This window comes from Hibiscus syriacus, unplaced genomic scaffold, assembly GCF_006381635.1.
Source record: "Hibiscus syriacus cultivar Baekdansim isolate YM2019G1 unplaced genomic scaffold, ASM638163v2 tig00111338_pilon, whole genome shotgun sequence".
NCBI lineage: Eukaryota > Viridiplantae > Streptophyta > Magnoliopsida > Malvales > Malvaceae > Hibiscus > Hibiscus syriacus.
Genome location: NW_024063064.1, coordinates 1,871,715 through 1,943,803, shown reverse-complemented (window position 1 = coordinate 1,943,803; position 72,089 = coordinate 1,871,715). Strand labels below are relative to the sequence as shown.

Here is a 72,089-nt window from a genome sequence, read left to right as displayed (position 1 = left end):
CATAATCTCCATATTCTTCATTTATCCTATTTTAGTCCTTAATTCAATTATCAAAGCAACTTATTCTTTAATCTAAACTATAAAAATAAAATTAATCAAAATCTCATAAATCTAAATATCAAAATAATTTATCAAAAAACATTTTCTATTTACCAAACATCAAAAAAATCTAAATCGATTATTAGGACGTTGTATGACATATATGATTCGACAAAATAAATATTTTTTTCTTTCTTCTTCGACCATTATGCGTTATAATAAATCCAAACGACAACATATTGGGTGTTTAAATAATAAGGTCATTTAATTGAAACATTAAATCGTCAGAGTTACTGTTAAAAATGGGCATTCGATTTCCCATTTCCCCGACAATTAATGTGTTTGGAACAACTAAAATGTAAAGCTCGTCACATGCTATGCTAACTCACTTCTTATTGATATAACTATGTTGTAGATTGAACTCGTTGAGTAATTTTAGTGATTAAAAGATTATTATTCTTTTTTGAAGTTATGAATTTGAACATCTATATTTATAGAATGTATGTGCATTATCAATTATTAAAAAATTAGAATAAACTACATGGTTGTTCACTTTTGTTTGTATTTTGTTCAATGTTCTCTAGTGATTTCAAAAAAAAATATGGCCACTTTTATTTTAATTTAATTAAGATATGATAACTACGAGTTAATTTTCGTTAAATATTTTTGTATAATCATATCGGTCCCTATTATTTATTTATTCTTTCAATTTAGTCATACTTTTATAGATTAAAATAAATGTAATCCTCCAATCGAATGATGTCATATGTCACTGTACCATCAGTCATTGGTGCCATATGTGTATCCAACCATTAAACTAAGATCAATGCTTGGTTTAAAATAGAGAACATGATGTATATGTTTTGTATCTTAGTGTACTTATATTAAATTCATAATGTTTTGATATATATTAACTTTAAAAAATATTTTTATATGAACTTATTAAATATATTTTATTAATATATTAATTTAAAAATATTTTATTTTTTAATTTAAAAATATTTATTTCATGTTAAAATATTTTGAAGTTATGATAAGAATAAAATATATTAGTTTAAAATAATAATATAATATATTTAATAAATTAATATTAAATATATACTTTAAATAGTTAAATAATAATAAAATATATTTTTAAAAGTTTAGATAAGAATAAAATATATATTTTAAAATTAAAATAAAAATAAAATATATTTAAATTAATTAAATAATAAAAAATATTTAATAAGTTAATGTAAAAATATTTCTTAAAGGTAATATATTAAAAGTATGACTAAATTCATTTTAATTTATAAAAAGTATGACTAAATTTAGAGAAGTTGTAAATAACGGGATCAAATGTGTGATTATACCAAAATACCACATCACGTAATCTATTAGTTGTTGTTAACGACAGTTAATCCGTGGTGACCACATCTTAGTTAATAAAAATCAAAAGTTGCCATATTTTAATTAAATAAAAACAAAAGTGACAATGTATTATGTTTTTTGAAATCAAAGAGAAAAAATGGACAAAACACAAACATAAGTAATCAATCATGTAGTTAACCAAAAAATTATGAAAAAAAATTTATAATCACTTCATATTATAAAAAAAACTATTTTGCAGATTACTTTGATCAGTGCTTAAAACTAAGCTTAAATCCCTACAATTAGCTGTTTTGAGTTTGGCCATGGAAATTGGAAATCTCTACGTCTATACCACGTTTAAGTTCATTTAATATTTGAATGAACCAAATTATCTCAATAGTTGAAGGAATAATTGTTATTCCTAGAGGTCCCTAAGTAAAAACATATGTATTTAAAACAGGGTGATTGAATGTTCATTTCCAAATAATTAAAAATGTTTAAAACATATATTAATTTGCAATTGCCCCCACTTGTCGTTTCGCCCTATAAATAAGAGCAGATTCTCGACACTTGAGATCACGTACTAAGAAAAAGCACCATTTCATGTTACATTAAAAGAGAGGTATGGAGAAGCGGAGATGTAACACTCATTTCCTGTATCTATTACTAAATGAGTTAGAGATGTCACGTAACATTTAAAAAATAGCTATATTTGAAAATTGATAAAAATTTATTCTTAAAATTTTATTCAATTTAACATTAATTATCAAAACTATCTAATTGCGTAAAATCGAAAAGTAATATTTAAAAATATTTTCCGCATTCGATTTCAGGAAGCAACATAACAATTTAATACTTTTTTCATACCAAGAATGAAACTGCCTAAAAACTGCCTAATTTAAAATTCATTAAGATAGCAAATAAATTATAATTTCAAAAAAATACTAAGCATGCAAACTATTATTTATACCTAGAATTATTCCTTATAAGTTAACATATTGAATTATACAAACCGGCCTAAAAGATATTTATACCAGAGCAAACATAACATATGAAATATACATACCAACTAGAAATGACAAAAACATCGAAAGATGTCATACTGATACTGGTGATCTAATCTAATACTCAAAAAGGTGATGCCAAGCATAACACCTTACTCCTACGCTTTCCTAACCTACGTGTGAAACTATCACATATGCTAAGTATATACTTAGTGAGGCATTTTATAAACAAATAGAGCATATCGATAAAAATATCATGATAAACCGAAGTACTTAAAAGATTATATAAAGTGTATGAACTTATAAAACTGACTTATTAAAGTCATTTTTTATCATATGACCTGTAAACACAATATTTTAAATATAAGGCATACAATGCCAAATCAATGTACTCAGTAAAATAGTTACTTTCATTCGAATCATATAACTTGTTCTTTTTACATTTATTCAAATCTTAACCTAATGTATTATCATTGAGAATGCATGGTATGCAAGTCATATACGAGTATACATTGTTGCACGTTTAATGCCATATAACCAGTTTGCATATAGAGTGCCATATATAATGTACAAGTACTGTAAGACCCAATTGGGCCTAAAATGTCACATTGGGCTACCGAGACAACCCATGATTTTCAAAACCTGCTCGTTGTCTTTCAAAAATATACTCAATTGTATCATAATTAAAAGCATACATAACTTATATAAATACATTTTATAGAACGGAGCTCCGTGACACAAAATTTAAAACAAAATAATATCTTGAAGTTTACAACTCAAATACATATGTAAGGTTTTATGAATAAACATGCCCGCTAAAACTACAGTACAGTACTCTGAAGGAGATGTTTGAAGTCCCACTGTGACAATGTTCCACGAACTGCTCCACTTGCTAACCTGGTAAAGGAGAACATCCAAAAGTTGAGCTTACAGAGCCCAACAGTATAATCGCTAATCTAGAGTAGCATTAAGAGTTCCATAAACATAAGTGTTTGAAAGATTAGGTATTAAGCAGTAGGAACATACATGATCTTGATCAAGTACTACATACTTAAGGCTTTATTGATGCCACTAAAATAAAGGTCTCACGCTTCCCCTAGTCCTCGAACAAGGGCCTCGCCATAAGTACACCTTTATCGAATCTCTACTCAGACCAACTACAACTACTTTAAATTATCTAAATGCAAACTCTAACTCGACTGTGTACTTTCTATATGCAATGTTGACTAGTATATGGTCTCACAAAGCCATCATACACTAGTGACTGCGGATATCACGTCTGGATAACCTACCCTCATGAATGTTAGGCCTTGTGCCCAAATTATCTTGGTAAGGACATCACATCTGCCAACCCACCCCTCTCAAATGCGAAGGCCTCGGCACATAGTTAGTCGCAAAAGTGCCTCCCGCACTTGCTTCAGGTGTTCTTGGATATCTTATACCACTAGTTGATCTTCATCGCCTGACTATATTGATGCGACTATACATGTATACCTAAGGCCCAGAAGCCATACGAAACTGACCTCGTTGCTGACTCCTCGTGAGTGTTCGGGCCTCATGCCTTCACTAGCTCCTGAAGTGCCTCGAGGACTAACAATGCTCCACTAGGGCAACTAAGGTAACTTGGTATACTGTAGCATAAGTCGACTCACTACGATGAGACCATCCTCCCACTAAATGTTATTTTGCTCGTTCTCTAACCAGAATGTTACGCGAAGGCTTATTGGTATGCTAGTATTGTTATTTATTATGTTGCTCCACTCTGGTAGCTCATTATTAAGGGTAATTTACTCATTTTCCATCTCTAGCGAAGTCTCTACGTGTTCTCGGGGTTTTACGACTATTCCTGAGTTATTGTTCATTGACTGCACTATCCATTAGCCCGATGCCTAACTCAGGTTTAACATTAGGTAGCGACACTCTGATCGCCCCCTTGAAACTTCCTTTCAATACCCCTCGGATTCAAAGGACAACTTACACCTTCTAGGTTCACTGGCGTTCACGAAGCCTACGCTCTCTCCTATTTTTGAATCTGAGCTGCTCGTTGTACCGTTGGTCAATACATCCCCTAGAATGATCCTCGATCTCCATTATCCGTAGATGTGCTTGACTGAAGATACATCAACGTATACAGCTTAGAATAGTTAACCCTATTGTAACCTACTCCCACGAGTGTTTTTAGGTATATTTTGGCATTCAGATCCCTTATGGACTCATTCTTACTATTTTGTATCGTTCTTAGCTCTTATGGGCCTTAACTGGGTCAAAATTGACCATCCAAAGTGAGTAGTATTGATATTCTACTTGTAGTATTGATACCCTAGAGTCAAGTATCGATACCCCTACGAGTATTGGTACCAAAAATGAATTATTTTTTTGAAATTGGGGCCTATTATCAATATTGTTACCCTAAGTATCGACATTGTAGGAGCATTATCGATACTCTCGTTGGCAGTATCAATACTCCCTGCTCAAATCCCTAATTTTTGGCCCCATTCAACCAGTATCGATGTTGTTCATCCCATTATCGATATTAGAACTTTAAACTAGGTATTTTAGGTTCAGGAAATACCCAAACATCATCCTAAAGGCCATGATTTGGTTTCTAATCTTTTTCTAAATCTTTAGTGTAAGATGATTAGGGTCTTCAAGTGTCATAAAAATGTATTTTCAATCTCTATAACGTCCTTTGATCATAACATCAAAAATAAACCCTAAAAAGGTTAAATACTCAAATACTTGAAATTTATGAAATCTTAATACTCCAAAGGATGAGAAATATACTACCTTGATGCGAGGATCCTGAAATTAAGCTCATTGCTTAGCCATAATCCTTTCCTTGATTATTTTGGTTGAAAACTCCCATTTTTCTCTAGCTTTGATATTGGTCTTTGAAGAGGAAGAAGAGGAAGCAAAGAGGAAGAAATGAGAATGAGAATGAGAGGAATGAAATAAAAAGGGCTCATTTTTGCAAAATGGGAAAATTGCACCATTGGTCCTTTTTATCTTTCCACTATATAAAAATCTCCTTTTATAACTAATTGGGCCGGATTCCGACCCAATTAAGCCCAACGACTTAAATTATGAAATTCATGGGATCCATTTACCTCTCGAGTAAACCCAAAACTACTAACCCAGAATTTGGGGTGTTACATCTTGCATGTTGTTGTTGAAGGTGATTCTCGCTATGTTATCCAAAAGTTATCTTCTTCGGCTCCATATCGGAGTGAGAAAAGTTCTTTGATTTTAGATGGGCTAGGATGATCGACCTCTTCAAACCTGTGAGTTATGATTTGTCTCTAGAGAAGGTAATCGGGCGGCACATCTGCTGGCAACTGACTGGATGCTTGGAAATGTAGACTTATTCTTGGTAGAAGAGGTTCCCCCTCGAGTGGCTCTTCAAACTACAGAGGATAGGTGGTGCTCGGACTCCATAGATGTTTGCTATATAGTTGTATAACAATTGGGGAAAGGCTCAATATTTCTCTCTTTGTGCTTTCTTTGATGTTCATTCATGGATGCTATACCTGACAAGGAAAGGAAAGGTGGGCAAGTCAAGGTTCTTGGAACCTTCAATTGTTTTAATTTTTTAGTCTTGTTTTTAATTTTTTAGTTCTTGTTTTTACGAGTTTTTTTTAGCTTTCACGTTATTGATCTTACCTAATCTAAAATATCAATAACAACTCCAAAAAGATAAATTTTTCATTTTAAGTCAAGATTCGATAAGGGATTCCAAAGAATGATTCTGACATATAATCAATCTCTTCGTCACTATTGGACATAAGTCCGACAAATCATCAACATATTTCCGTCATTAATAAGATCGAAAGTCATAGAATATTTGTACAAGTATTTTTGACTCTATAACATACCAATTGCATTTCGAACTCGATAAAATAATCATGAACAACCATAATCAAATTAACATGACTTACCAATACAACGTTGAGCTTATAATTAAAAAATTATCTAGTATCCTCATAGGCTCGATAAAGTTCGAATTAAACTTCAGATAACAATATATCGAAGTTGTTGGATGTTTACTCGGATTAAGAACTAGACGAAATCTGAATATTCCCTATTTGGTTGATGAGCTCCACCAAATCCACTTCTTCTAAGAATGGAGGAAAAATAATCAATTACAATTTTATCTTCAATGATCAATTTCAACATGATCTCTCAATTTTGCTATAAACCCTAATTTGGATTCAATTTAGGGTTTCAAATTAACTTACCTGAAGCTTGAAATTGAGATTACCAACGTAAAGTTTATGGAATAAGGATTTCAATTATGTATTTATTTTTCAATTTGGATGAGAGAGGGAACTTGAAATTTTAGAGAGAGAAAAAATATAATTATAAACTTCAAATATACTTTAATGGTGATTTTGGCGTGACGAAGAAGGGAAAAGGCTTACTTAGTGACCTTATAATAATATTACGGTTGAGGTGAGGAAAGCCTTTATTAGGGATTTACGATTTTAGCCTAAATTAAGAATTATAGAAATTAGACTAAATTTTATAAAATGACACCTAAGTAGCTTATTCATCGTTTTAGGAAAGAGTAAAAGTGCATGGGTTACTCCATTTTTTTCTTCGGTTTAATCTAATCATTGCATGGTTTAATTAAGCCTTAGCCGTTTATCTTTTCCCTTATTTTTTTTACTTAAGCACCTATGGTTTCCCTTTCTTGTTTTAGTCATCATATTCTTCATTCATCATATTTTAGTCCTTAATTCAATTATCAAATCAACTTCTTCTTTAATCTCAACTATAAAAATAAAATTACTCAAAATCTCAAAAATCTATATATCAGAATAATTTATTGAAAAAAAAATTCTCAACCAACAAACATCGAAAATATTCTAGATCAATTTTTATAGTCTTTATAACACATAAGTTGGCAAAATGAATATTTTTTTCTCTCGTCTTCGACCACTACGCGTTATAATAAATCCAAGCGACAATAAATTGGGTGTTTAAATAATGTCATTTAATTGAAACATTATATTGTCATAGTTATTGTTAAAAATGAGCATTCGATTTCCCATTTTCCAGACAATTAATGTGTTTGGAACAACTAAAATGTAAAGCTCGTCACATGCTATGCTAACTCACTGTACCAATACCGCCTTAAATTTACTCGCTTCTTACTGATGTAACTATGTTGCAGATTGAATTAATTAAGTGATCTTAACGATTAAAATATTTTATTACTATTATTTATAATTAAAAAAATTATAATTAAATTGGAAAATATTTTATTACTATTATTTTTATTAATCTAGGATGATTATAACTGATAGTATCTGTCGGAACGATCCTTAAGCTTTTTGGGGCTATGACGGGAAACGATCCAACTTATTAAAATAATTGCACAAATTAAGTGAAACATTGGAGTCGCCATCGACTTTTGAGTTAGGTAGGTCAAATACCTAGAAAATATAATTTAAAATAATTTTAAGAAAAATAATTTTAAAAGATAAAAATGAGATGCGTTTAACCAGAAATTCGTTTTGAAAAGAGTTCAGGAGTCGATTACGCGTGAGGAAGGATTAGCACCCCACAACGCCCGAAATCGGCACATAAGCGATTATACGTCATCTTTTTAGCCGAAAATGGTAAATTCGAAAGATATTTAAATTATGATCCTTTTTTTAGAAAAAAATATAAGGATTGTTATTTTGTGCGAACAATGCTCAAAATACCTTCCTTGTCAATTAAGGGGCATTTTCATGGATTCCTCATACAAAATAATATTGTCCAAATTTTTAGATAAAATACATATATTAAATATATTTAAAAACAAAATCATTCGAATATAAAAGGTATTATTTTATAATAGTTAGAATGATAAGATATACATGTATAAATATTGAATAATAAAATAACAAATAATTGATTAACATACAAAGTAATACTAGGTACAAAGTATATGGATAAATAATATAATATGAAATATATACACACTCCTAATAAAATATAAAGAATGAAATACATTTAGTACACATATGGATAGTAATATTATTTTATTTACATGCGTATATATTTATATATTCGGGTCAATAAAATATATATAAACATTTAGTAATTATAACATAAGTAATATATAATATGTAATGCATTTATCCTACAGAAAATATATAATAAAAATTGTAAAATACATATAATATTGTGCACATGTACAAAATATGCATGTATGTCAAGAACTAAAATGCAAACATGGAATCATGGAAGACTGGAATAAAAAAAAGGCAACTAAGCGTACTTGATCATGAAAGGACTAAATAATAATAATAGAAACTTGGGAAACTAAACATCAACAATAACAATAGTCAGGGTAAAAACAGCAAATATTAAACAATAAAACATTAGGGATGAAAATAAACCACAAATAATGTGCGTTACTGAAACAGAAGTTACTAAAACTAAGCGCCAAATTCAAAACATTATAAAACATGAATCATACGCATGTCAGGGCCAAAATTAAATGCCAATAAAATAAAGTGACCGAAATAAAACGAAATAATTTCATTCGATGATCAAAATGGAGGCTTATGAAAGCTACAATGACCATACAAGTAAATATATCATTTTAGACCAACAGGCGGTACTCTCACCCCTAAAACTGTGTCGTTTTGTTAAACACCCTAAAATAGGGTTTCATCTTACACTAACACTTTTACCCATCCATTCTACCCTTCTCAGCCGCATAACATGAAACAAATGGACCGTATAAGGCACAACATAGCCCCGACCAACGTGAATCGGTGGTCACGGGGTCCCAAAATAGCCGAAATAGCCTCCCAAGATACAACCCCACCGCTAAATTCCTAAAATCCAAACACTACAAGCACCAAAAAAATAAAGCTGAATCCCCAAAGGTGCAATTTTTACCTTTGGTGGTGGATTTTAATGGTTCCGGTGAAGCTACCAACGGCGGGATCTTCCTAAATGGTAAGTTTTTCTTTGGTTCGAAGACTTTTTGGTTGTTATTTTTCTTTTGTTCCGGTTTTTTTGTTGGTTCGAAAAATTCCCTCCCTGGTTCGAATGGTTTCTGTCCTTTCGAATGGCCTCCCCTTCTCTCGTTTCTTCTCTGGTTTTTATTTCCATGCTTGACGTCTTTGGTGTGGCTAAAAACCATAAGGAAAATGATTTCTCTGAAAACCCTTAAAAACCATATTTTATGGGATTTAATCCGAATTTTTAATGGGTTTAGGTATTTGGTAAAATTGTTGATTGATTTCCCTTCACTATTGCAGAGATGGTGACGTTGGAGTGGTTGAATGGCTGCTGGAATTGTCGGGCACCGGTGGCCGGTACAGTGGCGGCGGCGGTTAAACCGTTTGCATAAGCGGCGGCGGCTGGAAGAAGCTGGAAAGTTAGGGTTTCAACAAACCCTATTTGGTTAGGGTTTCAACAAACCGTATTTGGTTAGGGTTTCAACAAACCCTATTTGGTTAGGGTTTGGGCCAATTGGGCCCTCTTGTAATTGGGCCCGTGTTTGGGCTTTGATTGTGGGTTAGTTGGGCCGGTTGTAACCTAAAAAAATAAATAATATTAATAATAATAGTGTCGGGATGAAAACGAGTCTCGGCATATATTTTAAAAACTATTAATCATTTAATAATAAAAACTCAAATATTTTACTGTCCTTGTTTTAAACCCATGATCCAAAAATAATAATTATTCCGTCAATCATTAAAGTGCTTGATTCGTATAAAAATAATATTTTATTATGCAAGCAATAAATCTTTGAGTCTTAGCATATTATAATAAACTAGAAGCTATAAGTGGCTGTTGGAAAGTTTTAACATTTTATTCGAATCAATACTTCAAAATCCATGATTAACTAATTCATATGGAAATTTAAGAGGAATAAAAAGTACGTAAGGCGATTTTCCAATATAACGAAATAAAAATAAAATTTGTTTATGTTATTCTGTTAGTAGGGTCAAGAATGTTGGATTTAACAGTCAATAAACAAATTTATTGAACGGTTTTGGCGGTAGAAGGGAGCGTTACTTTTTTAGTGGGACTAACTTTTTTTTAGACGGACGAACGTAATATTTTATATTAAAGATATGTATTTTTAAAATTATAGAATGAGACGAATTTATAAAATTTTAAGTAGGAATTTAATAAATTTTTAATAAAAATACATAGAAAAATCTAAAATATATATTAATTTTAAATTTTTAAGGTTCGATCCGTCATTGTCTACAAGATGTATAGATTTTATCAATAGTTAAGAAAGATTATAAACAAATATTGTCTTATAATCTAAGACCTCCTGCCACTAAGCTTTAGATATTGATATCATTTGAGATATTATATGTTTTAAATAAATACTAAAATTCGAATCCACACAAAATATGACAATATATCATTGACATCCAAGATATTAGTACGATTAAATAGTTAAGTTGGTTTTAGAAAATGTTACTAAATACATGCTCAAGATAGAGTTTGTTGTATAACTTGTGTTTAAGATTGTGATTCGAGAAGTTATGTGATTTATTTAACGATTGTGTCCTTGCTTAGTGTTACATAATGTTTTAGATACTACCTATAATACAATATCTTCTATCATTGAGCTTTAGATAATAATAATATCATCTGAGATATTGGGTGTGTTTGGCAAACAACTGATAGTTGATTATAAGTAGTTGATTCTAGTAGTTGGTTTGACCAACTGATTTGATTAGTTAATTTGAAAAACTGATTTGATTAACTATTTGTATAAAAGTTTGGTAAATTTAGCTGATAGCTGATATGAGTAAAATGACAAATAAGAGTATGATACATTTAGTTGTTAAGTACATATATGTTTTATAATACTTTAGTCTATATTGGGGTAAAATTATTCAAATAAAATACTTTTGACAATGAATTAAAAATTCCTTAAGAAAATTAGTGAATATTTTTAAAAATTTTGAATATATTTTTTTAATTTTAATATTTACAAATATTAACCTTGTGAGATTGATGCATACTATTAACATTGTATAAAATATCAACACAATATTTTTTACTTTCATGTTTTGCTATATTTTCTTAACAAAAGTATATTTGAGAATCTACAACTAAAAAATAGAATAATAAAATAAAATTTCACTAAAATATATTAGGACGAAGGTTATTTCATTAGATTAGGTTTTATGATATTGATGTAATTATGAAAATAATAAGGTAAAAATGTCATTTAACATCTTATTTTGCAATCAGCTCTCCCAAATCGTTGGATTTTCCAGCGTTTTCATTTTCAGCTTATTTTGCACAATAAGCTATTTCAAAAAGGTGTTTACCAAACACTAAAAATGGAGGGTTTGACTACCAATTAGCTATTTATGCTCAAATAAGCTAAGAACTCTTCAAAAAGTTATTTACCAAACACCCCCATTATATTTTCAAGATAAGTACTAAGATTCTAATCCACACAAAATATGATAATATAAATATCTTTGACAACTCGACCAATTAATATATCTCATAAACATCACCCCTTTAGTCGTCTTCAACCAATAAACTAAGTGCAATTAAATTAAAAAAAAACCCCTCTACCATGAGGTTGTTAGAAGTGAGGTGCTAAACCAAATTGTGCATAGGTGATCTTCCATCCTTTAACAATCAAATATTTCAAGTAACCTTCGTTCTTGTCAGGAATGACAGAAGGGGAGGTATATATTTGTGGATAATTTGTAGTTGAAACTCCATTGGAAAGGACTATGACAGATGGCTGGAAGACATGGGAATATCATCAACGTATTCATTGCAAACAAAAGAAGCAAAGGAGGAGAAGATTTGGTTTTGTAAGGGTAGGGATTAGAACAGAAGCAACAAGAGTGATTGATAGACTTAACGGCTTGAACGTCTATGGAAATAAAATAATGGTGGTGTTTACAAAGTTCAACAAAAAACCTACAAAAGGATATGGACAAGCAAAGTTTACAAGGAGTATGAGGATTAAGAGCACGAGTCAAGTGAGGCACAAGAGTACGACATTTCAGAGAACGACTGGAAAGGAAAAAGTATGGATGATCAGGGATGATAAGGAACAAGTGATTAAATAAAGAAAGAGGATTATGAGACACGTTAGGGTCAAAGACTTATGGAAGATAAGGAGGTGATAGTTTGGAAAAAATGAATGTTTTGTGCATTGTTAAGGGCATCCAACTGAAAACTACAAAATTGGGGTCTTAGAGAGATTAAAGATCAAACATTGGGAGGAAAAACTTTTCTAATAACTATTGAATATGAAGATCTATTCATTATGTTGGAAAATCTTCAATGACAATATTTGAAAGAAATTTTTTGAGGAAATATCCCTTTGGACGGAATCCTTAAATCAAGTTGAAAGTGAGACGTGGTTGGAAGTATCAGGTATACCACTTCATTGCTGGAACTCAACTACATTGAAAACACTAGTGGAACTGTAAGTGTAATACCCCAAAATTTTGGCTAGTGACCAAATAATTTTTGAAAGTTTAGTGGCCAAAGTATAAGTTTGGAAAAAGTTTAGGGACCAAAATGATAATTTTAAAAAAAAATTTATCCTGTAAATGAATAGTTTACACGTAAGAATGATATTTATGTGTTTTTCAAATTTTGATCTAGAGCTTGTATTAAAAGCTATTAATCGATAAAGTTCAGTAAAATATTCGGCTAATCGGATCAAATAAAAAATTTAGGAAAATTTGAAGGATGACATTTAAAGGTTAATAATTTCATTTCCATATTTTTTATCAATAGAATTTAACATAGATCATTAGATATTAGTGTATTTTCCATGTTAAATCAAGACAATTGGATTAAAGTGATAAGATTGTGATTTTTGAAAAACTGCAAGATAAGGATGGAAACTAATAAAATATTAGTTTATGGATGATGTAAGGATGATGATGTAAAGATGATGATGTAAGGAATGATGTCATGGTAATGGCATGGTGGTAATTATCATTATTTAATAATGGTAAATTGGTAATTTTAAATTAAATGAATTTTTAAATCATTTAATTAGTCTTTTAGCAAGTGTAATAATATATTTTCAACGAAAATTCAAGTCTCAATCCTCTCTATTCTCTCCATTTTTCGTGAACCCCATTGTAGGTAAGAAGAAAATTTTCATTTTCATTTTCAAGCTTATTTAATTTATTTTTGGATTAAGACATGAAATAGAGAATTAATCTACATCAGATTCTCTATTATTTGGTATAAATATTTCATGTTTTTCTTGCTTGGAAGATTGGTTTCATGAAATTTGTGGATTAAGGGGAAGTTTAAATTCAATGATTTAAGGTTGGATTTTAGTGTTAGTGATGAAGTAGAATTGTTTTCAAGCTTGTGCGATGATAAAAAAAATGTAGAAATGATTATGTTGAATTCGACAATGCTTAGGGTTTGTAGAAAAATGATGAAATTGGATTGTTTTTTAATTGGAATTGATTGGAATTGCATGGGATTGATGTTAGGAAGTTGAATTCATGCTTGAATCAAAGTGTAAATCATACCTAATAATACAAATTAGGTTCGCCCAAAGGGAGAAAATATGGGGAAATTATACAAAAATTTCTTAAGGATTAGAATGGTTATAAGAATGATTCTACACGCTTTAAAATGTGATTTGGATCAATTTGGAAGTTTGTGAAAGTATAGGAACCTATTTGCATATTTTGTCAAAATTGGGGATTATTGAGCAATTATTTCATAATTGATGTACTATGCTAGAATTGAATGTTAGAATATTAATTTTGATGTTAGAAGATTGATCGGATCATTTTGTAAGTTGTTAAAGTTTGAGGACCAAAATGTAAAATGCATGAAAGTTGAGCTTGAAATGAAATTAGTATAATGTTGATGTACTAGTTTAAATACATTGTTAGAATGTTTGAAATGAGTGATTGGTATTGAATTTAAAGTGAAATGGTTAAGGGACCATTTTGAACAAAATAAAAAAGTTGAAATAAATTTTAAAAGAATTCATAAGTAGTAGTTGAAATGTAAAGTTTAAAATGTCATGTGAATTATTGATAAAGATGATTATTTGAGAGACTTGAAATGTTATTTTGAAAGAGTTAAAGTTAATGTTGATCATGTGAAAGGGAATTAGTATCGAACATGCATTAATTGCATTTTTAGCAATTTCTATGTTAACATGCACCTATTATGTTAGTGAAGATATTAACGTCTTCTTTAAATTGTATGTATTATGTTAATGGTGCTTATATATAGATCGTGATTGAAATGAGATTGAATCGAGCAAAAGGCTAAAGAAAAAGTACAAGAGTGAGGCATATACCGAAAATAGAGGTTTATTAGTGAGGCATTACCAAGTGAGTGTATTCTTATTTATTTTATATATATTATATGAGGAAGACTTGCGATGAGTCAACCTCGGATATTTGGATCGAATTTTGAAATATTTTCATAATGATTTTTCTGAAATGATTTATAAATGATTTTTAGGTATAAATTACCCAATGTGTTTTTATACGATACTTTACTAAATAGTTTGTGGATGGTTTCGGGTATGAACTATCCAATGCACTCGTATATGATATTTTTGATATGTTAGTATATGTTGATATTTTAAAGCCTGATGTATGTTATTGAGATTGTAACACCCTAGACCTGATTTGGCCTAAAGTGTCACATTGAGCTACCGAGGTAACCCTTGATTTCCAAAAACTTCTTTTTTTTTCTTTTTAAAACATACCCAATGGTATCATACAACATCTAAAATAGTAATCTAAAACATTTTACAAACCGGAGAGATCATCTTCCCACTAGATGTTATCTTGCTCGTTCTCTAACCAGAACGTTACGCAAAGGCTTATTGGTCTACTACTACTACTATTTACTATGTTGCTCCACTCTGATCGCTCGTTACTAAAGGGTAATTTACTCATTCTCTACCTCTAGCGAAGTCTCTATGCGTTCTCAGGGTTTTATGACTATTTCTAAGGTTGTTGTTCATTGACTGTACTATCCGTTAACCCGATGCCTGACTCAAGTTCAACACTGGGTAGCGATACTCTGATCACCCTCATTGAACTTCCTTTCAATACCCCTTGAATTGAAAGGACGGCTTACACCTCCTAACTTTATCGACATTCTCAAATCTTACGCTCTCCGTTATTTCTGAATCTGACTTGCTCGTTATTCCGCTGGTTTATACATCCCCTATAATGATCCTCGTTCTCCACTATCCACATATGTGCTTGACTGAAGATACTTCCACGTATATCGCTTATGTTGAGTTAATCGATCAACGAAATAGCCAAGAGGGGGTGAATTGGCAATTAAAATTTTGATGGAAGCTTTTTGCAGAAAATAGAAAATATTTGCACAACGATTTAGAGTGGTTCGACTTTCTCAACTAAAGTCTACGTCCACTACCTTAGCTATCCACACTAAGGATTTTCCAACAAATTCACTAATTTGTTCTTTCTTTTGAGGACAAAGAGTAACCTTACAACTCCCTCAAGAATTATACCCCAAATTCTTGAGAACACTCTCTCCCAAAGAGAAGATTACAAATTTCACAAACTTACAGAAAAACCTCACTAGGCAATATGTTTACACAATTCTAGAACAAAGAAAGAACACTCAAGAATAATACAATTGAGCACAAATAGTGTTCTTGAAAGCAAAATGAATATTGAATGAAAATAGGCTTAAAATGCTCAAACAATAAGGTTTGATGTTTTCTCTTTGATTCTCTCTCAATTCTTTCTTCTTGTTATTGATCAATAGCTCCTGAGCTTGTTTAAATATACCTTGGATCACTTCTAAACGTTGGGGATCATTGGTGAAGTCAATAGAGCCGTTATGGTGTGAAAACAATTTAATAAACCAGTTGGGAGCGTGTGTGTATCAGTACACTCTCAAGGTGTATCGGTACACTATGTGTAAAATTCAAATATTTCTACTGTTGGCTGACCTAGTGTATCGATACACTTGGGGTGTATCGGTACACTAATTGCATTCGATGTTTTAATAAAGCCAGAGTGCATCAATGCATATGATGTGTATCGGTACACAAAATGGATTCGATGTTTCAATAAAAATAGGAGTGTATCGATGCAAGGTTGTGCATCGGTACATAAAATAGCTTTGATGTTGGGTGTGTATCGATACATCCAAGAGTGTATCGGTACATCCCTTTGTAAAATTGATTTTAGGCTCGATTATGGTTCGAAATACTTTGTAAAAATTGTTTCAAAAATATTTTAAGTTTCAAACACAATTTTACACTTTAGTAAGGATTGAAATTGACCTTTGAAATACTTGGAGTAATATTTTTGATATTCGATAACACTTAATTTGTTATATCGAAACATCAAAATGTTTTTAACAATCTCCCCCTTTTTAATATAACAAAACTTTTAAGTAATTTTAAGGTTTTCTTTGAAAATTATTTTTGAAATTAGTTTTGAAAAATTACTTCCCCTTACTTTATTCTCCCCCTTTTTGTTAAATCAAAAAGGCTCTATAAAACGTTTTTAAACAAGATTTATTTTCCCATTTAGGAAATAGCCAATTGATTTAAAATTGAAAGCTTTAGCTGCTAAGATCAAGAGAAAAGTTAGCCATTAGTTTCATAAATCAATATTCATAAATTATATGCAATGGTAATTGATCATATTCTAAATGATGCAAAAATTAATATAAACCAATATAAACATTAAATTCAAACTATTCAAACAACCAAAATCAAATAAAAACATATAAGTTCAAACATCTAACATCCATATCAAACAAATCCAAAAACATCAAAGTGTTTTGACAATAAGTTATATCTCAACCTAAGAAAACAAAGCAAGAAACGGTCTAATCGTCCATCGGTGGAGCAGAAGGTGATAAATGTGCCCATATATTGGCCACATCACGTGTAAGTGCATCGACCTTCTCATCCATAGCATCGAAACGATGATTCATCGCTTTGTTGTTAGCAGTTAGATGCGACTCGATGGAGGCAAACCTCATGTCAAGATTCTCCATAAAAGATTGAAAGTATGGAGGCATCTGACTATCTTGCTGTGCCGGCTCGTCATTGGGTACGTGATCATCAATATCGCGCATAAGAGATTCTAGCTCTGGATCATCGTCTGCAGTAGGTGTTGGTGGAGCTTGTGAAGAACTAGCTTCCGCTGTTTTCTCGGCGGATCGAACCCAACGATCCTTGTCCCCGGTCCATCCCAATTTCTTTAACTATGTGAAATTTATTTGGTTCTTGAGAGGGATGGGAATATCAAACGAGACCCTAAGGTTGGATTTGATAAACAAGTTGCTAAGAAGACAACCGTAAACTAAAGTTTCTACAAATTTGGATAGGACAGTGTTTACGATATCTACTAATTCACCGAAAATGATATGTGGCAAATTTATTTTCTTTTCATGTTGGATACAATGTATCCACAAAAGGTCTAGTACTCTAAGAGTAGAAAATCTACTTGTAGATGGTCTAAACCACCAAGAGATGATCAAGTGAAAGAACCACTCGTGAAAAGTCCTTAAGGTACTAGCACTAGCTTTGGCTTTATAAGGTGTAGCCACCATCTCTTTTTCGTTATCTAAACCTTCATTACTAAAACCAAAGATATTAGCAATTGTGTCGGAGTCAATATAAAAGAATTGACCTAAAAGATAAAATCGAATCCCTATAGTTTTAGTTCGACGCTTGTTTTGGAGACACACCACATTAGAATAGAAAATACAGACTTATTGGTGATAGACAATCGGTTTAAGGTGAAAGAGTTTATCAAATTTCCAGGATTTAAGGGTATGAAGATATTGAAAATTCATATCAACCATAGCTTGAATTGAGGGGATACGCTCTTCTCGGATTTTATATGACTCAAATGAATTATGATACCTATGGTGGAGATCTTGTCTACGACCAGACTCATTAAAACAAGAGTTTAGAATGGCCATATCCGGGTCGTTTGGATTTGGATTTTGAGGTGGAGGTGGAATATGAGGTTGGTTTTGGTTTGAACAACTAGATGATGACCTAGGGCGTTTTGGATTAGACATAGTTAAAGATTGGAATGGGTAAGGTAACCTGCAAATTTTGAAACACATGTATGCAATATAATCAATCACAAAACTCAATATGAGTCCTCAATATTCAAGGTTCTCTAAAATAATCCTAATGGGAAAAATTTGAAAACTAATTTTGAAAATCAATATTGTTGAAAACATTTTGATATTTCGATATAACAAATTAAGTTAAATGAATTTTAAGATTTTCCAAATGATTTTCTAAGTATATTCGATAGAATTATTCGAATATCAAAACATTACTCCAAATCTTTCAAAGATCATTTTTAATCCTTACTCAAAGTGTAAAATTAAGTTTTAATCTTAAAACAATTTCAAAATAATTTTACAAAGTATTTCGAACCATTTTAAAGCCAAAAATTCCAGATTGCTCAAAGGGAACCGATTCCCCCCCCCAAGGGGGTACCGATTCCCCCTGAATGGTTTGGCTCCGAGAATTCCAGTATGCTCGGAGGGAACCGATTCCCCCCAGGGGGTACCGATTCCCCCCTTGTATAACGGTCGAAATATTTGAATTTTACACTTAGGGAACTGATTCCCCCTCACGCTCCAAGCTGTTTTATTAATTGTTTTCACACTAAAATGGCTATATGATCTTCACTAATCATCCCCAATGTTCAGAAGTGATTCAAGGTGTATTTAAACAAGTTCTGAAGCCCTTGATCAACAAGAAATTATAGAGAAACAAGAGAGAAAACATCAAACACCAAGTTTGTGCAAATCAAGCCAATTTTCCTTTCAATATTCATTTTGCTTTCAAGAAAACCATTTGTGCTCATTTATAATTATCTTTGAGTGTTTTTTCTTGTTCTAGAATTGTGCAAACATCTTACCTTGTGAGGTTTTTCTTGTAAGTTTGCAAATTTGTATCTCTTTGAGAAAAGAGTGTTCTCAAGAATTGGGGTATATTCTTGAGGGAGTTGTAAGGTTATCTCTTTGGCCTCAAAAGAAAGAACAAATTAGTGAATTTGTTGGAAAATCCTTAGTGTGGATAGCTAAGGTAGTGGACGTAGACTTTGGTTGATAAAGTCGAACCACTCTAAATCGCTGTGCAATTTCTTTCATTTTTCTGCAAAAGCTTCCACCAAAGTTTTTAATTGCCAATTCACCCCCCTCTTGGCCATATTCGTCAATCGATTAACTCAATAATTGGCATCAGAGCCTAACTCATTTGAAGGTTTAATCGCCTCTTGAGTCGATTCGGGAAGAGTTATATCGATAATCAAAGTCATCAATGGCCTCCGCTTCAAACTTCGACTCCGGTCTCGACTCGATGCCCGTCAACAAGCCTCCTTTCTTCAATGGAGCTAACTATGCCTATTGGAAGAATATAATGATGTAATTCATTCAAGCAAGTGACATGGGAGCCTGGAATGTTGTAGAAGAATGATACATCAAACCTCTCACTCATCCAAGGTTGTGGAGTGAAGGAGAGACAAGAATGTTCCAGCTCAACTCCAAAGCCATCATATCATTTTTTGTGCTCTTGAACCAGATGAATACGGAAGAGTTTCATCGTGTACAACCGCCAAAGAAATATGGGACAAACTTCAAGTCACTCATGAAGGTACCGATGAGGTAAAGAAATCTAAAATTAGTATTCTAACGTATAGCTATGAAAATTTCAGGATGAAACCAAATGAAGATATCAAAGCTATGACGGATAGATTTTCAACGATTGTCAATGGTCTCAAATCATATGGAGAGATCATTTCAAATGAAAAGCTTGTGAGGAAGTTAGTCTACTCCCTCCCAAGATCGTGGCAATCAAAGAAGACGACAATCATCGAGTCTAAGGACTTAACGTCCTTAACTCTTGAAGAGCTAATTGGGTCACTCCTCACTCATGAAATGATGCTCGAAGATGAGGTGGACCTCGACAAGATTGACGAGACACCAAAGGAGAAGGAGAAGAAGAAAAACATTGGAGTTGCTCTCAAATCCACAAAAGGTGAGAGTGATTCGAATAACGATGACGATGACAAGGAAATGGCATTGTTTGCCAAACGGTTCAGAAAAATGATGAGACCTTATCGAGGAAGAAAATTCAAACGAAATGAAGGCCTCAAAAATGAACCGAAAGAGAAGGACCCAATCATTTGCTACGAATGCAAAAATTCAGGGCATGTTAAATATGATTGCCCATAATTGAAGAAAAAGGGTCAATCAAAGAATAAGCACAAGGCTCATGTGGCTACATGGAGCGATGAAGAAAGTTCCGATGAAGAGGAACAAGAAGTAGCTAACTTGTGCTTGATGGCATTTGGGGAAAATTCTAAGGTAACCTCTAACTCATCCAATTTTGATGATTTATCCTATGATGAGTTATTAGAGGAATATAATGGGTTGGCTTCAGATTATGAGAAATTATTTTTAAAATAAAAAAAATGATGTTTCAAAATTGAAAAATGAAAACAAACTCATATCCAAAACCAACAACGATCTTGAAAGTAAAATCAAAGATTTGTAAATCAAACTAGAAGAGTTTGAAAAGAAAAATTTAGATTTGCACCAAAAGAAAATTGATGATCTTAAAACTTCTTTTGATAAAGTTGGAACAAAACATTTTGAAAAAGGTGGAAATTCAAAATCCAACTTTGTTAGAAAAAGTTTTAGAAACTACAATCATAGAGGTCCCCAAAGAACCTCTAATGGAAAAATCGTTAGAAGTATGTGGGTTCCTAAAGAACTCATTACTACTAAAGATAAAAATATCCTACACAAAATGGATACCTAAGGGGACTAGGATTTTGGAAACTAATGAATATGGACCCAAAAGAATTTGGGTACCAAAAATCAAAAATTAATCTATGTTTGTAGGGAAAGGAGCATTGCTACAAGGCACGGGAAACAAATTCAAATTCATGGTACCTTGATAGTGGATGCTCAAGACACATGACCAGAGACAAAAGCCGGTTCATTGAGCTTAACGCCAAAAATGGAGGAGAAGTGACTTTTGGAGACAATTCAAAAGGTCACATTGAAGGTATTGGTACAATAGGTAACACCTCTTCCAAATAAATTAAAAATGTTTTATATGTGAATGGATTAAAGCATAATCTATTGAGTATTAGTCAATTATGCGATAAAGGATTCAATGTCTTATTTGAAATTAATGGTTGTAAAGTCATTGACATTGCATCTAATCGGATTATGCTTGTTAGTCATAGAATAGGGAACATATACATGGTGCATTTAGATTCTTTTGATATGACTAATTTATGCCTAGTTGCTAAGGATGAACATGATAGTTGGTTATGGCATAGGAGACTAGGACATGCTAGTATGAGTGTTTTGCAACGGTTAATTCAATGAGACCTAGTAAGAGGGTTGCCTAAGCTTAAATTTGATAATGATAAAATCTGTGATGCTTGTGCTAAAAGAAAACAAAAGCGAGTTTCTTTTAAATCCATTAATGATGTATCAACTAGTAGAGTTTTACAATTGATCCATTTAGATCTTTTTGGGCCAACTAGAACTACTAGCTTGGGTGGAAAACAATATGCATTTGTCTTGGTAGATGACTATTCTAGATATACTTATATTCTATTTTTAAATACTAAAGATGAAGCATTAGAACAATTCGTCACATTTTCAAAAGTAATCCAAAATGAAAAAGGTTACTCTATAACTAGTGTTAGGAGTGATCATGAACTGAATTTGAAAATCTTGGATTTACTGAATTTTGTAACTCTAACGGTATTAGCCATAATTTTTCAATGGAGTTGTTGAGAGGAAAAATCGAACTTTAGAAGAAATGGCTAGAACCATGCTTTGTGAAAATAATTTGCCAAAATATTTTTGGGTGGAAGCCACAAATACCGCTTTGTTATGTTATAAATCGAGTAATGATTAGGCCAATTTTAAAGAAAAATCCATATGAAATTTTCAAAAATAAAAAGCCTAACATTAGTTATTTTCATCCTTTTGGATGTAAATGTTTTGTTTTAAACAACGGTAAAGAAAACCTTGGCAAATTTGATGCTAAAAGTGATGAAGGAATTTTTATGGGTTATTCCTTAAATTCTAAAGCCTATCGTGTATTTAATAAAAGAACTTTAGTTGTAGAAGAGTCTATACATGTTGTTTTCGATGATAATCCCCTTATGAGGAAGGATTCTTGTGTGAATGATGATGTAGGTGTTATAAATAGAAATGACGTTAGACATGACGTTGGAGAACCATCATCAAAGGAAGAAAAAAATGAGGAAACTCATGATCCTCTTGAGAATCCAACCATTGAAGAAAGGGAAGTATCTTATCCAAGAGAGTACAACTATGTCAAGGATGGTGAAATTATAGGTGATCCATCAAAAGGGGTAACAACTCGATATTCTCTTAGAAATATTTGTAATTATGTTGCATTTATCTCATGCATAGAGCCTAAGAATATTAAAGAAGCATTAAATGATGAACATTGGATTATGGCTATGCAATAAGAGTTAAATCAATTTGAGAGAAGTAAAGTATGGACATTAGTTGAAAGGCCTAGTAATAAATCTAATGTAGGTACTAGATGGTATTTAGGAATAAGCTTGATGAGAGTGGTAATATAGTGAGAGACAAGGCTAGACTTGTTGCTCAAGGGTATACTCAAGAAGAGGGCATAGACTATGATGAAACATATGCTCCCGTAGCTAGGATGGAAGCAATTAGAATGTTATTAGCATTTGCATGTTTCAATGAATTTAAATTATATCAAATGGATGTTAAAAAGTGCATTTTTAAATGGCTTTATAAAAGAAGAAGTGTATGTGGAACAACCTCTAGGTTTTGAAGATTCAAATTTTCCGGATCATGTTTTAAAATTGAAAAAAGCACTTTATGGTTTAAAGCAAGCTCCTAGAGCTTGGTATGAAAGATTTTCAAATTTTTTAATTGAAAAAGGTTTTTCAAAAGGGAAGGTTGACACTATATTGTTTTTGAAGCATAAAGGTAAAGATTTATTAGTAGTTCAAATTTATGTTGATGATATAATATTTGGTTCTACTAATGATGTTCTTTGCCAAGAATTTTCTAAGCTAATGCAAAGTGAGTTTGAGATGAGCATGATGGGGGAGCTCTCATTTTTCTTGGGACTCCAAATCAAGCAAAGAAAAGATGGCATCTTCATCAATCAAGCTAAGTACGTCAAAGATATGCTCAAGAAGTTTGGACTGGAAAATGGGAAACCTCATGACACTCCAATGAGCTTTTCAACAAAGCTTGACTTAGATGAAGGAGGTAAATGTGTAGATGTTAAATTATATAGGTCAATGATTGAATCTCTACTTTATCTAACTGCAAGTAGACCGGACATTATGTTTAGTGTTTGCTTATGTGCTAGATTTCAATCATGCCCTAAGGAATCACATTTACTAGCTGTTAAGAGAATCTTTTGATACCTTAAGGACACTCCTAGTTTAGGACTTTGGTATCCTAGAGACTCTAGCTTTAGCTTGCATGCTTTTTCTGATGCGGATTATGGAGGATGCAAATTAGATAGGAAAAGCACCTCCGGTACTTGCCAATTCCTTGGAAATATGCTAATTTCTTGGTTTTCAAAGAAACAAAATTGTGTTGCATTATCTACCACTGAAGCCGAATACATTTCAGCTGGTAGTTACTGTGCACAAGTTCTATGGATGAAACAACAACTTTTTTGATTATGGAATTGAAGTAGGTACCATTCCTATCAAGTGTGACAATACTAGTGCTATTTGTCTCACTAAAAATCCCATCCAACACTCTAGAACTAAGCACATTGAAATAAGACATCACTTCATTAGAGACCATGTCACTAAGGAAGATATAGTTCTAGAATTGTTTGATACTTTGCACCAATTAGCGGATATCTTTACAAAACCTTTAGACAAGGAATGATTTTAGACACTTAGGAGAGAATTAGGTTTGACCAATCTATCTTCACTGAGTGTTTAAAATAATTTTAGCACTTTTAATAATAAATGAAAAATGCTTATAATAACAATTTTTGATTGCATTCATTGCTATTAGTTAGGGGGAGTTTATGATTCGTGATGAAAAATTAATTTTATGTTCAAATATCGTTTAAAGATTAATTTAATTATTTGAACATGATTAATTTTCAATATATGAGTTGCCAATACCACTAGAGGAAATTAATTTATCATTTTGAGTATTTAAAATCGGATTTTAGCATTTTGGTGCAGAGGGAATCGATCCCCCAATGAGGGAACCGATTCCCCCACAGGGGATCGATACCCCCCTGGGGTTCTGGTTTTAAAACGGGCAGAACCCAATTTTTGCTCAAACCTCTCTTGTTTTTCTCTTCCGCCGTTCCCTCTCAACTCTCTCCCTATCTCCATTCTTGCCTCAAATCATCGATTTTAATCGGAATTCACTTCAAATATCATCTCCTAAACTTGCAATCATCATTAAAATCGTGCAAACAACATCAAAATCCACTCAATCTCATCCTTCAAGGTAAAATTTTCTAAACTCCCTATTTTATTAATTTTGAACATAGGACTTGTTTTAATTAGTTCTAGGATGAACTTTAGATCGGGCATTGATTGTTTAGTGATTAGAAACTAGATATTACAACCAATTTCATCAAAAAGACAAGAATTTTCCAAATTTTTTTAAAATTTTCGAAATTAAAAAAAATGTTAATTTTCAAATTATTGTGTTTTGATTAAATTATGTTGTTGTTATGAAAACTATACATATATTGTTTCTCAAAACCATATTTTTCAAAAGTTTTTCAAAAACTTTGCCCATTAGGATTGATTTAGAGAACCTTGAAATATTGAGAACTCAATTGAGTTTTGGGATTGATTGAATTGCATACATGTGTTTTCTAAATTGCAGGTTATCAATTCTATTCCGATTTCCTAAACCATGCCCAATCCGAAACGTGCTAGGTCTTCATCTAGTCGTTCACACCGTCAACCAAATCCACCTCCAAATCCTCCACGTATTCCAATTTCTAATCCTAATCCTATTGATCCTAATTTGACTATTCAAAATTCGTGTTTCAATCATCCTGGACCTAGAAATCATCGTTTTTGGTATTATCAATATTTCGACTCTTACAAAATCCGGGAAGAACGTATTCCTTCTCGTTAAGCTATGTTAGCTATCAATTTTAAATATCTTCCTCTTTTACAAGAGTGGAAATTTGATAAACTCTTTGACCTTGAACCCATCGTTTACCATTAACTTGTTCGTATTTTCTATTCTAATTCCGTTTGTGTTAAAAACCAAACTGAAACTGAAACCATAGGAATTTGTTCCTACCTTCTAGGACAATTCTTATATATTGACTCGGCTTACATAGCCAATACATTCGGATTAGATAATGATGGGATTTCAAATGAAAAACAGGTTTTAGGATCTCGTTATAAAAGAAGGGATAGTGCAAGTGTCCTAGACCTTCATGAACGTTTTCTTCATCTAATGATTTCTTGGTGGTTTCGACCATCCGGAGGTCGTTATTCTACTCTTAGAGCCTTAGATATTTGGTGGTTACATTGTTTCGAAAACAATAATAAAATCAACCTACCTCATATTATTTTTGCTGAAATTGTTGAAACCGTAAATCTTGTTCCTAACAAAAAACTATGTTCATCTCCTGTTTACGGTTGCATTTTGAGTAATCTGTTTTCCAAAGCTGGGCTTAGAGTCGGTCTAGATGCCATTTTTCCCCTTAAGAAACAAATTAACCTTCTTTCCTTAACGAGAGAGGGATGGATTAAGGATAAGGAAACCGGTGAATGGGTTCGATCTTCTGCAAATACTCCGGGAGCTAGTTCTTCACAAGCTCCACCCGAAGCTGACGAAGATCTCGAGCTTGAGCAATTAATGCGAGACATCGATGAAGCCGAAGATGAACGTGAGCAGCCCAAAGAGCAAGCACAACAAACGCATCCAATGCCTCCATATTTCTAATCCTTTATGGAGACATTCGATTTTCAATACGCTACTATGGATTCACGCTTTACTTCTATAGAGTCTCATTTATCCACAATGGGAGCTCAACAATTAGAAATTCTTCGGGAAATGCGTGCAAATAATGAAGCAACCAACGCACGTATTAATGACCTCACTAACGAAATGGCCGCTATGCGAGCTCGTTTTCCTCCTACTGATCCGGATATGTGATTCAATGTTTTGCTTTGAACTCTAAACTTGTTTTAACATTTTGAAGATTTTGGAATGTTTGAATTTATGAATTGATTGACTTTGAATTTGTTTGGATTTATGAATGGTGAGAAATTATCTATTTGGTGTGATTAAATTTATTCATTATTGCATCATTTACTTCATGATTAGATATATGATCAATTTTGCCATTTAACATTAATTATGAATATTGATTATGAAACTAATGGCTAACGTTTCTCTTGCTTGTGATCTTAGCAGCTTATATTATATATAATCAATTGGCTAAATGATTTCAAAACCTTGTTTAAATTCTTTAAAATGTCTTTTTGATTTAACAAAAAGGGGGAGAAGTGTTAAAGTGTTTTTAAATGATAAATGGGAGAAGTGTTAAAGGGAGAGTAATTTCAAAACATGATTTCAAAATCTTAAAATTACTAAAATGTTTTTGTTATATCAAAACGGGGGAGATTGTTGAAAATATTTTGATATTTCGATATAACAAATTAAGTTAAATGAATTTTAAGATTTTCCAAATGATTTTCTAAGTATATTCGATAGAATTATTCGAATATCAAAACATTACTCCAAATCTTTCAAAGATCATTTTTAATCCTTACTCAAAGTGTAAAATTAAGTTTTAATCTTAAAACAATTTCAAAATAATTTTACAAAGTATTTCGAACCATTTTAAAGCCAAAAATTACAGATTGCTCAGAGGGAACCGATTCCCCCCCCAAGGGGGTACCGATTCCCCCTGAATGGTTTGGCTCCGAGAATTCCAGTATGCTCGGAGGGAACCGATTCCCCCCCCCAGGGGGTACCGATTCCCCCCTTGTATAACGGTCGAAATATTTGAATTTTACACTTAGGGAACCGATTCCCCATAGGGGGTACCGATTCTCCCAACGCTCTAAGCTGTTTTATTAATTGTTTTCACACTAAAACGGCTATATGATCTTCACTAATCATCCCCAACGTTCAGAAGTGATTCAAGGTGTATTTAAACAAGTTCTGAAGTCCTTGATCAACAAGAAATTATAGAGAAACAAGAGAGAAAACATCAAACACCAAGTTTGTGCAAATCAAGCCAATTTTCCTTTCAATATTCATTTTTCTTTCAAGAACACCATTTGTGCTCATTTGTAATTATCTTTTAGTGTTCTTTTCTTGTTCTAGAAGTGTGCAAACATCTTACTTGTGAGGTTTTTCTTGTAAGTTTGCAAATTTGTATTTCTCTTTGAGAAAATAGTGTTCTCAAGAATTGGGGTATATTCTTGAGGGAGTTGTAAGGTTATCTCTTTGGCCTCAAAAGAAAGAACAAATTAGTGAATTTGTTGGAAAATCCTTAGTGTGGATAGCAAAGGTAGTGGACGTAGACTTTGGTTGATAAAGTCAAACCACTCTAAATCGCTGTGCAAATTCTTTCAATTTTCTGCAAAAGCTTCCACCAAATTTTTTAATTGCCAATTCACCCCCCTCTTGGCCATATTCGTCAATCGATTAACTCAACAAATATGTAGTTTTCAAAATAACATAATTAAATCAAAAACATCAAATTTTAAAATCAAAACTTTTTTTATTTCGAATTTAAAAAAGATTGACAAAAATTGTGTGTTTTTGACGAAATTAGTTTTAGAATCTAGTTTAGAAACATCATATAATCAATGTCTGATATTTAGTTCAACTTAGGACTACTTAGAACTAATTAAAACTAGTCCTAAGTTCAAAAATCAATAAAATAGAGGTTTTTGAAATATTACCTTGAAAATTCAGATTAAGTGAGAATGTGATGTTGTTTGCACGTATTTGATGATTCCAACAGGTTTAGAAGTTGAAGAATAGTTGGATTCCAACTTAAAACCGTTGATTTGAAGCAAAATGGAGATTGGGTTATTTTTGGAGAGGAACGTCGGGCTTGAGTGTTTTAAGGGTTTTGACAAAATAAGGAAATTTTAGGGATTTAAGCCTAAAACCCGACGAGTGTATCGGTACATTACTGAGTGTATCGATACACATTCAATGATTGCATCGGTACACTATCATAGTGTATCGATGCATATTCAAAGAAATGTATCGATACCTAGGTATCGATACACTGTGCACAAAAATGTTAAAATTCATTTTTAAACACTTAAAATGCTAAATTAATTAGCTCTAGTGGTATTGGCAACTCCATATATTGAAAATTAACAATGTTCAATCAATCAAATTAAATTTTATTTGAACATAATATTAATTTTCTCTAAAGATCATAAACTCCCCCTAACTAATAGCAAAGAATGCAATCAAAAATATTATTTTTATAAGCATTTTTAAAAACTAATTAAAAGTGCTAAAAATCATTTTAAAAACTAAGTCAAGGTAGGTTAGTTAAACCTAATTCTCTCCTAAGTGTCCAAAATCTCTTTTTATCTAAAGGTTTTGTAAAAATATCCACTAATTGATGCAAAGTATCAACATATTCTAGAACTATATCTCCTTTTGTGACATGATCTCTAATGAAATGATGTTTAATTTCAATATGTTTAGTTCTAGAGTGTTGGAGTGAATTTTTAGTGAGACAAATAGCATTAGTATTGTCACACTTGATAGGTATGGTACTAACTTCAATTCCATAATCTAAAAGTTGTTGTTTCATCCATAAAACTTGTGCACAACAACTACTGGCTGAAATGTATTCCGCTTCAGTGGTAGATAATGCAACACAATTTTATTTCTTTGAAAACCATGAAATTAACATATTTCCTAGGAATTGACAAGTATCGGAGGTGCTTTTCCTATCTATTTTGCATCCTCCATAATTCGCATCAGAGAAGGCATGCAAGCTAAAGCTAGAGTCTCTAGGATACCAAAGTCCAAAACTAGGAGTGTCCTTAAGGTATCTAAAGATTCTCTTAATGGCTTTTAGATGTGATTCCTTAGGGCATGATTGAAATCTAGCACATAAGCAAACACTAAACATAATTTTCGGTCTACTTGAGGTTAGATAAAGAAAAGAACCAATCATTGACCTATATAATTTAACATACACACATTTACCTCCTTCATCTTTTGTCAAGCTTTGTAGATGAGCTCATTGGAGTGGCTTGGGGTTTTCCATCTTCCAATCCAAACTTTCTGAGCATATCATTGACGTATTTTTCTTGATTGATGAAGATGTCATCTTTTCTTTTCTTAATTTGGAGTCCCAAGAAAAATGAAATCTCCCTCATCATGCTCATCTCAAATTCACTCTGCATTAGCTTAGAAAATTCTTGGCAAAGAGCATCATTAGTATAACCAATATTATATCATCAACATAAATTTAAACTACTAATATGTCTTTACCTTTTCGTTTTAAAAACAATGTAGTGTCAACCTTCCCTTTTGAAAAACCTTTTTCAATTAAAAAATTTGTCAATCTTTCATACCAAGCTCTAGGAGCGTGTTTTAAGCCATATAAAGCTTTTGTCAATTTAAAAACATGATCTGGAAATTTTAAATCTTCAAAACCAGGAGGTTATTCCATATACACTTATTCTTTTATAAAACCATTTAAAATGCACTTTTAACATCAATTTGATATAATTTAAATTCATTGAAACATGCAAATGCTAATAATATTCTTATTGCTTCCATCCTAGCTACAGGAGCGTATGTTTCATCGTAGTCTATGCTCTCTTCTTGAGTATAGCATGGAGCAACAAGTCTAGCCTTGTTCCTCACTATATTACCACTTTCATCAAGCTTATTCCCAAATACCCATCTAGTACCTACAGTAGATTTATTACTAGGCCTTTCAACTAGTGTCCATACTTTACTTCTCTCAAATTGATTTAACTCTTCTTGCATAGCCATAATCCAATGTTCATCATTTAATGCTTCTTTAATATTCTTAGGCTCTATGCATGAGATAAATACAACATAATTACATGTATTTATAAGAGAACATCGAGTTGTTACCCCTTTTGATGGATCACCTATTATCTTACCATCCTTGACATAGTTGTATTCTCTTGGGTAAGAGACTTCCTTTTCTTCAATGGTTGGATTCTCTAGAACATCGTGAGTTTCCTCATCTTTCATTTCTTCTTTTGATGATGGTTCTCCAACGTCATGTCTAACGTCATTTGCTTTTACAGTACCTACGTCATCATCAACACAAGAATCCTTCCTTGGAAGGGGATTATCATAAAAAACAACATTTATAGACTCTTTTACCACTAAATTTCTTTTATTAAATACTCGATAAGATTTAGAATTTAAGGAATAACCCAAAAAAATTCCTTCATCACATTTAGCATCAAATTTGCCAAGATTTTCTTTACCGTTGTTTAAAACAAAACATTTACATCCAAAATGATCAAAATAACTAATTTTAGGATTTTTATCTTTGAAAAGTTCATATGGATTTTTTTTTAAAATTGACCTAATCATTACTCGGTTTATAACATAACAAGCAGTATTTGTGGCTTCCTCCCAAAACCATTTTGGCAAATTGTTTTCACAAAGTATGGTTCTAACCATTTCTTCTAAAGTTCGATTTTTCCTCTCAAAATTGTTGAGGGGTTCTTGGTGCTGAAAAATTATGGCTAATACCATTAGAATTACAAAAATCAGAAAATCGAAGATTTTCAAATTCAGTACCATGATCACTCCTAACACTTGTTATGGAGTAACCTTTTTCATTTTGGATTACTTTTGAAAACGTTATAAATTTTTCTAATGTTTTATCTTTAGTACTTAAAAATAGAACCCAAATATATCTAGAATAGGCATCTACCAATACAAAACACTATTGTTTTCCACCCAAGCTAACAGTTCTAATTGGCCCAAAAAGATCTATATAGATCAATTGTAATACTCTACTAGTTGATACATCATTAATGAACTTAAAGGAAGCTCTTTGATGTTTTCCTTTAGCACAAGCATCACATATTTTATCTTTATCAAATTTTAGCTTTGGCAATCCTTTTACTAAATCTCCTTGAATTAGTCTTTGTAAAACACTCATGCTAGTGTGTCCTAGTCTCCTATATCATAACCAACTATCATGTTCATCCTTAGCAACTAGGCATAAATTAGTCCTATTTATTGAATCTAGATGCATCATGTAAATGTTTCCTATTCTATGACCAACAAGCATAATCTGATTAGATGCAATGTCAATGACTTTACAACCATTTATTTCAAATAAGACATTGTATCCGTTATCACATAATTGACTAATACTCAATAGATTATGCTTTAACTCATTCACATATAAAACATTTTTAATTTGTATGGAAGAGGTATTACCTATTGTACCTATACCTTCAATGTGACCTTTTGAATTATCACCAAAAGTCACATTTCATCCATTTTTGTCGTTAAGCTCTATGAACCGGCTCTTGTCTCCTATCATATGTCTTGGGCATCCACTATCAAGGTACCATGAGTTTGAATTTGTTTATCGTGCCTTGTAGAAATGCTCCTTTCCCTACAAACATAGATTAATTTTTGATTTTTGGTACCCAATTTCTTTTGGGTCCGTATTCATTAGTTTCTAAAATTCTAGTCCCCTTGGGTATCCACTTGTATAGGATATCCTTATCTTTAGTAGTAATGAGTTCTTTAGGAACCCATATACTTTTAACGATTTTTCTATTAGAGGTTCTTTTGGGACCTCTATGATTGTAGTTTTTAAAACTTTTGCTAACAAAGTTGGATTTTGAACTTTCTCCATTTTCAAAACGTTTTGTTCCAACTTTATCAAAAGAAGCTTTAAGATCATCAATTTCTTTTTTATGATCATCATTAACTCTTGAAAGTAAGTTATGCAAATCAATGTTTTTCTTTTTAAACTCATCTAGATTGATTTGCAAATTTTTAATCTTACTCTCAAGATCAATGTTGGTCTTGGATATTAGATTATTTTCGTTTTTCAATTTTGAAATATCATTTTTGTATTTTAAAAATAATTTCTGATAATCTGAATCCAACCTTGTATATTCCTCTAACAGCTCATCAAAAGAATAATCTTCAAAATTAAATGAGCTAGAGGTTACCTGAGAATCCTCCCCGAAAGCCATCAAGCACAAGTTTGCTACTTCTTATTCCTCTTCATCGGAAGCTTCATCATCGCTCCATGTAGCCACGTGTGCCTTATTCTTCTTCTTGGATTGACCCTTTTTCTTTAATTGTGGGCAATCATATTTGACATGCCCGAGCTTTTTGCATTCGTAGCAAATGATAGGATCCTTCTCTTTTGATTTAGTTTTGAAGCCTTCATTTCTTTTGAATTTTCTTCCTCTGTTGGGCTTCATTAGTTTTCTGAATCGTTTTGCAAATAATGCAATTTCCTTGTCATCTTCATCCGAATCACTCTCATCTTTTGTAGATTTGAGAGTAACTCCAACGTTTTTCTTCTTCTCAGTCTCCTTCTTTGCCTCGTCCCTTTTCTCGAGGTCTTCCTCATCTTGAAGCATCATTTCATGCATGAGGAGAGAATTGATTAGCTCATCGAGGGTTAAAGATTTTAAATTTTTAGCCTCGATAATCACTGTCTTCTTTGATTGCCAAGCTTTTGGAAGAGAGTAAACTAACTTCCTCATAAGCTTCTTGTTTGGAATGATCTCTCCTTATGATTTGAGACCATTGACAATCATGGAAAATCTATCCGTCATAGCTTTGATGTCTTCATCCGGTTTCATCCTGAAATTTTTATAGTTATGAGTTAGAAGACTAATTTTAGATTCTTTTACCTCGTTTGTGCCTTCATGAGTGACTTGTAGTTTATCCCATATCTCCTTGGCGGTTGTACAAGATGAAACTATTCTGTATTCATCTGGTCCAATAGCACAAAATATAATATGGATAGCCTTTAAGTTGAGCTAGAACATTCTTGTCTCTCCTTCACTCCACAATCTTGAATGAGTCGAAGGTATGATGTATCCGTCTTCTATAATATTCTATGCTCCCATGTCACTTGCTTGAATGAAGTACCTCATTCTATTCTTTCAATAAGCATAATTATCTCCATTGAAGAAAGAGGCTTGTTGATGGGCATTGAATCAAGATGAAAGTCGAAGTTTGATGTAGAGGCCATTGATGACTTGAATATCGATATATCTCTTATCGAATCGACTCAAGAGGTGGTTAAACCTTTAAATGAGTGTAGCTATGATACCAATTGTTGAGTTAATCGATGGATGAAATGGCCAAGAGGGGGTGAATTGGCAATTAAAATTTTGGTGGAAGCTTTTTGAAGAAAATAGAAAATATTTGCACAGTGATTTAGAGTGGTTCAACTTTCTCAACCAAAGTCTGTGTCCACTACCTTAGCTATCCACACTAAGTATTTTCCAACAAATTCACTAATTTGTTCTTTCTTTTGAAGACAAAGAGTAACCTTACAACTCCCTCAAGAATTATACCCTAAATTCTTGAAAACACTATCTCCCAAAGAGAAGATTACAAATTTCGCAAACTTACAGAAAAAGCACACTATGCAATATGTTTGCACAATTATAGAACAAAGAAAGAACACTCAAGAATAATACAATTGAGCACAAATAGTGTTCTTGAAAGAAAAATGAATATTGAATGAAAATAGGCTTAAAATGCTCAAACAATAAGGTTTGATGTTTTCTCTTTGATTCTGTCTCAATTCTTGTTTCTTGTTATTGATCAATGGCTCTTGAGCTTGTTTAAATACATCTTGGATCACTTCTGAACGTTGGGGATCATTGGTAAAGTCAATAGAGCAGTTATGGTGTGAAAACAATTTAATAAACCAGTTGGGAGCGCGTGTGTATCGGTACACTCTCAAGGTGTATAGGTACACTGTGTGTAAAATTCAAATATTTGACTGTTGGCTGACCTAGTGTATCGGTACACTTGGGGTGTATCGGTACACTAATTGCATTCGATGTTTTAATACAGCCAGAGTGCATCGATGCATAGGATGTGTATCGGTACACAAAATACATTCGATGTTTCAATAAAAATAGGAGCGTATCGATGCAAGGATGTGTATCGGTACATAAAATAGCTTCGATATTGGGTGTGCATCGATACATCCAAGAGTGTATCGGTACATCCCTTTGTAAAATTGATTTTAGGATCGATTTTGGTTTGAAATACTTTGTAAAAATTATTTAAATTTTTTTTTAAGTTTCAAACACAATTTACACTTTAGTAAGGATTGAAATTGACCTTTGAAATACTTGGAGTAATACTTTGATATTTAAATAATTTAATCGAATATACTTTAAAAAAGATTATAAAGTCTTAAAATTCAATAACACTTAATTTGTTATATCAAAACATCAAAATGTTTTCAAGAGCTTAGAATGGTTATTGTTAGGATTTTCGGAAGCTCGAATCGACAACCGGAACGGTTTGAAAAGAGGGGTCGGAACGGTTTTGTATTTAGGGAGTAAGGAGATTGAAAGATAGAGAATTGCACAGCGATTTATAGTGATTCAAGTTTATGGTTGTTCTCTTGCTTCTTCAAGTGTCCTTAGCTTGTATTTATAGCTTGGAATGTGTTTGAAATCTTATATAGTCGTTGGGGATGTTTTGGAGCCGTTTGGGGATGAGAAACAATTAATAAAACAGCTTGGAGCGTGGGGGGAATCGGTACCCCTCATGGGGAATCGATTCCCTAAGTGCAATCTGTTTTGACCGTTAGACAGGGGGAATCGATACCCCCTGGGGGGGAATCTGTTCCCCATGGGGGGAATCTGTACCCCCTAGACAATCTGATTTTTCTTGAAACCCTTTAAAAAGAAAATATTTTTGGCTCAATTAAGGCTCGAAATACTTTGTAAAATTGTTTTAAAATAGTTTAAGTATAAAACACAATTTTACACTTTAGTAAGGATTAAAATGAACTTTGAAAGACTTGGAGTAATATTTTGATATTCGAATAATTACATCGAATATACTTAGAAAATCTTTTGTAAAATCTTAAAATTCATTTAACTTAATTTGTTATATCGAAACATGAAAATGTTTTCAACAGTTACCTCTATTGTAACCCACTTTCACGAGTGTTTCTAGGTATATTTACGCGTTCAGGTCCCTCACGGACTTATTCTTACTACTATGGATCATTCTTAACTCTTACAAGCCTTAACCTGGTCAAAAATGACCATCCAGAGGGAGTAGTATCGACACTCTGCTTGTAGTATCGATACCCCCATGAGTATCGGTGCCTAAAATGCATTATGTTGTGAAAAAAGGAGCCTCAGTATCGATACTATCACCCTAAGTATCGATACTGCAGGACATTATCGATACTTCTAGCTCAAATCTCTAATTTTTTCCCCAATTCATCCAATATCAATATTGTTCATCCCAATATCTATACTTGAAATAGTTATTTTAGGCTCAGAAAATCACCCAAAATCATCCTAAAGGCCATGGTTTGGTTCCTAATCATGAGCTAAAGCTTTAGGGAGTTAACTAGGGTCTTAGAGTACCCTAAAAATATCTTCTAAACCTTAAAAATGTGATTGATCTTGAAATCAAATATAAGCCCTAAAATGCTTAAATACTCAAATCTTAGCCAAATCCTTAAATTTATGAAAACTTAATAATATAAAGGATTAGAAATACACTACCTTGGTATTAGAAACCCGAAATGAAGCCTCTTGATTAGCCAAACTCCTTTTCTTGGTATTTTGATGAAAACTCCCACTTTTCTCTTTCACCTTAACCATTTGGAGTGGAAGAATAATGAAGATGAAGAAATGGTGGGGAAAAGAGTATGAAAGAAATAAATAGGCTCATTTTTAATAAAATGGGAAAATTTACACAATTGGTCATTCCTTATTTTTCTATACATGTATATTTTATATGGCACTTAGGTGCAATAGACAGTTACTCAACATAGATTTGCATACCATGCATTCTCATTCATGCTACATTTGGGCTATGATTGGAATATGTGAACAATACATGTTATAAAGTTTGAATTAAAGTAATTATTTGACTGAGTATTTTGATTTAGCATAGTATGCTTTATATATGAAGTGTTGTCTTTACAAGATATATGATAAAAGGGTGATTTTAATAAGTCAGTTTTATATATTCAAATATTTACATATGATAATTAAAGTACTTTGATTATTTATGATATTTTATATATTTTAAAATGCATTACTTTGGTTTATATATGCCTCACTAAGTGTATACTTAGTGTGTGATTGTTTCTCGAGTAGGTAAAGGAAATGAAAAGTTAATGGAGAAAAGAGTGTAGCGAGCATCACTTTTTGAGAAACCATGTCAATATCAGTATCAGTAAAAAACATCTCTTGATGTTACCTTGACTTATTAAGTGGCATATATATTGTAGATGTTCTAGTTGCTTGGATATGATATTTATAAAATGATTTGTAATATTAAAAGAATATTGTTTTAATATGGATAATATTAGGTATAATTAGTAGTTTAAATGAATAGTAGTTTACTAAATTATATTTTATTTACTATCGGGATGATTTTTATATTAGGCAGTTTTGTTTATGATATAATACAGTATAGAACTGTCTAGTTGCCGCCTAAAATCGAACTTGAAATGAAAGTCAAAATATATTTATTATTTTATGCAAACAACTAGTTTTCTAATAAATGCTAAATTTGGTAATTTTAAAGAAACAAAATTTCATCTATTTTCGAGTAGTAAATGTTTTAATTACTTGTTGTGACATCTCAGACTCGTGTTTGGGTACGAATGTGGGAAAAGGGTGTTATAGCGGGGGACTTTTGAAGCACTTGGAGAAAATGTGAATCATCTAAAAGATTGCTAGAAGGATACAAATTTGATAATGACGATTGTGCCCGAACGAATTGAGGATGTAACACCCTCATACCGATACGGGTGATCCGATCCGATCTGATCCGGGGTGTCACATTATGCTCCTAAAACCATTATGTCCACAATTGTTTTTTTAACACAAAATCCTCGTTTGCCACAAAAAAATTAGTTTATCTTTTATAATTGTTGAACTCTGTAAAATATAAAACTTTACAGTGTTTTACGCCCTTTCATCATAATAAGAGAGCTCTTGCAAATTTATATACCCGTACCTTCCATAACGTGAATATAGTGTTATGATCCAACCACAATTTCTCATACTTCAAAGACGTCATTATCATGATCGAATCAAACAACTTAAAATATCTAATACCAATTTGTTAGAAGATAATGGACATGCATAATGATCGCCCAATAAAATATTCACTAAACCATGATGGAATTTCTGCACTTAAGTTGTTACCAAATTTCAAATATTACATACAATGCAAATTAGTTGACTCGATAGGTAAAAAGCCATGAAAACTATTGTTATGAATGCTGAGGGAGGCAAGGAAAGATAAATTTTTCAATAGAGAAGGAATGGTGCTAGTTAGTTCCATACTTGATAAACTTAGAGCAATGACTGTGATGTCTGGATCCACAAGTGACACCCATACAATCGTAAACAGAAGCAGAATTGGACCAGTTGGTTATTAAGAGATTATGTGGCTCATGAGTTATATGATGTTGGGTGAATTCAAAGACAAAGTAGGCCTAAAGGTTGCAAGTAGCAGGAGAAACATAATAGAAGGGAAGAAGGGAGTTTCTGCCATAAGGTTGGGTGTGGGTAAAATGCAAATCATGAAGAGAGAAACAACTGAGTTTATTGTGTCTCTATTGTTAGTTCAATGTCTTTAAATGATATGGAATTAGGCAGAGTATCCTTTGAGTCAATGACCGCTTAACTATGGATTGGTATCGATATGACCACTATAATTTTAATTTTGGAAACATGACCATTTAACTATTTAAGTGGTTTCAACGTAGCCACTTTTCGTTAAAAACAAACGTTGTAGCCGATGTGAACATTTGACTCGCCGTTAATCAATAACAACCACATCAACTGTGTCGTTTGTTTTTAACGATAAGTGCCTATAATGAAACCCCTTAAATATTTACGTGGCCATATCATTAAAATTAAAAATATGGTGGTCATATCGACAACAATCCATAGATAAGTGGTCATGTAGTTTGCCCTAATTTAAATAAGAAATGCTAGTCATTTTTTTTTATTGTTTTGGATGTTTAAATTCTAGGTCTTTGGCATTTGGTTATCTATCCCTATTTAATATCATGCATGCTTATGTATGAATTAGTTGAGATGTTCATATCAGCAGTGTGGATGTGAAATCTTTTTATTCAATTTGAGATCAAATTTTATACAACCGACCGGATGCTTAACCCATTTTACCAGAACCAATTAAATTAAGATCGAAATTCTACTGTTTTTGTGCTTTAGTATCATTTAAAACAAATCTTTATATGTTTTTTCTAATATAATCATGTAAATATGGACATGAGATAAATTGTTAAAATATTAGCTACCGATATGATATGTTGAAAACAAAAATGGAAGCAATATGGGGTCTCCTCTAACGCAAACCGAGGTATGGGGTCTACTAGTCAAAAACATTCTAAACGAATCTGTACTGTAAGGGGATTCTGGAGTTGACAAGTCATTGAATACCGAGAACGAGTCTCTACGGCTCGCGTAGGCATAGTCCACGGTATGAAAGAGTCTCTAGCACTCTTCGTCGTGAACGAAACCTCCTCAGAGCTCGTGAAAAGTGTCCAATCATTTGATGTAGCATCGGATAACTTCGTGTGGATAGGTTCTGCAATGTTACCATTCACACTCTCCCTAAGAATGTCATTACCGTTGCGGTTGATACAACTAGTAGCAATATCAGGCCTGAAATCTAGGACATATTTGGGGCCAACAAAGTATTTGCAGGGTTTAATTTTGTGCTCAGCTGCTCGTGAAGGCCGTTTTTGAAATTTGTTGTCTAGCAGGAACTTGCTTCTGTATGCTCTTTACGGTTAATGCTCTTTGCGGACGAGGACATGACCTTTGACAAAAGTATATAATTTCAGAGATAGGAGAAAGCATCCATACGGAACCCAGAAGTAACATTCAATATGAGAAAGATACATCCACGAAACTATTACAGCAAGAGAATCAACTCGACTTTCGACAAACTAATCCTAATATGTTCTCTCCTAGGAGAAAGATAAAAGATTGATGGATGGTAAGTTCGTCAAAATCTAGTTGATTATATGTATAAGATATGATTTTAAAATAATGATATTTTTTAGCAAAACAAATAAAATTTTATTCATAATATGGACAAAGTCTACAAACCTGAACAAGCTATCCTATGAGGATATGGAGACAACCAATTGAACATAACTGACTCATGCCCAGCACATAGAACAGCAACATCTACGCCCCTTAGTATCCGTCTCCACCTCTACTCCAGAAGCAGTGTTTTACCTCTGCATGATCTGAGCAATTTTCCATTATGGGGCCAGAAAACATAGTTCAAACCTCTCCCTTATGGTCCTCAACATATCTCCACACCAAGGAACACCTTTAAAAGTCCTGTCAACATTGAATTTGACCCATTCTATCATTGGTGGTGACCATTCTCCCTTCGACTTCGCTGTACTTTTAGCTGTCGGCCAATATTGCTTCGAATTTAGCCATCAATGATTTTCCCACTCTCCATCTTCTTCAAAAGCTGCTTTAATCCAAAAACATTGAGCATAACTTTAACTGAGACATACCTTCTTGGGATAGCGCTTTTCCCACAAAGATTGTTTCATTTTTTGATAATTACATTGTGCAAAATGTTGCTGCTATTGTAATGAACCATAGACTTCTCTGCGAGCCAGTACACGGATTATTTATTCAAACTTCCAGCAGAACGGTAACTGTAAATAAAGTACAAGGCCCTACCATACCATTTGTAGTTTCATCCCTGCTAACATGACCAACAGCGAAAGACTAATATGATTAAACCATTAATCTCCTTATCGTTCTTCCTTTGAATTGGAATAATTTTGCATCAAACATTTGAATTGGTACGAACAAAATATTCATATTATCATAAATTAAAAATAGATACAGTAAATTTTCATCTAAAATTTCTTATAACCCCGCTGAATGAGTGGATACGTCCAAGAACAATGTAAAGAAAGTCCGAGACGCAATGGAAATAGAAAAAGAGACAGCAGAAGAGGGTCAGTACATGAATGAAACCACAATTTTTTTGGAAATTATTGAAGACAAATTATATATAAAAACATCGATAGAAAAGGGCCTGCCTACCACCATGCAATGAAATTTTCTGCTCTGTCGACTGCCATTTTGCCAATCTTTGTTGAAGTCTGGCGTAGATATCAATATGATTCACGAGAGTGATTCCAGCTCCAGCAAAAAGAAGAAGAAGAAAAAGAACAAGAAAGATAAGAAATAGATAACCCATCTTTTATGCATTGATGGAATGGACTCTAAGGTTACCTTTTGCTTGAACTGATAAGAAATGATGAATACTGTGATCTCAATTCTAGTAAAAGAAAAGAGTGTTCATTCCATCAATGCATAGATGGGTTATCTATTTCTTACCTCTATTTTTCTTTTACTTCTTGTTGGAGTTGGAATCATTCCCATGAATCATATTAAACAGCTTGAATGCAATACGGAAATCTGATCTTGTAGTTGACAGGTTATTGAAGATCAAGAACGGGTCCCCGTTGCTCGCGTCGGCATAGTTCACGGTACTGAAAGAGTCTCTGGCACTCTCCTTCGTGAACGAAGCCTATCCAGAGCTCTTGAAAAGTGACCAATCGCTTGATGTAGTATCGGAGAACCCCATGTTGATAGCTTCTGCAATGTTGCCAATCACGCTCTGCCTAAGAACAACATTACCGTTGGGGTCGATACAACCGATAGCAACATCAGGCCTGAAATCTGGGACATACTTGGGGCCAACAAAGTGGATGCAGGGTTTACTTTGTGATGCTCGTGAAGGCCTTTCCGTTTTTGAAATGTGCTGCAGAACCGAATTGGCATATCAACTGCAAAATAAAAACAATAATTAGTCAATAAAACATTTGATCTAATGAATTACATTTATTTTGCAATTTAACAATCACGCATACGCATAGCATACTTTAGGTTTATCTTCAGAATTTCATTCTTCCCTTAATTTATAGGAGCATACACTACTACGCCATGTTTCTCGAACTTGGATGTGGGTACCAGACAGACAGTAATAGTCCAACACGAGTTTCTTCAAGATTTTCCAAAGTTTTTACGTGTATTTGAGGGTCCTAAAAAGCTCATATTCCATACAAAATACTCTTCAAAATTCAAGAGAAAAATGAAATTGGTTAAAGTGATGCGATACATATCGATTGTATATGTGTAGAGAGTACTAATCTGAACTTTATTTTCTTCCGTCTCTCACCACAAAGTGCAAAAAAATAACTGAGTGGTTTAAGACGAGTCATAGTTTGACTGATGGGAAGGTCTTGCATACCACAGCTGATGCTCATCTTTATAACCGTATTGCATGCAAGCTGTTTAATATGATTCATGTGAGAGATTCAAGCTCCAACAAGAAGAAGAAAAAAAACAAGTAAGAAATAGATAACACGTCTTTTATGCATTGATAGAATGGACGGTACCGATTTTATCTCTTGCTTCAACTGATAAGAAATATCTAGAAATGAACAAGAAAGTTTTACTAATAAGAAAATAAGACAAAAATTCAGATAATATCACAGCAAACCAGAACATCATAACAAATGCGGGCATAATTTTCTCTAAAGATGACAAAGAAAACAACACCATTCATCATTTCTTTGCGTTTTCTAACCAACCAAACATTTTATTAGAACTTGCAACGCAGAAAATAACACCATTAATCATTTCTAATCTGTTGAAGCAAAAGATAACACTAATGTTCATTCCATCAATGCATAAAATATTGGTTATAGATTTCTTACCTTTTTTGTTCTTTTTCTTGTTATCCATGTTGGAGCTGGGATTACTCCCATGAATTATAAGCTTGAATGCAATATAGTAATGAAGGTAAGCATCAGTAGTGGTATATAACACCTTCTCATCGATCAACTCATGACTCGTCTTAAATCACTTAGTTCTTCTCAAATCTCACCTCAACCCTATCTTTCCTCAGTGCAGCCTTAAATCAAGCTCGTCCCTCTTCATCCCCTTAACAAGGGTTAGTTACATTTTTTATATAATTGGATCATGAGGCGGCAAAATTTTGAAATGCTTAAAGCTTAATGATTAGGATTAGGATTAGGTTTAGTAAAAAAAATGTTCAACATTGGTTAATTACTTTGAAGATTCCTTTTATTTTTTGCTTGTTTTATTTTGGGTTCTAGGTTTGACAAAGTAACATTTTAGTCACTTACATTCGGTAAAAACTCATTTAGAGATGAAGGAAAAGCTAAATGTAGACCCAATTCCAAACTTCAACTACAACTTTACGATAAAATAAAAATAAGATTACACTATTAGAATCCTAAACAAAGCTGATATGAAATCTCAAATCCATTATTTGTCATGTCAACCCATCAAAAACAAAATTTAGTCACAAAAGTGTATCTAAATTCATCGATAAATATTAAATACATCTCAAATTTTAAATCTTTAGTTTTAATCTTTAAATTAGTACAGACGTCTAGATAAAAGATTTTTTTCTTTTTCTCCAAGAAATCAAGATTCTAAAAAAGTAAATTGACTGGAAAGGTTGTGAATGCAAGAAGAGAATCCGCCGGGCATGGAAGTGCCCCAGGCGGCAGAAGATTCGATAGAGAAAGGGGTGGTAACAAAAGATTAAGACCTACTGGAGGAGAAGAACCTACAGAAGAAAGAGTCTGGACTAAATCATGGAGCGACACCGTGGCTGATTCACCTTTCTTTACTGGCATGTTCAATAATTCAAGCAGGGTTGAGGAAGAAGACTACGAATCTGAGGATGAAGAGGAATTAGAGAATGATGGAATACCTTCAGTAAAGATTCCGACAGATTTAAAGCAAAAGATTAGAAAACCTTGGAAAATAGCCCTGATTATCAAACTCATGGGGATGAACATAGCCTACAAAACGCTTCTAAACAGGATTACGTCAATGTGGAATCTGTAGAGCGGCTCTTGGACACGGGTTCTATGTGGTGAAATTTCGAAGCATGAAAGAGCTAAAGTCTTGACTGATGGTCCTTGGAAGATAATGGACCATTATCTGACTGTTCAAAAATGGAAACCAAATTTTATAGCCGAAGAGGCGTTGATTCCCTCAACAACAGTTTGGATTCATATCCCAGGGCCTCGCATGGAGTATTTTGATGAACGGGTTCTGGTTAATATAGGAAAACTTGTTGGCAGTCCACTGAAAGTAGACTGTCGAACAGCCTGGGTGACAAGAGGTAAGTTTGCAAGGATCTGCGTTGAAATCGACTAGAATAAACCTCTTCTTTCCAAAGTTAGAGTTGGTAAGATTGTCTTGAACATAAAATATGAAGGAATTCATCAGATATGCTTCCGACGCGGAATTGTCGGTCATATAGAGGAATCTTGTCCTTTGCAACATCTGGAAAATCAACAGAAAAAGGAAGATAAGAATCTGCAAAAAAAAAAATAGGGATAACCAAGAAAATCAAGAACAAAATTAACAGGAGGAACTGGGGCCAGAAAAATCAAATTGTAAAGAAGGTGATTTCGGTCCACAGATGTTAGTCCAAAGAAGACAGAAAAATAATCGATTTAAGTTGAAACCTCCAGACAATGCCAAGGAAGGTCAAAAAGGAAATCGATTTGAGATATTAAGAGAAGAAGTTCAGGATGAGGGAGAACAGGCTACAAATAGTGAAGAACATCAGACAGAAATGAATGAGCAACAACAGATAATACTTTGAATAGAGATAGTCTCAAATCAAAATCTGGAAATTCAACAAGGAATAACCTGGCTGAGAAAAACTCTGTAAAAATGGTTAAAAGAAAACAGAACTACCCGAATAGAAATGCTGGTAAAAAAGAAATGAAGATGCGTGGAAAAATCCGATGAGGAGAACTATAGAAAGAAATGCTAGCAGTATGGAGGTAGAACAGTATGTAAATGATAAGGATAGTCATCAGAGAGAGTCCACACAGAACAACATGATGGAAGGATGCTCAAAAGACCTGGATGGAGTCGAAATGGAAGACAGGACTGATAAACGAGTTTTACAAGAAAAGATTACCCCTGATCGTCAGGGGAACCAAATTTTTAAGACTAAGCAATTATGATGTTATCCTGGAACTGTAGAGGTGTCAGCAATAATGAGTTCATGAGAAATTGTAGAGATATTATAACAATCGAAAAACCCTGATATTGTTAGTATGCTGAAACAAAAGCTCCTATAGGGACGGGTGATAAGATTAAGAAGAAGCTCCAATTCGATGAGAGCTATGAAGTTCCTGCTCAAGGAAGACATGGTGGGATAATTCTTCTTTGAAACTCAAAAGAGGTTAGAATTAGGATTTGCTACAGTACCGATCAAGCGATTCATTGTGAGTTAGATACAGGTGGAAAATCTTGGCTTAATTCCTTTGTTTATGTTCAGCCTCATGGATCAAAAAAGGAAGAGTTTTGGCTGGATATGGGTAACTACGCTGATTCTATGAACAGACCTTAGTGTGTGGTAGGGATTTCAATGATATTGCTTCGATTGTAGATAGATTGGGGAGTAACTGTGATTGCTTAGACCGAATTATAAGGTTCAGGGAACAGTGGAATAGGTGTAATCTTCTAAATGCTGGTCGGACAGGTAATAGATTTACATGGGTGAGAAGAAACCAGGATCAAATTACCCTGCAAGAAAGACTTGACAGAGCCCTTGTGAATGCAGAAATGATTGATCAATTTCCAAATTTTCAAGTTTCGATTCTTCCAAGATATTACTCGGATCATAACCCGATTCTTCTGAATATGGATTTGGTTTGCTTTGTGGAGAAAGATAGAATGCTACTTCGTTTTAAAGCTTTTTGGCTTACTCATCCTGAATTCAATGATGTGTTTACCAATGCTTGGAACAGAAGAAAGATTCGATTCTGGAGGCTATAAAATATACGAGTAGAGTGATCATAACATGGAAGAATGAAGCTATTGGAAATATTTTCAAATGGAAACGTACTCTGAGAAATCATCTGCAAGGTACCCAAAATTCGCCGAATTATAATAGATCTAAATTTTTTCAAGAGCTCGAGGAAAGTCTGAACGAAGAGTATCAAAACATCCTTAACCACGAGGAAATCCTGTGGCTTCAGAAATCTCGGCTAGATTGGGCTCTTAACGGAGAAAGAAATACTAAATTCTTCCATTTAACCACGAAGATCAAAAGAAAACCCAAAAACATCTGTGGTTTGAACATAGATAATAATTGGTGTATGGATAAAGAGAGGCTAAGGCAACATGTGATTGATTTTTACAAAAATTTGTTCGAAAGAAAGGAGGTGAGAATTCTACAGGAATCTTACAGAAAGTTTAAGCCTTTAATTACAGAAGAGGAAAGAGCTGAGCTGGTCAAAGAAATTGATTTAGAAGAAGTGAAAAAGCTGTTTTTTCTATGAAGAGTTTAAAGGCGTGCCTGGTCCAGACGGTATTCAACCGATTTTTTACAAGAACAAATAGGAGGCTGTCAATAGTACGTTATGGGATTTTGTGAGAGCAGCTATAAAAGGATTGTGGATAAAGAGATTTTAAAAGCGTATCTTGTGTTAATCCCTAAGACAGAAGCAACAAATAGCCTAACTCTATTTAGGGCTATAAGTCTTTTCAATAAGATTTATAAGGTGTTGGCGAATGTGTTGGTTAATAGAATTAGACCTATCCTCCAAAGAATTGTGGGACCTTACAGTTTTCTGCCTGGAAGAAGAACTTCGGATAATATTCTAATTGTTCAAGTGGCGATGTCCACTCTCATGAATCTCAAAGGAATTAAAGGGGCAGATATCATTAAAATAGACCTGCAGAAATCCTATGACAAAGTCCATTGGAACTTCCTACAAAAGACCTTATTCAAGTTCAACTTCCCTGAGGAGATTATAAATATTATTATGTTATGTATCCAGCATAGTAGCATCAACCCTTTATAGAATGGAGAGAATACAGAATTTTTCGAACCCGGTAAAGGCCTAAGACAGGGAGATCCCTTATCTCCTTATTTGTTTATCCTGATTATGGAATGATTTTCACATTTAATACTTGAAAAAGTGGATAGAGGCAGCTGGAAAGCTATTAAGTTAGCAAGAGGAGGTACTAATATAAGTCATCTTCTTTTTGCAAATGATCTCATGCTTTTTTTAGAAGCTAGAGGGGACCAGATTTCAGAAGTTCAAAATTGCTTAGCAGAATTCTGTCAAGCTTCAGGTCTTGAAGTGAATCTACAAAAATCAAAAAAATTTATTTCTCCAAATGTGAATGAGGGACTGGCGACACGAATTGTTCAACTTAGCAGCATTTCATGGACTGAAGATCTAGGCATCTATTTGGGAGTTCCTATTTTACACAAAAGAGAAAATGCTGAAACTTTTACTCCCCTAGTTAAGAAAATCTTGAAAAAATTGGCTAGTTGGAAAGGAAAAGTTCTCTCAATGGCGGGTCGACGAACGCTTATTCAAGCAGTGACATCAGCTATTCCGATTCATACTATGCAAACGAATATTCTGCCAGCTGCAATATGTAACAGATTGGATAGCATCAACCAAAATTTTGTCAGGAGGAGGTCCAGAGTATACGAAAAACCACCTTGTTAGCTGGGAAGTTGTTTGTCGTCCTAAAATAGCAGGAGGATTGGTATTCACAAAACAAGGGTTATGAATTTGGCTCTTATGGCAAAAAATGGTTGGAAGATGTTTCAAAGAAAGGACCTACTGTGGTGCAAAATATTTAGAGAAAAATACTTGAAGCAGGAGATGTATATGAGTATCAAAAAGCGAGAGAATAGTTCTTCAACATGGAGGGGGATACTAAAAGTAAGAGAGGTTATTAAGAACGGTAGCAAGCACCAAATCCGCTCAGATGAACAAACAGACTTTTGGCAGGACTGGTGGACAGGAAAACATGCACTAGTGAAAGAGTATCCAGAGAGGGAAAACAGCCAGAATGAAAAGGTAGCTAGATTTATCCTGGAGAATAAGCAATGGGACATAAATAATCTTCAGAATATGGTCTCAAGAGATACAATTGATCAAATTCGGAGTACTCTAATCTCCTGGCTGAATCACGAGAGAGAAGAGGATAAGATAGTTTGGGGACACTCGAAGGATGGCCAATTCTCAGTGAAATCAGCCTTCAAAGATCCTTATCTCATGAATAGCAATGGTCAACAGAATATGAATATGGGATGGGTGTAGAAGCTGAAAACGACTGAATGAATAAGATTTTTCGTCTGGCTCTGTGTGTTAAATAAATTGAATACCAATGAGATGAGAATAAAGAAACAGATGACTCAAAACTCAGACGGCAAATTATGCCCAGGAGAGACTGAAACAATCGAACATATTTTGAGAAAATGAACAACAGCAAAAGCAATTTGGAAGGAATTCGAAAATCCTACGAGGAATAATCAATTTGAAGACAGAGAATTCAAAGAGTGGCTAAAGGTAAATTGTTGTTCAGAGAAACTGGTTATGGAAGGAATTCAATGGGGGTCGCTATTCCCTTCGATTATGTAGGGATTGTGGAAAAACCGTAATGAACAAATTTTCAATAATAGGGGAAAATGTTTCTCAAATCAAAAACTATTGCATCAATCTAGCTGGAAACATAAGCATTTCTATGAAAGAATCTCTTACCAGAATCACCAAAGAGACGAGATGGATTAATTGGAAAAAATCACCAAGAGGCAGTTGGACTTTGAATTCTGATGGAGCCTGAAAACAAAACTCAGGTTACGCGGCGGCGGGTGGCCTTATCAGAGATGAGGAGGGTAATTGGATTCAAGGATTTATGATTAACATTGGTAAAACAACAAGTACCTTAGCAGAAGTTTGGGGGTTGAGACAAGGGCTGCTGCTGGCGAAGGAGATGGGAGCAAGAAACCTCGTAGTTGAAACGGACGCCAAATGGTTGGCCGAAACCCTAAACAAAGAGAAATCAGAGCAAGTGCAAAGGGAAGCGATTTTGCCGGACTGTGAAGAATTAAGAAGAGGGATGGATTACCGAAATAAGGCACATATAGAGGGAAGGTAATCGTTGTTCTGATCGATTAGCAAATCTAGCATTTACAAAGGATGAAGGGCAACACCTGCTCGAGAATCCTCCAGAGGAGTTGAAGAGTTTGCTTCAGGCAGACAAGTTAGGGATCGAAATGTTAAGATGGTAGGAAGGACGCTGTCGTTTTAAACTTTTGTATAAAAAAAATTAGTACAAATGTTCTATAGCGATGGTGACTCACTTTTCTAAGATGAAACATTAGAAAAGTAAACTTGGAGATCATAATCCTAATAAATAACCTTGCACAATAATTTAATTTTTTAATCAGTCCATCATCAGTTAGAATTTAATTATTTTAGCCAGCAACTTTTGAAGCTATAAATAGAATGGTAGATTTCCATATGTGGAAAAGACATACTATTGTTCAACTACAACCCTCTGCTGTAACATATTAAAAGAATTCAGCTTAACAATTTATTACCACCAAAATTAATTTACTTTTCCAACATACTAATTTATATACAATTATTGGAACTACCAAACTCAAAAGATAAACTTATGGAAAGAGGCACAAATGCTTAGCGGTAACATTCTCAACGCCATTCCCATCTAGCTTCCTCGTCAACAGATTCATCAACAACAAAGGCAGAACATCTTAGAGAGTAGTATCCAATATAGCAACAGAGATATGGCGAAGTATTGCAATGTTGTGCTTGTTCTTGCTCTAGCAGTGGTGGTGGTTCAAGCCACTTCAAGGAATGTGCCTAAAGATGCTGCTGGTCTCGATGACCAAAAGAACTTCCTCACATATGGTGGTGTTGGCGGCTACTCCGGCATTGGAGCAGATGGCATGCCGATTGGTGGTGTTGGGAGTGCTGGAGGTACGACTGGCCTTGACGGTACAGGTGGGACTGGCGGCATATCAGGCGTTGGGTTTGGAAATGGTGATGACTCCGGCGCCGGTGGCGGAGTTGTAGGTGGTACTGGTGGAAGTGCGCCCGGTGTCATCCATTTTCCTTGAACTTTGCTGGGGTTTTAAATTTTGAAGTTTCTAGTTTAAGTAATATTATTGTTGCTCTAGAGCTTGTGGCGTGTTTAAGATGGTAGTAATGTTTGTTGGGTGTTAAGATGTTGTCGTGTGTTATATCCTTTATTTTCTTATTTAGCATCATGTCTTTTGTTTTGTAGTCCGTTGTGTCCTTTATTTTCTTGTGTAATGTTACCTGTCCTGCTTTGTCGTCCGTTGTTCTATTTTTGTTGTCACTTTGCTTACATACATTGATTTTGACAAATTAAACACACACACACGCATATATATATATATATATATATTAAATCATACATAATCTAATTAACGACACTCATGCATGGGAGGAAATTCGAGTGATGTTGTCGTTTTTATCTAGACTAGATAGTCTAGAATCTTTAAGATTAACTAGCAAAAGTTTCGACAAAATTTCCTATTATTGTTAAAATAGTTAATTATGTTCTGTCTATTTACATTGCAGCAAATGTTTGTGAATGAATGCATCCCTGTAACGTTATATCACTACCACTCAACGCCAATATTAGAATAATTGACCTCGTTGTGCAAATGTGCATGGTAATACGTCAAGTTTAACAGCCATGGATGCATGCACATGATATCCGGCATTGGTCATGATAAGGAAACCGAAAGAGGGAAGTAAAATAAATAGTGGCTTGAAAATTTTAGCTTAGAATTTTAGGTTGAATAGTCTATTGATTCTTATGTGTTCTGTTGATTCGAATAAGATTACCTTATTCCTCATTAAACAAACATTACTACTATAAAGCAGTGGCGGATGCACTAAGCCCCCATAGGGGCCAAGTGCATCATCATTATTTTGGAAATATGGTTAAATTTAGTTTAATGTGTTAAGGAAAAAAAAAATTACAATTTTGCATACCCATTATTTTAAAGAAAAGAAAATTAAATTTTAGACCCCTCTCTTAAATTTCTGGATCCGCCACTACTATAAAGTTCCCGTTCTATAAAGAATTTGACAATTTAATACGAAATAAGAAGTGTTAATCGAATATTTAGCAAAGATTTCATAAACTTTTAAATCAAAAAATGAAGCTTCATTTATCAGAAATATTCTACAAACAAGGACGCGTACTTCAAAATATCTTATACACCAAAATAGACTGTCAAGACCAACACTGCAATATATATATAGATACATTTAGCCCAACCAAAAGAATCTAGAATTATACTCTGAGAAGCGAGGATTAGGATTCCATTGTATGGAGCTCCAAGGACGGACAGCTACTCCTGTATACCTGAGATGGTAACTGTTGGGATATTCGAAGCTCAATTTGAACAACCGAAAAATGTATAAGGGGGTGAATTGGTAAAAATTGTTTAGGGAGTAAGGAGAAAGAAAAGATAGACAATTTTGCATAGCGATTTATAGTGGTTCGACTTCTCAAATAAGTATACTTCCACTACCTTAGCTCATCACTAAGGATTTTCTAACAAATTCACTAATTTGTTCTTTCTTTTTCAAGGACAAAGAGATAACTTTTACAAGACTCCCAAGCTTTTCAAAGGCTCAGCTAGAACCAAAATCCCTTTACAAGGAAAAAAACGTAAACAAATGTAACCTCTAAAAGGTAGGATGTTTACAATAATTTAGCTCACAAGAACAAAATATTTTCAAGAAAACAGGAATAAAGAGTGAAAAACTCTTCTCTTGTGTTTGATTGCTTGAATAGTGTTCTAACCCTTCTTCAAGTGTCATCTACTTGTATTTATATGTTGGAATGAGTTTGTGGTTGTTTCTAGCCATTGGGAGTGATTTGGAGCCGTTGGGGATGTTTTTCTTTGCAAAATAAAACTACCTAGTACATAGGGTATCGATACCCCTATAGGGAGTGTCATAACTATTTTTTAACAAAACAATTAAATATTATTTAAAAAACAATTATAACTTTAATTTTGAAATTTTGGTGGTTTTGAATTAATTTGGATGAAATTGGATAAGGAGTTGCCATCGACATTTGGGTTAGGTAGGTCGAATACCTAAAAATGTCTTTTAAAAATAATTTTAAGAAAAATAGTTTTTTAGACAAAATTTGGTATGCGTCACCAAAGATTTGATTAAATGGATTCGGGAGTCGGTTATGTGTGGGGAAGGATAAGCACCCCTATAACGCCCAAAAATTGGTACTGAACCGCTTACACGTTGTCGTACATGATGGAAATTATAAATCGAATATAAAGTTAAAATATGATTCATTTATTAAATTGCTTTGAATTATTTATCAGAGAAAATTATTTAACTCGAAAAGAAATCTCGATATTAGCAATCCTCCGTCGGGAAAGCTAATTCGTCTATTTCTTATCTTTAAAGAATATTCTTTCCTCATTTATTAAAAAACACGAATCGAATATAAATGTAGAATCGACATTTGCGTATAATAAAATACATTGCCATTTATAGAAACATAACTTGCATTGTTCAATGTAAAATAAAAATGAATTAACAAACAAAACTAAAATTGATTTATTTCAAGTTCCATTTAGTTCGAATGTCGTATTAGATTGTGCCACTTCGATCAAGTGACACTTTTCATGCCCGTTCTACAAGTACGTGTTCTTGAAATATTCGGATAATATTTAAATACAGAAATACAATGGAAATAAATACAAATAGAAATATGCGAAATAAAATATTAACAACAATTAGAGTTAAGCATATTTATTTATATATGATACAAATGAATACATAACTTAAAAATATGTACATACGGATTGAAATAAATACAAATGAATATTACAACCCAAAATATAATGGTTAAAAAGTAAGTATTTATACTTACAAGGACCAGAATGGGAAAAACAGAAACTTAAAGGACCAAAATAGTAAAACAAGAATTTAAAGGTCCACAATAGAAAAAATAGAAACTTAAGGGACTAAAATAGAAAAAAACATAAAGTTAAAAGACTAAAATGGAAAAAATAGAAACTTAAAGGGTGAAAACAACAAAAATAAAAATATAAAGGACTAAAATAGAAAAAACATAAACTCAAAGGGCTAAAACAACAAAAACAAAAATTTAAAAGACTAAATTGATATTAACAGAAACTGAAATGACCTAATAAACAAATATAAACAAATCAGAGCCCCAATAATCAATTTAAAATAAATACAGAGACCAGAAAAAATAACCCATAAACAACATTTACAAACTAAAATAAAATAAACAAGAAACATAGAGGTCTAAACAATAATTAAACCTAATTATAACAATGACTAAAATAAAATATATACAAATGTCATGGCCAAATTAGAACGTCAATGAAAATACATAACACATTAAATAAATGACTAAAATTAAATAATTACAAATATCATTCCCCAAAGTCAAACATTAACAAAACTAACAAACTAAGTAAAACATTACTAAAATACAAGTATTGAAAATAAATGCTCAAAACGAAATAAAACAAAACTTCATTTAGTGGCTGATATATGAAATTACAAAACATGAGGGACCTAAAGTGTAGTTAACCCACTCACTAAAAACACGCAGAAGGTCCCTAGAACGACGTCGTTCTGTTTATATATAACAATCAAAGGCTTAAACAAGCCATAATCCTCATTTGTTTCACTTATCAACCGAGAGAAGAGAGAGAGAGAGTCTGAGAATTCTCTCAACTCTCTCCTCGGTGAGGGGAGGAGATGTCGTTCGCTGGTGACACCTCACGACAGCGCACGACAGTCCACAGTGGCCGTAGTAACCCTAAATAACCCTCTCATCACCCTCAACCTATATCTAGCCTCCCCGTAGCTAAAACTCAACCCAGCTCCGCAAATCTAACACTTTACCTTTCGAAGACTTTGGAAATTGGCGACCGTTAGTGTTCCCGACTGGCTTCGAACCCCCGGTGAGTTTCTACTCTATTCTCCTTGTTATATTTTTCGTTCTTTTTTTTCTTTTGTTCGAATGGACTGTTTTTTCTTTAGCTTCTCCATTTTTTTTCTTTTTGGTTTGCTATTTGTTTTCTCTCTGATTTTTTTTCTAGGTTTTTCTTTTCGATTTTTTTTCCTTCACTCTCACCAATGTCCCTTAATATTCTCTTCCTTCTGTTATTATTTTGATGCATGTGATGGCTTGGTGATTGATGTTGCAGATCTCCCTGATTTGCTTTTGATTTTATTTCAATTGTTATGGGGATTTTAGACTGATATGATCTGATTCAGTCACTGTAAGAGGGATGGATGCAGGCGAGACAGTCGACAGCAACATCAGAGAGTGATGGTGATGGAAACAACATCTACTTAGGGTTTTAAAAACCCTAGGGTGAATCGGGTTGTCCAACTGGGCCAGTTCGGGTCCCTTCGGGTCGAGTTGTAACATCCCAAAAAAATCAGGTTAGTGACGAAAATGAAAGTTTTAAAATTTGGTGATCAATTTAGAAAAAATTGAAAAGCTTAGGGATTTAATTGTAAATTCTTTAGGTAGGACTGATTGTAAAAGAAGGAAAGATGAAAGGGCAAAATGGTCATTTGGTAAGAAAATAATTAAAAACTTATAGTGGTATTCTATATATACACGTGTATTTGGGAAGAAAGAAAAATCAGAGAACTCTGGAAGTTAGCTTCACATTCTTTTTCCACCGTGAATGCTTGGTTAAAGGTAAGTTAGTCTCAAGTTGGTTATTTCTTTCATTTTAAAGTTGGTTTTTATTCTTGTGGTTATAAGAAAGCTTAAAGGAATCTTAAGGTGGTTTAAAACTCAAAGATGAATAAGTTATGTAAGATTGAAGGTAATGAGTTTTTAAAGGAATTATTGAGAAAGAGTTATTAAATAAGTTTTAAAGTGAAATTTGACTTGTCATGAGCTGAAATAAGAAATCTAAAGTGTTAGAAGTGAAATTGGAACATGTTGGAAATTTTGTAAGATTCTTGATTTCAAGAATTATGATTAGATATTGAAGATGATGATGTGTTATATGGATAAAGATGATTTGAATAAGTATAGTTAAGTCTAAAGGGTTAAAAGGAGGTTATAATAGAAGATTTAAGTGAGTTTGGTAAAATTTTCAGGTTAAATAAATAAGTTCTGGCATGGGGTATCGGTATTGTTCATCTAGTACCGATACTTCAAAGCTAAATTAGTAGAATTCGAGCTTGGGGTATCGATACTGAAGGAACAATATCGATACCATAAGGAAAAATTGGATGAAATCTTTAAGAAGTACAATACCTAAAAGGTGGTATCGGTATTGGTTAAAGGGGTATCTATACCAAGTGTCTAGTATCGATACCATTATCGAGTTATAAAAGTAGAATGTCAAAATGGTATCGGTACCTAGGGGGTATCGATACCATAAGAGGGTAGTATCGATACTATAGTAAGAGTACCGATACTATTAAGCTTGAAATGCTAATTAAGTGGTTCTTTCAGCCTACATTATATTGATTGGTTATAAGTGATTCGAACTCTATTCATATAAGTCGTATATTGTGTAGATATCGATCGGAAGCAAGTACTGGAGGAGTCAATGAGATAAGATTGATCAAGAAAGAGTTATAAGTGCTTGAATTGGCTAGTGAGGCCAGGTGAGTGCATACTAGTTGTTATATGATGTTTTATGCAAATCAGACTTGTGACGAGTCTTTTGTCTATATTAGGATACGTGAATTCATGATTATAAGTACATGTTAAATATGATTATTATGTGTGTCTATGTACTTAAATAAGAGTATGTGGGTTACATGTATTGCATTTGTTACATTATCTATGTGAAAATATGTTTGTATGATAAACTATGTGAACTAGTATAAATGATCAATGTGATTACATGAGAAGATTACATAACTTATATGATATGGACATAAGGGATTATATGAACATATGATATAAGCTACAAGCTAAAGAATTATATGATATATGTTAACATAAGAGAACAAAGTATAAGTTATATGATATGATATAAGTGATTTCATGAGAAATGATATGAGCTCTATGAGTATATGTATATGTGATAATTTGGTTGACTATATGAATATGTGATAACAAGAGAAAGTGATATAAACAATAAGACTATACGAAAATGTTACATGAGCTATGTGATAAGAAGCTATGAGATTATATGTTTATGTGATATGAGTAATAAGAATGGTGATAAATGGTAAAGCCCATGTTACGTGATAAGAGAGCTAGGGGTATAGTTGGCATGCCATGAGTCGAGGGTTCTATGCAGTCCTTCGAGATATATATGTGGTCCTTCAGGACATTTCTATGTGGTTTTCGGGACAATTTTATATGCCCCTAGTGGGACTTATACGAGCTGTGGTGATAGCATATATGCACAACCTCTATGTACTCACATATCTTTAGTTCTTACAAGTGTACCATTGGCAATTAAAAAATATAACATAAATAAAGTGTATGTGTTGTTATGTGTTTTACTGTGTGAAATGTATGATATGATGTGTATAAGTGTTAAGTACAATATTAGATGATAAGAGGGATTAATGAGAATAATATTGATAACTGTAAAAAGGTTGAGAATGATAATGATGAGATGTGTGTATATGTGTATTTGTTATATAAAATGTTATATGGTTGTATGATAAGATTGTATGAAATGTTTATAAATTGTTAGGTAGTTAAGTTTCCATTATATGTTTATATGCCTCACTAAGTCATCGACTTAGCGTGTGAGTGTTTCACACGTAGGTTCCGAGAAGCAAGAAGATGAGCAATGATAGGCAAGTCAGGTCAATTTCTCCTTTCCAAAGATTAGATCAAAAAAAGTATTTGAATAGTATGTATTTTGTTATAAGGAATTAGTTGGCATGTAAATAAAAGATTTGAATTGTTTACGCTCTGATAAGTTTTGTAAAACCTTTGGTTGAAATTGTATAAATTATGCACTTTTATTTAATAAAAGTTGGAATTTTCATTATCTTGTACAAGTATATGATTTGAAAAGTCAATGTGACACTTGAACTCGTATCCGGGTCGGATACAATTTGGGGGTGTTACATTTAATGGTATCAATGCTAAGGTTTAGCTGATTCTAGGCTTAAACTGAAGTCAAATGAGTTATAAAATGTGTACATGCCAACACAAAGTGAAAAATTTCTGATATGATAGTTTAAGGAGTATGTTGTCTTTTAATATAATAGAATTGTCATGTTATATGTGATATCTTACCATGAGAGTTTTAGAAGTGAAGCGAGAGGTAATAGACCTGATGGTGGTAGCAATTCACCTGCCCTGGCCAGACAGATGAAGAGCAGACAGCTCAGGAATGCCTTTACAAAAACAAGTGATATGGTTATTATTTTGGAAGAGTTCAAGAATGAGTATATTGGTGACCAGTTTTAAGAAAAATGAAGTAAAAGTTTATGAGTTGAAACAAGGGAATTTCACTGTATATGACTATGAGTTCGAATTCAATAAGTTGAGTAAATTGCTAGTGAGTTATTCGAATGAAAAGGGTGTATATGATTGATTTAATGAGGATTTGCGCTATAAATTGAAAGAGTTAGTGTTGACTAACAAGGTTATGTGATGGTAGGTATATAAAGTTAAAAGTTTTAAGAAAATATTAGGTTGAGCTAATCAAGTATGGCGTGGATTTATGTATGGTTGTGTATCTTGGTCATGTATATGTGATGTAGTCAAGGAAATAAGGATTCATATATTTGAAGAAAGATAAGGAGGTAGTAGAAAAGTTTGAAATGATAAAAAGAATATGTGTATTGTAATTCGAACAAGGATTTACAAGAATAAGGTTTTTGTGCAAGTAGAGTTACTTATCAAAGTTATGAGGATATGATAAAGATTAGTAATAAGATATAAGTATAAGTGATATGATAAGAGTATATTAGCATAAAAGAAAAGATATGATCTACAAGGAGATTTTGATTTTCGAAGGAATAGATGGATAAGGAAAGTAAAAGATGGAGTTTAAAGGATCAAGTATGACAAGGATTATATTGAGGTGTAGATTATAAGTTTCATATAGAAGTAAGAAAAGTACGTATGGTTATATAAAAGATTGTTTGATTTTGTAAAGTGTGTGTCTTAATCATGTCTAATTAAGATTTAAGGCTGTGTTTCTTGGTTAAGTAGACGTAGTCAGGGAGATAAGGATTTACTTATATGTATTAAGGAAATTTAAGATACAATTGAATGATTATATTCTCTTTGATCAAGTTGTTAATGACAGAGTGTTATTTTTGAAACGATAATGGAATAAAGGTTTGGTTATTATTGCAAGGCAATTAGAGATTGATGAATGAACCAATTGACATGATCTTGAGTGATAAGAATTGAGGTTATTGTCTACATGATAAGTGACATGATATGGATGTATAAAGGAATAAGGTAGTTAAAGTATTGAAGGAATGAAAGGCAAGTTTATTAGCGGTAACACGAAAGATTAAATTGAGGAGGCAACATGAGACCATTAAGATATATGTGTAGACAGTATTCTCATATATATATGCAGTGAAAATTCGAGGACAAATTTTCTTAAAGGGGGAGATTTGTAATATCCCAAAAAACCACATTAGTGACTAAAATGAAAGTTGTTGAAATTTGGTGATCAATTTAGGAAAAATTGAAAAGTTTAGAGATTTAGTTGTAAATTCTTTGGGTAGGACTGATTGGAAAAGAAGGAAAGATGAAAGGGAAAAATGGTCATTTGGTAAGAAAATAATTAAAAACTTATAGCGGTATTCTATATATACACGTGTATTTGGGAAGAAAGAAAAATCAGAGAACTCTAGAAGTTAGCTTCTCCTTCTTCTTCCACCGTGAATGCATGGTTAAAGTTAAGTTAGTCTCAAGTTTGTTATTTCTTTTATTTTAAAGTTGGTTTCAATCTTGGGATGATAAGAAAGCTTTAGGGAAGCTTAAGGTGGTTTAAAACTCAAAGATGAATAAGAAATCTAAAGTGTTAGAAATGAAAGAGGAACATGTTAGAAATTTAGTAAGATTCTTGATTTCAAGAATTATGATTAGATATTGAAGATAATGATGTATTATATGGATATAAGATGATTTGAATAAGTATAGTTAAGTCTAAAGGGTTAAAAGGAGGTTATAGTATAAAATTTAAATGAGTTTGGTAAAATTTTCAGGTTAAATAAATAAGTTCTGGGCATGGTAGGAACAATATCGATACCATAAGGAAAAATTGGATGAAATCTTTAAGAAATATCGATACCTAAAAGGTAGTATCGGTACTGGTTAAAGGTATCGATACCAAGTATCTAGTTTCAATACCATTATGAGTTATAAAAGCATAATGTCAAAATGGTATCAGTACCTAGGGGGTATCTATACCATAAAAGGGTAGTATCGGTACTATAGTAAGAGTACTGATACTATTAAGCTTGAAATGCTAAATTAAGTGGTTCTTTCAGCCTACGTTATATTGATTGGTTATAAGTGATTCAAACTCCGATATTCATATAAGTCGTATAATTGTGTAGATATCGATCGGAAGTAAGTATCGAGGAGTCAACGAGATAAGATCGATCAAGAAAGAGTTATAAGTGCTTGAATTGACTAGTGAGGCCAGATGAGTGCATACTAGTGTTATATGATGTTTTATTGAAATCAGACTTTCGATGAGTCTATTTCCTATATTAGGATGCGTGAATTCATGATTATAAGTATATGTTAAATATGATTATTATGTGTGCCTGAGTACTTAAATATGAGTATATGGGTTACATGTACTGTATATGTTACATTATCTATATGAAAATGTTTGTATGATAAACTATGTGAACTAGTATAAATAATTATGTGACTGCATGAGAAGATGATATAAGTTATATGATATGACATGTGGGATTATATGAACATATGATATAGCTACGAGCTAAATAATTATATGATATATGTGAACATAAGAGAATAAAGTATAAGCTATATGATATGATATAAGTGATTTCATGAGAAATGATATGAGCTCTATGAGTATATATATATATGTGTGTGTGTGTGTGATAATTTGGTTGACTATGTGAATATGTGATAACAAGAGAAAGTGATATAAGTTATGAGACTATACGAAAATTTTACATGAACTTGTGTTAAGAAGCTATGAGATTATATTTTTATGTGATATGAACAATAAGAATGGTTATAAATGGTAAAGCCCATGTTACGTGATAAGAGAACTAGGGGTATAGTTAGCATGCCAAGAGTCGACGGTTCTATGTGGTCATTTGGGACATATATATGGTCCTTCGAGACATTTCTATGTGGTCATTCGGGACAATTTTACATGCCTCTAGTGGGACTTATACGAGCTGTGGTGACAGAATATGTGCACAACCTCTATGTACTCACATATCTTTAGTTTTCACAAGTGTACCATTGGCAATTAAAAGATATAACATAAATAAAGTATATGTCTTGTTATGTGTTTTGCTGTGTGAAATGTATGATATGATGTGTATAAGTGATAAGTACAATATTAGATGATAAGAGGGATTAGTGAGAATAATATTGATAACTGTAAGAAGGTTGAGAATGATAATGATGAGATGTGTGTATATATGTATTTGTTATATGAAATGTTATATGGTTTTGTATGATAAGATTGTATGAAATGTTTATAAATTGTTAGGTAGTTAAGTTTCCATTATATGTTTATATGCCTCACTAAGTCATCGACTTAGCGTGTAAGTGTTTCACACGTAGGTTCCGAGAAGCAAGAAGAGGAGCAATGATAGGCAAGTCAGGTCAGCTTCTCCTTTCCAAAGATCAGATCAGAAAAAAAAAATAATATATATTTTGTTATAAGGAATGTAGTTGGCATGTAAATAAAAGATTTGAATTGTTTACGCTCCTTTGGTTGAAATTGTATAAATTATGCTCTTTTATTTAATAAAAGTTGGAATTTTCATTATCTTGTACAAGTATATGATTTGAAAAGTCAATGTGACACCTCGGACTCGTATCTAGGTCGGATTCAGGTTGGGGGTGTTACACGGGTCAATTGCTAGGTCAGATTCTGGGCTCCGGGTTTGGGTAGACTGGGTCTTGGGTGTGCTTCGGGCATATTAGCTGGTGGGCTTGTACTGCTTGGGATTGGGGCTTTATTTGGGCCTAAAAATGTAATTAAGATAAACAATAATAATAATAATATAATTAATAATCTTTTTGTAGTCCTGGACAAAAACGGGTGTCTACAGTGCCCTCTTTGCACATTCTTGTGTTACAAGAATAGGACAAAGATGAAAAAGACAACCAGTTTTTGTCTGGTTCTCGTTTTTTTTTTTTTGATATGTTTGATTTGGGGACAACACGGCTCATACGTGATGAAGAGGTCTGGTCATCTAAGGGTGACACGGCTCCTACGTGATAAGGAGATTTGGTCAGTGGATGACACGACTCATACGTGAAGAAGAGTTATGGCCATCTTTAGGAAGGGTGGTTCCTACGCGATGAGGATGGCTAGTTATCTAGGGGTGACACGACTCCTACGTGATGAGGAGTTCTTGTCGGTAGATAACACGGTTCCTACGTGATGAGGATAGCTGGTTATCAGGGGTGATACGGCTCCTATATGATGAGGAGGTCTAGTCAGGGGATTACACGGTTGCTATGTGATGATGATGACAAACCATCTTTAGGGATAATGTCTCAAGGGAGACTGAAAGATGATGCTTCAAGAGAGACAAAATTTGTTTCAAGGGAAACGTCTCAAAGATGGGTGTTTCAAGTGAAACCATCTCAAGGGTGACAAAACTTTGTTTTAAGAGAAACAGACTCAAAGATTTTGTTTTTCAAGAGAAATAGACTCAAAGATTTTATGTTTCTAGAGAAACTGCCTCAAGGGAGACAAAATTTGTTTTAAGAGAAACAACTCAAAGGTGATTGTTTTGTTTCTAGTGAAACAATTTCAGAATTTGTGTTTAAAGGGGAAATTGTCTTATGCAAGATGAATCAGTTTTGAAAATCTTAAGTGAGATTAATTATGTTTCAAGTGAAACAAATTCAAAATTTGTATCTCAGAGAAAAAATGTCTTAAGTGAGACGAAAATTATTTTGAAAGAAATTGTCTCAAGCGAGACAAAATTTGTTTTTATAAAACTGTCTCAAGCGAGACAAAATTTTAGTTTCGAGAAAAAAAACATCAAATGAGATTGATAGTCTGTTTGTTCCTGCATGTTGAAGAAATGTCTTCATAAGATCTTATCGTTGAGTTCAGGAAGTCAAATAATTGTTTCTTCAGGTTCGAGACATTTGGTCATTTTGGAACATTAATTTCCAAAAAGATCAAAACGATACATTTTTGACTGACTATCTTGGATGTTATGATGAAATTTATTTGATGTTTTATTGAATTTGTCCTCAAGAGAGGGAAAATCAAGGTCTTTATTGCACATGATGATGAATGCAAAGATACAAATTTCATGTGTCATTTATGTATATGTTTATGTATATAATGTTGATATGTGAGGGGAACAGTTACGTGCGCAGTCTTCATTCTTTGTTTGATTCAGTTGTCTTCATTTTCCACCAGAGTGTACTCTTGTAAACCTTGACATGAGATAATTTGTTTTCCTTGCCCCATCAAATTTTGTCCCAAAAATTTGGCTTCCTTTGCCCCAGCTTCGATCTTAAGCTCTGGAGAGATATTCGTTTAATTCCATGATACTTTCAGAGAACTTATCTTGTTTGAAAATATTTTTCTTCCTTTGAATTTTCAAAATTTTGAAAAATATCAAAAGGAATTTCAAAAATATTGTCTCCTTCTAAGTTTCGCAATTGAAACAAATCAAAAAAAGGAGTTCATTGGATATCAAAGAATTAACTACTCTTTCAATCTTTGATATCTTCAAATCTTTGACAAATATCAAGATCGAAAGGTTGGTTTTGAGGTTGGCTACCTAAATTCTAAGGTTTGTTTAATCGATTCGGCCATCGTGATGATCATGGCATGCCTCTCTTTCTTGGTTTGGCATTTTGATCGAAGGCGGATAAAATGTGGCAACTAGCATAGTCAATTGCTAGACTCTTTAGAACACTTTTGTTTCAGTTCTCTGAAATCTTCCATTTGTTCAAGCTTCGTAGACTCCTCTAGTCAAGGAAATTCAGAAATATAGATCTAATAATGAGATTTCTGAGTGCTTGTGTGCGATCGAATATAACAGGTGTTCCTCAACTCCCTTAGTCCATATTCACCGAAACTCCTTTTTTTAGTAAATTTGATTTAATTTGCCATTGTTTGGCTAGCTGAATTCAGCTTTATTGTATATATATTTTATAATTGCCTTTGGTCGGCTAGCTGAAGAATTCATGTCATCACAAAGTCTTCGACTTGACAACCACAGTGGAGCAAACACCGAATTGCTAGTACCCGATCAATGTCATGGTTTGAATGTAATATATTCATAAAGCCAGTTCTTTCGAGTTTCCTCTATAACCAATTGCTTTATTGGAATAGCTCAGCTTTATATATATATATTCTGGGTATACGGATTCTATTTCTTAAGCTAACTGAGGATAACATATTATAGTCCAGTGTTTGTTGAATGTCAGAAAATATCATCATTAGAGTTCAGTTTCCCAATAATTGACCTAAATTAGATTCACCTACTTGACCATTCCATCTGAGAAGATCATGATCATCGTTGAACGTCATCAAAAAAAGTAGAAACCAATTAGTTTTGCAATCTTATGTGCTAGTTACCCCATTTTGTCTGCTCCTAACACATACCTGAATGGAAACCTTTGATTGGTTGTACATTCAAGGAGATGGTTAGCTCGGTCCCTTCAAGAGAAGGGTATGTATTTTGGTGTATCATATGTCTTTGGATCAAGGGGTCCTTGTTTTGCAGGGTTCGATCTTGTCATTTGTCAAAGATTTACAACCTCGATTATTAAAAAGCTTTTAATTAAAATGATATTCAAATAATTTCAAGATTGAAATTTACTCATTGTTCATTACCTAAGAATGAAGCATTTTATTTAAAATGTTCAAAAGTCAAGTGATTTACAAACATTCACACATAGATAGAAAAACAAGTTCAAACAAGATGACATGCATGAGAATGCAACAAAACTTCGGATGGATGCCCCAGTCAACTCCTGATCAGAATGCCCCCATCACACATTGAACGTCAATGCCCCTAAATTGATCATATCTTGGACCTTGCGCTTCAATGCCCCATATTTCTCATTGGTGTACCCTGAACTCCCGATGTGATAGATGCATATGGTATTTATATCATGGCCTTCGGAATATAGGGCCTCTCTTGTTTTGGATTGAACTGGAGTCACAAGATTGTTCTCAACTAGCGTTGGGAGCAATTCCTTATATATCATTGGAATTGGATTGATATGAGTCTTTTCAAGGAATGCCTTATAAGGTTTAGTCCCGAGACTACCTAGATAAGATCCCACGATGTTAATCTTAGCTCTTTTCTCATTGTCAGTATGGCTAGTGACACTTATCTGGCCATTATTGAGAGCTCTTTCGATCATTTCTCCACACATGATATTGTCAAAGAAAGTCTTGGTGGTAGATCCTATCATGTAGTTGATGTATGGAGATTTCAATGTATCGATGAATAGAGTGATGAGCTCTTTTTCAGTCATCAGTGGATATACTTGAGATGCGACATCCCTCTATCGTTGTGCGTATTGTCGAAAGCTCTCATCACTTCCCATCTCCACATTTTACAGCTTTGTTCGATCTAGTGCCATATCATTCATGTGCATGTATTGGCCCAGAAAGGCACTAGCCAAATCCTTCCAAGAGCAGATTTGGGCACGAATTAATTGGTTAAACGACATAGAAGTGGGTCCAATCAAACTGTCCTTGAAGCAGTGAATCAACATCTAATCATTGTTGGTGTACCCAGTCATCCTTCGAATAAACATCGTGAGATGGGCATTAGTGCAACTGGTTCCATTGTACTTTTCAAATTCGGGCATCTTGAATTTGGGTGGAAGCACCAAGCCAGGAATTAGGACTAGTTCTGTTGCATCCATTTCACTGTGAGAGCTTTGTCCTCTCATTCCCTTGAGTGTCTCTTTGCACCACTTTTTCAAATTCTCCGGGATCTTATTGTTGGCTCTTTTCATCTCATTAGGAATTGGCATGTTGTAATCAATAGGATTATCTCGAGGATTTAACACGGTTGCATCAGTCTTAGTGGCGGAGAAGCCTACTTGTTGACATGGAAGCTTGTTGGGTGAAATGAGTGGTTGTGAACTAGCCTGGGCCATTACACACTCAGAGGTTTCATGGGTCGAGGAAATCTTCTTCTTTCCTTTTTCTTGGTTGAGCACAGTCAGTTTAGATACAATTTGATCAACTAGGTCGTTTTGGTTTTGCAAGATACGATCCATGGTGGCTTTTTGCGCCTGCTCCATTTTATCCTCCCACTATGTCTGCGTCTTTTGCAAACTCTCTTCCAATTCTTTCTTCAGCTTCTCAAATTTGGTTTCCATTCTCAGTACTATGTGAATGTAGTTGCACAGTTATAAATACTTCCTCAAAGTTCCCCTCGGGATATGATTAATGCATGTAAAAAATGCTTAAATGAATGTCATGCAGAATGCAATGATGCAAATGCAAAAATGTTGATCCCAACAATGAATTATTTTAGAACAATTTTCACCACAAATAAAAGCTTTAACATTACAAGACAACCCACTTTACAGACATGCTTTCGTTTAGGTGTTGAGTCTGAAGTGGGTCACTGTTTTCTCTCGGATCTTTGTCCATGAAGATGCCCCTCAAGTATTCTACAACCTAATTTTGTTATCACCCCGGCGGTGTTGAACTAAGTGCGTCACTCTTTGGTGGTTAGCATTGTAATGATTGTAGATAATAATATACTGCTGGATTACTCTTTGGATCAGTGGATCATCTTTCCATTCTTGAATGCTGCACGCTTTTCAAACAAGTCTCATTTAAGTACTCTTTGAACTTCTTTTAACCTTTGGTGTATGTCTGTGTATGCGACCACTCGATTGAAAACTTTTATCTCTTTTTGTGAAGATTTTCTCATAAATATCCCCTTACGGATCAACTCTCTCGAATTATGTTATGTTGATGAAATGCAATGCAAAAAAAGGTTAAAATAACACACACAAAATAGAAGAAATAAGTTAATGTGCACAAACAAAAGAAAAGAAATTAGTTAGTACAGGTAAAAAATGTTATTCAAAGATGAATATAACACCTACCCCATCATGATGTCTACCTGAGAATGCTTTCAATAGATAAAAATCCTACTCGAACATGCTTTCTATCCAAAATGATTAATTTTCAATAAAATAATCATGACTGCATGGTATCTAGTTCACATGTTTTCATTCAACGTAATTTAAAGCAAAAAGGAAAGGTTCAGAAATGCTCCTCCTTTGTGTACACTTAATTTGGGTACCTACAGATGGACAGAGGTTCGGTATAATTATATCTAGGGTAACCATTCTACTGTTCACTATATGCATGGTTTCGGCTCTAACAAGAAAATGGTACCCGAATTATCCTTGATGTCGGTACCCCCTTGGGCTTCTAAACCCTTAATCCTCACCAATTACAGATTTCGAACGGAACGAGTTTAATTCAAGGGGATTCACTTCCTTATACCCATACGAGGAATAAATCCATACGAAGGTATAAGGTATGTATCCCATGGGTTATTTGCTAGAACTCATACGAAGAATAAATTCTTACGAGAGTAAAGCATTCACCCTGACTAATTTGGATCGAAGATCGTGTCTAGAGAATGTGTTATGCAAATGCACGTGATATGTGTGAGGAGAAACGTACTTATCTTTGACTCAAAAAACGGAAACAAAAAAACTCGACAAAAAACTTGGACTGAGCAGAAAGCAAAAATTAAAAGGTTAGTATGACATTTAAAAATGAAGCAATTAAAAAACTTCAAAAAACGGATCATAAATTAACTAAAGGCTCGAATTCATAATTTCCACCAAACGACAATGTGTAAGTGACCTACATCCTAACTCTCTAAAAAAATTCCCCATCAGAGTCTCCAAGCTGTCGTAACCATTTTTTAACAAAACTATTAAATATTATTTAAAAATTATGACTTTAATTTTGAAAATTTGGTGGTTTTGAATTAATTTGTATGAAATTGGATAAGGAGTCACCATCGATCTTTGGGTTAGGTAGGTCGAATACCTAAAAACGTCTTTTAAAAACAATTTTAAGAAAAATCGTTTTTAGACAAAATTTGGTCTGCATCACCAAAGATTCGATTAAATGAATTCGAGAGTCGGTTACGTGTGGGGAAGGATAAGCACCCCCACAATGCCCAAAAACTGGTACTAAACTGCTTACACGTTGTCGTACATAGTGGAAATTACAAATCAAATATAAAGTTAAAATATGTTCCATTTACTAAATTGCTTCGAATTATTTATCAGAGAAAATTCTTTAACATGAAAAGAAATCTCGAGATTAGGCAATCCTCCATCGGGAAAGCTAATTCGTCTATTTCTTATCTTTAAAGAATATTCTTTCCTCATTTATTAAAAAACGCGAATCGAATATAAATGTAGAATCGACATTTGCGTATAATAAAATACATTTCCATTTATAGAAACACGACTTGCATTGTCCAATGTAAAATAAAAATGAATTAACAAAACAAAACAAAAATTGATTTATTTCAACTTTCATTTAGTTCGAACGTCGTATTAGATTGTACACTTCGATCAAGTGATACTTTCCACACCCGTTCTACAAATACGTGTTCTTGAAATATTCGTATAATATTTAAATATAGAAATACAATGGAAATAAATACAAATAGAAATATGCAAAATAAAATATTTACAACAAATAGAGTTAAGCATATTTATTTACATATGATACAAATGAATACATTACATAAAAATATGTACATATGGATTGAAATAAATACAAATGAATATTACAACCCAAAATATAATGGTAAAAAAGTAAGTACTTATAATTACAAGGACCATAATGGGAAAAATATAAGCATAAAGGACCAAAATACCACAAATATGAATTTAAAGGTCCACAATAGAAAAAACAGAAGCTTAAGGGACTAGAATAGCAAAAATAAAATGTTAAAGGACTAAAATAGTAAAAATAGAAACTTAAAGGGCTAAAACAACAAAAACAAATATTTAAAGGACTAAAATAGCAAAAATAGAAATTTAAAGGACTAAACTGATATTAACAAAAACTGAAAGGACCTAATAAACAAATATGAACAAATTAGAGACCCAATAATCAATTTAAAATAAATACAGGGACCATAAACAAAAATAACCCATAAACAACGTTTACAGACTAAAATAAAATAAACAAGAAACATGGAGGTCTAAACAATAATTAAACCTAAATATGACAATGTCTAAAATAAAATATATACAAATGTCATGGCCAAATTAGAACGTCAATGAAAATACATAACACATTAAATAAATGAATAAAATTAAATAATTACAAATATCATTCCCCAAAGTTAAACATTAACAAAAATAACAAACTAAGTAAAACATGACTAAAATACAAGTATTGAAAAATAAATGCTCAAAACGAAATAAAATAGAACTTCATTTAATGGCTGATATATGAAATTACAAAACATGAGGGACCTAAAGTGTATTTAACCCACACGCTGAAAACACGCAAAAGGTCCCCCCAGAACGACGTCGTTCTGTGTTATATATATATATATAACAATCAAAGGCTTAAACAAGCCATAATCCTCATTTACTTCACTTATCAACCGAGAGAAGAGAGAGAGAGTCTGAGAATTCTCTCAACTCTCTCTTCGGTGAGGGGAGGAACTGTCGTTCACCAGTGATGCCTCACGGCGGCCCACGATGGCTGGAGCAACCCTAAATAACCCCAAAATAACCCTCTCGTCACCCTTAACCTAGATCTAGCCTCCCCATAGCCTAAAACTCAACCCGTCTCCTCAAATCTAACACTTTACCTTTCAAATGCTTTGGAAATCAGCGACCGTTGGTGTTCTCGACTGGCTTCGAACCCCCGATGAGCTTCTATTGTCTTCTCCTTGTTATATTTTTCTTTCTTTTTTTCTTTTGTTCGGATGGGTTGTTTTTTCTTTAGTTTCTCTATTTTTTTCATTTTGGTTTGCTATTTGTTTTCTCTCTGATTTTTTTCTAGGTTTTTTTTTCGTTTCTTTTTCACTCTCACCGAATGTCCCTTGATCTTCTCTTCTTTCTGTTTTTATTTTGATGCATGTGATGGCTTTGTGATTGATGTTAAAGATCTCCTTGATTTGCTTTTGATTTTATTTCAATTTTTATGGGGATTTTAGACTGATATGATCTGATTCAGTCACTGTAGGATGGATGGATGCAGGCGAGACAGTCGGCAACAACATCAGAGATTGGCAGCGGTGGCAACAACAGCTACCTAGGGTTTTAGAAACCCTAGGGTGAATCGGGTTGTCCAACTGGGTCGGTTCGGGTCTCTTTGGGTCGAGTCAATTGCTAGGTCAGATTCTGGGCTCCGGGTTTGGGTAGACTGGGTCTTGGGTGTGCTTCGGGTAGATTAGCTAGTGGGCTTGTATTGCTTGGGCTTAGGGCTCCATTTAGGCCTACAAAATGTAATTAAGATAAATAATAATAATAATAATAATAATAATATAATATATAATAATATAATTAATAATGTTTTTGTAGACCCGGATAAAAACGGGTGTCTACAGGGAGTATCAGTACTACCTTTGTTATTTTTAAATAAAACTAGCCTTTACTAGTCGTTGGGTCTAACGGTATCGATACTAAGCCTATCGTATCGATACTACTATGTAATGTAGTATTGGTGCCCCTTTGGATATCAGAATCATTTTTGCATTTTGGAATTTGAGCAATGCTAGTAGTATCGATACTACCTAGGGGGTATTGATACTTCCCTTACCTTTGGTATATGTACCATATGAACAATATCGTTATTGTTCATGAGGTATCAATACTGTAAGAACAATATCGATACTTCTTGTTCAGGAAAACATTTTGTGCTCAATTCCAAGTTAAATGGACTTTGAATTATTTTTGAAAAACTTTGAATAAATTCAATTCAAGTCCAAAAACATTTTGCATTAATTGTTATATCAAAAATATAGTTCAACAATCTCCCCCTTTTTGATATAACAAAACATTTGAAAATTTGTTTTTGGCAAAACTCCCCCTTAATAAAATATTTAATTAAAAAGATATCAATTGTTGGAAAATGTATGAAAATGTTCAACTTCCCCTTTTTCATTAAGAAATTGAATTTTTTTAAACCATACCTTCTCCCCTTTTTTGTTATATCAAAAGTAATTCATCTTTAAAGTTCAAAAATAACAATGGAGAGTAAGTGGTAATTTTCTTTTTTGAAGTAAAATCATTTGAAAAATCAAAGTTCCCCCTCAAAAAGTGCATTCCAAACAAAAATTTGACTTTTAAAAAACTTGACACTTAAACAAAATTGAATTTCAACAAATAAAAACAAGCATGTTATTAGCACATGAAATTCAATATATCCAAGTCTAAAATACTTTATGCAATACCAATTGTTGAAATTAAGCCCATGTGCATAAAGTTATCCAAAAATGTTATGCATTTAAAAAATTGATATCAATTGTTAGAGAGATATCATTTGCATTTAAAATCAATTTTGACCAAAATTCATTATGATGAACTAAAAATTATGAAAAATCATTAAAACTTTGAAGTGTTCATCATAACACCTTTTTAACATTCTTGAGATAGAAAACATAAAGTCATTTAAAATCAAAACTCATGCATGCTTAAACTAGATGAGCAACCAAATAATCAAAATAAAAAAATCTTTAATCTTAGAGGTTACCCATTCCTTTTCGAGTGTGGCTGGAGCATTTGTATATCTTCACTTTCATCACCATTGCTCACACACCTACAAGAGACATTTAAGTAGATTTTGGTATCCAAATTGATTTGGATCCTTGAACGTTAGATTCAATGCCCCTTGTTCCCTTAGGAACTCATACTTGTCTAATTTTAAAATGTTTTCCTTTCTTTAAAGGATAAGTATGTTCCAAATGACCATAAAAATGTCAATGTGAGCATTTTGCCATTTTTAAATATAATGAGTTGTTTTTAGAAATTAATTTTTTTCTTTTGTTAAGCTCTCAAGCTTAACTTTCAAATCAAAATTTTCTTTTTCTAAATCATTGATTTTGACTTTTGAAAGCACTAAATCAATTTTCAAAATTTCATTTTGTTTTTCAAAATTAGCTTTTGCTTTCAAAACCAAATCATTTTCAATTTTAAGTTTTGAAATTAATTTCTTATATTTGGAATTCATGGTCTCAAATTCCAAATACAACTCATTGTAAGCAACTTGTAACTCATCAAAAGAATAAGATTCGAATTCATTTGAGTTAGAAGTTACCATTGAATCTTCTTAGATGGCCATGAGGCATAGATTGGCTACTTCATCTTCATCACTCCAAGCTGCCACAAATGCCTTTTTCTTGCTTGATCCCTTCTTCTTTAGGAGGGGACGTTCATACTTGACATGTCCCGTTGTTTGACAATTGAAGCACACCGGGGGACTCTTCTTCTTGCTTGATTCATGCTTCACTTCCTTAGAAGTCATGAATCTTTTGAACCTTTTGAAGAGCTTGGTCGTCTCTTATTCTTCATCATCGTCTTCATCCACCTCTTCATTTGAATCTTGATTGCTCTCATTGGTGGATTTGAAAGCAATGTCTATCTCCTTCTTCTTCTTGTTTTTATTCTCTTCATCTTCTTCCTCTTCCATCACCATCAACTCATGAGTGAGTAGAGAACCAATCAACTCATCGAGAGTGAGAGACTTTAGATTCTTAGCCTCAATGATTGTCGTCTTCTTTGATTGCCAAGACTTTGGAAGAGAGTATATCATTTTCCTCACAAGCTTCTCATTAGGGATTACTTCTCCAAATCCCTTTAGACCGTTGACAATCACGAAAAATGTATTCATTATAGCTTTGATATCTTCATCCTGTTTCTTCTTGAAAATTTTGTATCATTGGTTGAGAAGGCTTATCTTGGTTTCTCTCACTTCATTGGTTCCTTCATGAGTGAAATTGAGCTTGTCCCATATCTCATTGGCATTGGAACAAGAGTAGACACTTCCATATTCATCCGGGCCTAATGTACAAAAGAGGATGTGCATAGCCTTAGCATTGAGTTGAAACTTCTTCTTCTCTTCATCACTTCAATCATCCATCTCACCGGGTAGAGTGGAGTAACACTTCATGATTGAATTCCAAGCTCCAACATCATTTGCTTAAATGAAGAGCATCTTCATATTCTTTTAATAGCCATAATTAGCTTTATTGAAGTAAGGTGACTTGTTGAATTATTGTGAATCTTTAAGGTAGTAAGAGCCGGATGTCGAAGCCATCTTTTTGTCGATTGTGTCGGGAATCGGTAG

The 72,089-nt window shown here is 33.2% G+C and overlaps 2 protein-coding genes across 2 annotated transcripts; one reads left to right on the top strand and one right to left on the bottom strand.

The window, feature by feature from the left end:
* Nucleotides 1-43,052: 43,052 nt before the first annotated feature.
* On the bottom strand, nucleotides 43,053-48,783 carry LOC120159007. Its single transcript, XM_039169700.1, has 4 exons — nucleotides 48,644-48,783; nucleotides 48,460-48,562; nucleotides 48,277-48,354; nucleotides 43,053-44,032 (listed from the first exon to the last, which is right to left on the bottom strand). Exons 1-4 carry the CDS (start codon nucleotides 48,703-48,705, stop codon nucleotides 43,739-43,741), a joined length of 537 nt encoding a protein of 178 aa, XP_039025631.1. The 5' UTR covers nucleotides 48,706-48,783; the 3' UTR covers nucleotides 43,053-43,738.
* A 519-nt stretch (nucleotides 48,784-49,302) lies between these two features.
* LOC120158991 (PE-PGRS family protein PE_PGRS33-like) lies at nucleotides 49,303-49,824 on the top strand. Its single transcript, XM_039169696.1, has one exon. The coding sequence runs from the start codon at nucleotides 49,326-49,328 to the stop codon at nucleotides 49,656-49,658; it is 333 nt and encodes a 110-aa protein (XP_039025627.1). The 5' UTR covers nucleotides 49,303-49,325; the 3' UTR covers nucleotides 49,659-49,824.
* Nucleotides 49,825-72,089: the final 22,265 nt, after the last annotated feature.

Bases quoted from the DNA above. Each gene is read 5' to 3' on its own strand.
- LOC120159007 (XM_039169700.1), bottom strand. From the start codon at position 48,705: ATGCTAGATTTGCTAATCGATCAGAACAACGATTACCTTCCCTCTATA. The intron at 48,355-48,459 runs GTACTTGTTGTT...TTTTGTTTTCAG, and splicing joins ACCCCCAAACTTCTGCTAAG to GCTCCATCAGAATTCAAAGT. The intron at 44,033-48,276 runs GTAAGAGATTCT...TTGATTTTCCAG, and splicing joins TCGTCTCTTTGGTGATTCTG to ATGTTGCAAAGGACAAGATT.
- LOC120158991 (XM_039169696.1), top strand. From the start codon at position 49,326: ATGGCGAAGTATTGCAATGTTGTGCTTGTTCTTGCTCTAGCAGTGGTG.